Here is a 72,089-nt window from a genome sequence, read left to right as displayed (position 1 = left end):
TTTGCAGCGTGCCTATTTAAACAGTTTATCTAATTGTAAACTATATAATTATATACACATTAAAATGTTCAGTTGTATTGACGCATTTGTAGGAGGCAGCTCTTGTATTAAAGCGAATTTTGCATGGCGATAAGACCATACTCGTAGTCATCAACCTTACAGGTTGTATCTTTCTTTACGACTTTTACTAAATATTCTTCTGCCATTTTAATATTTGCTTCGATAGTAGTTTCTGAATAATCTATAATAGGAAACATCGCATTTTTAAGTATTTAAACTACCGGTTATATGATTAATTTTATTAACGCCTTGACAATGAAATTTACAATGAACTACATTTTACCTTTTCCAAAATTGATCAAATAGTTTGTAGGATCTCTTTGCAAAATCGAATGGTGTTTGTAATTCTTGTTTAATAAATAGATTAATATCAAAAACATATAAGTATACAGGGCACTTGCACTTTGAGCTTTCGATCGAGCGCGCGTATATACATCGCTCTCGACTTGACTAAATGATTATTAGGATGCGAGGAACAATATCCGTCAACTTTTTTAGCTTTTAATCGAAGTTGAATAATAAAAAAGCCTTATAAACAAATATAACCAGCATTTTCGTTGAAATTTCGCAACTTTCTAAGACTGCCATTAATTGTTAAATAAATAAATTAATAAATGGAACTTACCTATCTTGTAAAACAAAGTTCAAGCTTTAAAATGAGATGTGGTGCGTCTCAACCCGTCCACTAAAACCAGAGATATGGTAAAATTGGTGCGCGTGGAGACGGAAAATGTAAGATATTTGCACTAAATCTGCAATAACTTTGGCTAATGTAAATCTTTTTTTAATTTTCAAAAAAGTATATGTTTTTTATGAGAAAACGTAACTATTAACGCATAAAAAATTGAACTAGCTATTTACAGCCATTTAAACATTTAATTTGTTAATAACAATTAAACTGACCACTTTCAGGCTTTGCGATCAAGTTTTTTGGATTCAGGAGATCACTTAAGATTAAGTTGTTTGCAGCCGTGGCACTCTAATTGGCCACGGAACCCTATCTGGCTCCTAGACTAATAAAAATAAAGAGTTTAGTTAATTTGACGATTTATCCACAAATCCACAACACTGTAGACATTAGTTATACATGATGTCCCGCGGTGATGAGACATTAGACATATTTCAGAGACTACTTCGATTTTAATTTTGAAAATTTTAGCAATTTTTTTTAGGGCATGCCCTTCACACCTACAATAATGGCGTCCACCTAACGCTTCCGGTTATACCCGAAGTTGACGTTAATGAAACAGACTGTATATTATTGCATTTTTGGAGTCGGGTGCTTTTTAAATGTTTTTTGAAAAAAATTAAATATTTCAAAAACGGTTAACTTTAAAAATAGGAAACCTTTATGAAAGTTCACCTAAAAATTGACGTAAAATTCAAAAATGCAATAATATAGAGCGTGTTCCATTTAAAATAACGGAGAGATGATGTCAACTTCCGGTATAACAGGAAGCGTTAGGTGGATGCCATTATTTTAATTGAGAAGAGCATGCCCAAAAACACTATTGCCCAAATTTTCGTCTCGTCACCGTGGGAGACCCTGTATGAGCTACGCTATCAGATGGGTCAATGTCTAGGTCACATTTGGTGACATGTATCTGTAGTAGACAAAGTAATAGAGATGGCGTATGAATTCACTTTGTCAGAAAAAATAATTTTTCTAGCCAAAACATTAATTTTTCTGTTCTATTACTAACTTTTAGTTCATCAACGAAGCGCCTCAAGTGAGTTCGGTCGTGTTACATAAATTTTCGTCTTTAAGTGTCCCCATAGAAGAAAATCTAAGGGCGTTAGATCTGGAGATCTGGGATGCCACTCAATTCAACCTCTGCGTCCGCTCCAATCATTTGGAAAGTTCTGATTAAGAAAGTCACGCATAGCTACGGCATAATTGTGGCGCAGCACCCTCCTGACAGAACAATACATCGTCTTCTGGCAAAGCATTGTCATTCCACAATCATCGGGCACATATTCATTTCCAGTAGATTCAGATACATTTTCCATTCAGATTATCCAGTAGGAAAAAAGGCCCTATGAGGTGGTCTCACAGTATGCACGCTCAAACATTCAATTTCCTCGGAAGCTGCGTATGAGTCTCATGAAAATTTCGTGGATTTTCATCCCTCCAGTAGCGGCAATTCGACCATGCAATTGGAACATACATTCATCGGAAAAGCAGATTGAGTACAAAAAATTTGGATTTCATCGAGCACGATCAATCATTTCTTCACAGAACTGCAAGCGGCGATCAGGAACGTCTTAATTAATTCCTTGTACCAAATTCATTTTGTATGAGTGAACTTACTTATTAGTTTTTAAGATTCGGCACCAATTAGATACAGAAATTCCTGAAGTACTTGCATGTTACCTGAGACTCAAATTTGGTTCCATTGCCATGTCACCCAAAACAGCTACCTGGATTACATACGACATACTCATTACATACGACATGTTCACGTTATAATATAGATATTTGTTCAAATAAAACAATATTATTGTACTCGAATATAAACTTTTATAAATATTATAAAAAAAAAATACGTACAGATATTCAAACAAAATTTAAACTAACCGCGCTTTGGCGAACCTTCACGTACGATGTTCACTTGTTGCGACTTGTTTAAACAAGCGCAGCGGTTTAGACTGCAACGATTCGTAACTCGCGACTGTGACTTGTTTAAACAAGTCACAACAAGTGAACATCGTACGCGAAGGCTCGGTTAGTTTAAATTTTGTTTGAATATTGAGTTATAGTCGAGTATAATAGTATTTTTTTATATGAATAAATACCTATGCATTTCTTGTAAAAAAAAAAACATAAATTGAAAATGGCGACTTTTGGTTATTTTTCGACCTTAAATCGCTCGTTGCTCGAAAAAATCACAAGAGTTAAAAAGTGCTTACATAGCCAATGTGTTTTCATATCGATATTTTAAATTTTCGCAATTTTTTAAGTTTTTTGTTAATAACAAATTACTGACCATCGATACAGAAAAATGTCATTCAGATTTTTTGTTCGCAACAACGTAATATAGCGACTAGAATCCTGGTCCTCCTCCGTGGTCGGTCCACTCGTCTTTTGTGCGTCTCTTTAGGGGTGCACCGCTCGCCTATTACGCCATCATGTGTTTCCCTGGAACACCCTGTATTTATATTTTAGCTAACGTAATATTAATAAAGTTAATATAATAATTTTATTAAACGTGTGCAAAACCATACTTATCGTATCAACTTCGACGTCACCTGTTACGTGGATGTTATACAATAATGAAGAAGTAATATTGACAGTTGGTAGAAGGAAGCGCAAAAACAAACGATTAGGTGGGGAATTCTGGAAGGAAGCCTAGATAGTTGAAGTGAGAACAGTGTGGAGATGGGGAGTAAGACGATCGGCGGGCAGTGAGGCAAAATAATGAAAAATCAAAGTGTTTAACCCGTATTAATTAGCAGGTAATTATTATTTAAGAACTTTGTTGTTAATTGTTCTATGTAATCTTATGATTGTGAGGCGATGGTTATAAATGTTTAATGATAATAATTCTTTGTATGTTTAGCCGCCATTGCTTTATGCTCAAGGGCATATATTTTTCTAAGGTAAAATTGTTACAATTATTATTAGCGATTGCTCATCATTTATTACATGTTAAAATATATATATTGTCGTGACTGCCCAGATATTGCAATAACAACTCCTTTGTTGCACATTTAACTTGTTTTGTCATGATTACATTGTTCGAAAAACAAATAATAAAGCATTTCTTGTGCTCACATTATGTCATACGCATATAAGAGCTTTGTTGAATTTACTAACATTTTCGCCCGTGAGGAACGAATCTGTAAAAAGAATAATTAAATACAATAAAAGAATTTGCTAAAACAGATCTTCCGAAATCTCAACTCATAGCTGGATTACCTCCCGTATAGGACTCCAGTACCTTCCGGCCCTGCCGGCTAACTAACACCAAACCGCTTCAGTTACATTTAGTGAGAAATTAAATAAGTCAGGTGTTATTTATCATTAGCAAAGGATCTTAATTTATCCCTTTTGTTAGCGGTTGTTTTGTATTTATATTTGGGTAGTTAGAGCAACGATCGTGAGTTTCTCTGCCATGCTCTTTCCCCACAGGAGCTCTAGGTGAGCCTGGCACTCTCATTTTATGTTAAATGGTTGTTAATGTTTTTGTTGTTCTTTCTATTTGTCACATGTTTAATTTGAAGACTGTTGTACAAAAATAATAAAGTTAGGAGTATTTACTCTGCTTTTGTTTTATAAAATTAAACCATACCTCCCCTCTTTAAAGTTAGTAGCCAGCGCCTTCCGGTCCATAAAAAATAGATACATACAACGTAGGTATTTCTTATGACGATCACATAATTCTGGCCACAACTACGTTTATTTTTTCGATCGAACCCGGGGTTGTTATAAGTACTATAAACGAAAGGTCACGAGACCATACAAGTGTTTTCTCTATATTTTTCTTTTGTTTATGGTTTTATCAAACTCGTCTTTACATCAAACGTAACGTCTTCAAAATTAAAAAAAAAATGACGAAAATTTGTTAGTCTGACACGAATTTAGCGATTTCAAATTCAACAGTCAATCGATGGCATGTTTGTGCAGTAATATTACTGAAAAAAATATAAATTTTCGACTGAGCTTATTGAAATTTGTCACGAACAAGCATGTTTATGGGATGTAAAACCTAATGACTATTCAACTCAACATAAACGCAATGCTACTATATTCTGCTGCAAAACTCGTAGATGTAAAGTTTAAAGTATGTGCATTATCAAAAAAAATGATTTCAAATCGAAAAGGAATAATGAAATCCAACGTGTCATAAAAACTTTGGTGTTTTTAGTACAACTAGCGTTTCTCGCTAGGCGTCCTAATTAGAACTAGATTTTATCAATCATGAAACATGAAACTCAAATAAATTTTTTCGATTTTCCGCGATGCGCTCAACTGATTTACGACCATTTACCGCCATCCAACCGTCCTAACAGTTCAAATATGATAATGCGGCGGCAAAAACTAGTAGTCGGGTATGTGCAAATGACTTTTTAAATCGTCACTTTTTGCAAAAAGCTTAAAAGGCAGATATAAATTTAGAATGTAAACAAGGAAAAACTTGCAGGATAGTAGTTGTTGAAACAAATTAAGAGCTCTACAAGTCGATAATTCCTCGAAGTCATAACACATTCACGACCGCAGGTAGCTCCGAGAATCGTTCAAAATTCCCAGTTTGAAAGACTATTAGCCATTAAGCCTATTGTAAAAAGGTGTGTGATTTTTATGTGACATATTTTCTCATAGGCGGATGATGCATCGAGCTTCGCTTCTCCAAGTGCACTAATCACGGACTATGACTTATATGAATATAGTAAATCTGTGTCTTAAAGTATCTGTATCTGTACCTTCACTAAATACGAAACTTAACTGGAAAGCGCTCCCAGAAAATGCAATAAAAAACGTGAACGTTATTGTGTAACAGGAAATACCTAGAGACGAAACCGATGCTGTGAGAGTTATAAACAATTCAAACCAGAATGTTTACTATTTCTTTTTTTAATCTGATACAATAATTTTGAGTACCCTGTTAATGGAAATTGTACTGTGCCGTTGATTTCGTATAGTGTCCCGATAGTAAAATCAAGAAAAACTACTCAGGCCGCATAGTTTGTCTCAGTTTCCTGCTGAGACTGTCAGTGCGTTTCATAAGGAAATATGGAAAAGCCGCGTTACATTCACATAACTCAAAAAATAAGAGGTTAGTGGCCAATCAGAGTTCTTTTAATAATCCAATTTATAGACATAATTTTTTTTGTAATTTCTTCGAAAATGCTCGTTCCTTGTGCCAGCGTCAATTTTTTTTGTTTTTTCTAGTGATACTTTAAGGATTTAAACTTTGAAACTTGAAAAATTTGTCGCGTTACATTTTTTCTTCAATAACCACCCTGTTAATTACTTTTAATTACTCATAAACAAAGTATATAAAAAAAGTACTTTATGCTTCTGAAATGAAGATTCTGTAATACGGATTCGATAAATTCTTTGTTTCTGTCCCTGTTATGTAGGAAAAATCAATTTTCTTTTCTACATCGTGTAACTCAGAAACTAGCCCGCTTAAGATACAGTGCGTTGCAAAAGTCAGGAACATCTAATCGAGTATTTTCCTATACTGTGGGGTGACCGGTTCTTGATAAATTTCTACATGACCCAATAACCTAAATTTTTGCAGGATTTTTCTTACAGCACCTGTGTATCTGGTGACCAGGATTATTACTATTAAAAATATCACGAACCTCAATTTCAGTTCGTTTTCGATCACCATACCCTATCATCATGAAGATTTCCTTTGTGTCTCTGTTAATGACTCCATTCGAAGAATTGCTCTATAAAAAGATTGATTTTCCTATAGGAAAAGGGAAGTGCTTACCGAAGTTGTTATAACCCTTCACTTTTGACTATACTTCTCTAGTCTAGGCTTTTGACTTTGACTTTTGACACTGAATAAAAATTAACTATATTCAGGCATCTAGATTCAGCTCAGTTTATATTATTTTCGATTTTCCCAAATTTTCCCAACCAACCCCCTACATGTATACACCAAATTAATCAGAAAAACCTAAGCTTTCATACGGTCCAATAAAAAAAGGTGGTTGCCATATAAAAAAAACAAGCCGAAGTTCATGCCCCAAAAAAAACAAAACTGACCTGTCCGAACGATTTTTCCAAAAACTGCCAATTTACGAAATGCGCATGACTTTTGAGACACACGTATGTTTGTCATTAAAATATTTGAAAAACTTGTTCCCATATTTATTTAGCCATACCCATATATTGGTCTGGTCGAACTACACGTGGAGATGGTAGAAATGTATGCGCCCACTTCAATACACGCGCGAGCAAACGGCGTATAACACAGCTGCACTGGGCGACTGGGCAATAAATCTCAGTTGTTGACAAGAGGTTGACAAATGGCCTAACAGTGCGGTGCAGTAATGCGGAATTTGGTGTGATTCAAGTAATTTTAATTTATTATAGGCATCTTCTATTAGTCATTCATATTACAATTGCGAAAGGGAGAAATAAGAGGGATATTTTGTTTACTAATATTATTACAACATAACATTTTGGAGACCTTTCGAAACCATCAATATAATAAAATTGTTTGAGGACATAAATAATTAAAATACGTTGTTGGCCAAATGAACATAATAGAAATTTTCTTTAAATTATACAAATTATTATAATTTTTTACCTTTAGCAGAAATAAGAATATGGGTTTAATATACCTACAGACTTAACTTGATACGATGCAATTAGCATGAAGGTTTGGTTACTTATCATATATCGAAGTGATCCACCCATCTGCTGCCAACATCTGCCCCCCCAGATTTGGGTGATCTCTAGTGTTGCTTGGATCCTCGGTGTAATATGATTGGCTGTTGGTCTTTGCCGGAAAATTCGTAAAAGGGGTGGTTTTCTCACGCGTCCCTCGCATCTTTATGGGCTGCTCTTTATCAGGCTCTATTGGCATTATCTTCTGCGGTTTTGAGTGTTGGAAGCTTCATAGTAAGTTCTAGCGGTTAGAATCGTCTGCTACACGACAATATATTGTCAAACGATATTGCTAAAGTGTCACAGTATCGTCTCTATATTTATTTATTGTTGAATTAGTGATTATTCATTACAATTTAATGAAATTGATTATTTAATTTATGACAATATAAAGGAATATGTTACAAGCGTCGTGAGTTCAATTCTACTAGAAACATTACTAATTTAAAGTTTTTGTGTTTCATCGTACAGTAATAAAAGCGCGAAAAAACAGTTGGAATTCACATACCTTCACTAAAAAGCTAAAAACAATAGTATTTTTCTTAAATCTAGTACACCCAAAAGAATATACCGGGCATTGCTGTTTTGTTCACAGTGAAAACAATTTAGAAAGTTTCATCGATGTCCTTATATGATACTACAATGCAAAATAATGATAGCAAATAAAAAATATTATAGAATAAATCCTCACTGCTTTGAGTAGGTAATTCATATTTGGACATCTCTTGTGCAAAAAATAATCATAACAATGTACATAAACTGTTTCTTGGAGAAAGTGAGAGATTCAGTAATCGATTGCTAATCGTGCCGAAAGTGTCAGCGGCAGTGGAAGGTCAGATTGGCGGAAAGCTCGCTAGGTGAGCCTTTACTATGAACTTATTATGGGCAATTTGTGTGTATGGTAGCGCAGATCGTTACTTTAGTAGAGCCGTATATGCCGACCGCTGGCATACCTCCGGCCGACATTGTTGACATTGCGTCGCTCTCTGCAACGACTACGATAGTTCATTACATGTGGTCTCTCTTGTTTCAACCGGGGAAAAAATTGTTTTCGTCTTTAAGAAGGCACTACCGATCGCCGGAGATATGTCGGGGTTTTTTAACAGATTTTTTTAATTGCTCGAAGAAAAGCTGTAAAATAAGTCGAATTCCTGTGTGCCTTCACCAGTAAACCGCAGGAAATGTTTTGTAGCAGTAATTAAATTTACGGGTTATAAGCCATGAGAACGCGACTTATGGTTTTTGGATTCCTTTTTAACAGAGATTTCACATTTTTAACCGTAAATTTCAGTGTATTGAGTTAATTTCAATAATAAAAGTACGAAAGAAATACAGATTATTTAAAAGAGCCACCCGGTATACTTTTATATATTTTACTGAAAAATTTGTATCCATTGTTGTATGTATATAATATACTTAAATATGTCAAAAGACGCATTTAATATAAAGACAAACATGTTATAGATTCTATTTACTAGAGTGATGTAGAATTTATTATTGTATATTAGAACATAGTATCGAAAGAATTACATTCAAAATAATTGTTGTAACGAATTTTATAGCGCCCTCTATCTTTTACGACCGAAGGTACAAGGTGTACGCCATCTATTGTCTACCATCTTTATTGCAGTTTTTCTTATACCAATTTTTAACGACCATATACGTTCTAATAGAATAAAACTGAGAATAAACTAGTCATAAGTGAAATACTTTTTCCCTTCCATTCTCCTCTAAAATTGTTGATGTATTGTCCAAAAGTTATGCCAACAAATAAATTCTAGTCTCAAGTTTTTTCCAAATAAAAATAACATAAACTCCGCCATTTTAAGGCACAGGCAACATATTTTCTCATGAGTTAACGATTTGAAATAACGGAAATATGATTTAAGTGTTATCATTGTATAAGTAAATTTACTTATACAATGGTGTTACTTACTTGCGAAATTTCTTCTCTCTAAAATTTCATGCATACACTTAGTTTGCGTATTCCGCCCAATAAATGCGTTTAATTTAATTAACTTTAGAAAAAAAGATGTATTGCATATCCCTGTGAATCTATGTTTATCGCATTTAAATATTGTCGTATTCCCCAAGCCCATTTTCGAATTATTCAACTTGCGAAGCCACTTATTGCAGACACTACGCAAGGAAAACCCCGTCAAAAGTAGTTGCAGAACCTATTAGGTTATCTAGAGCCGACCATGCGCTGATTCGATTTTGAATTCAACTCATGAAGCTATCCATGGAGATCCCAAACCGCTTCCAACGACTTGAGCCAAAGCTGAGAACACCGACGTAGACCGTTAACTGGTGGCAGACGCCTCTGTCTTCCATGGCGCAGAATAATCGGGTCAATTTCGAATTTTTGGAAATAAAAAGTTTACCAACGACCAAATTCGAACTGAGGCAAGGCAACAAGAACAACTACCATACCGATTAACAAACCTAGATACCAGTGCGAATCGACTCGATCTTAGGGAATAGGGAACCGAAACGATAAAAGTGAAATGATATGAATTTTTGCAAGACCACCGCAGACAATTGATTAACCAGGCCGGATTCTTGGCCAGTACACTCACTAGCTTTCATTATACAGGGTGTCTCATAATTAGCTGCCAACCCTGAACAGGCCGATTCTATGATTGAAACTAAGTAAAAAAGTTCATATGAACATGGGTCCGGAAATGCTTCCTAAGGGCATAGGGACCCATTGAAGAGGGAGGAATGGAAATCATTTTTTTGCAACATCTCTCAATCGCGTTGTGATAAATGAATGAAATTTGGTATACACAGCTAAATTTTGATGAGCAATTTGATGGATTAATCCATTTATTTCCACAAGGTCCATTGGGGTGGGTACGGGGGGGCCCTTGGTACTTTGCGTGTGTAACTTTTTCATCTTTGACTTTTTAACAAATTGGACAGCAAATTCCGTTTTCCCGAACTGTTTTACGTTAAAAAGGTACTCTTGTTTCAAATCGTTATCTTTAACGGTTTCTGAGAAAATCGCTCTTGAATTAATCCCACTTTGGTCAATTTCATAGTAATTTAAACAAAAAATAATAATAATAATTTTCCTTTCCTCTCTTTTCCATTTAAAGGATTAATTTTTATTTAATTTAATTTTTTATTATTATTTTTTTATTAAAATTAGATTAAATTTAAACAAAAAAATTTTTTTTGTTTAAATTACTATGAAATTGACCAAAGTGGGATTAATTCAAGAGCGATTTTCTCAGAAACCGTTAAAGATAACGATTTGAAACAAGAGTACCTTTTTAACGTAAAACAGTTCGGGAAAACGGAATTTGCTGTCCAATTTGTTAAAAAGTCAAAGATGAAAAAGTTACACACGCAAAGTACCAAGGGCCCCCCCGTACCCACCCCAATGGACCTTGTGGAAATAAATGGATTAGTCCATCAAATTGCTCATCAAAATTTAGCTGTGTATACCAAATTTCATTCATTTATCACAACGCGATTGAGAGATATTGCAAAAAAATGATTTCCATTCCTCCCTCTTCAATGGGTCCCTGTGCCCTTAGGAAGCATTTCTGGACCCATGTTCATATGAACTTTTTTACTTAGTTTTGATCATAGAATCGGCCTGTTCAGAGTTGGCAGCTAATTATGAGACACCCTGTATTGTATACATTATGTCCACGGTTAAAGTGGAAAAGAGGAAAATATCTTTACTTTTCATTTTACGAGAAAAAGGCAACATTTTTGCTTGTTTTTAAAATGCGGTTGGGTTTGAGAACTTTCATAATGCATATACGGGGTGATTAGAAAATCGGTAAATATAAAAATCGTTCAAGAATAAACTGCCTTTGTTTTAAACAATATAGAAATATGTAATTAAGAAAAGTTGTGAGGGTTCATTTTGATGTACAGCAAAATAAAATGCTCTCTCAACGGTAAAAATAAAGTATTTTTATTGAAAACGTTAGTGAAAAAGACGTGTTGTCGGGGCGAGCGTTCGCTGGACAGTCTCCGTCACAGATCACAGAATAGTCTCCGTGTGTGGAGTCGCTCGTAGCCCAGAATAGAAAACCACTTTTATTCTGTGGTCGTAGGTATATGAGTAAGCATCTGGTCGCCGGCGCCAGTCCGCCGTAGATCCCTCCTGGAATCCTGGTGTGTCCGGGCGGTGTCAGACTGGCGCTCTTGACGTTAATGCTTTAAAATGGGTCACTTGCGGCATGTGTACCCACAGAATTAAAATTTATATTATAATTTCAATTTGTGTATGAATTGGCCTACTTTGATAGAAACGGACACTAAAAAGATTTTATACATTTTAGAAAAAGGCATTCTTAATTTATGCTTATCTTTAAAGACATTTTAAAGATATTTTAAAGACGCGCGAAAATATTAATAGAGCTGTTGCACTAGGTGTTGCGAGTATAATTCAATGCCGGTCGGGGCATATAGGCCGCGGAATAGTTGTTTCTCGCAACACTGGCAATTAATAACAAAGGCAGTTTGTTCTTTAACGATTTTTACATTTACCGATTTTCTGATCACCCTGTACATGCAAGATGAAAGTTCTACATGCCAACCGCATTTTAAAGACAAGCAAAAATTTTAAGCAAGAATGCTTTTTCTTGTAAAATTAAAAATAAAAATATTTTCCTCCTTTTCCATTGTACCCGTGGTCATACTGTATATTCTTTTGCATATTGCGCACCTATATACTGTTGATTACATTTTGGTTGGATTTCCGCACATAAGGGTTTTGCAAACGGCTTTGAGGACCACATGAAATTCGAAATATACTTTTTTTTATTATTGATTAAACTGATAGGTTGGGTTATTAGGTCCAGTTAGGTTCGCCGCAACAAATGCGCAGGCTTCACAAAAATACCTAGCTGTTTGTAGATGCTAATGATGTGATTAGTGTACACACTTAACAACAAAATGATTAGTACGGGCCCACACAAAAAACTGTTGATTTTTAGTGCAAAATACAAATATTCTCACATGCTCAGCTTTATGGTGACAAGAGCAATGTGATCCATGCCGTCAAATCTTAAAACACATACATATGTACCATAAAAACAGGCAATTTGTTAATTAAGCTGTTATAATAATAAATATGATAAATAATGATGTCTAATTTGTTAGAGGCTGCCGATCGCGATACCCTTGGATTCTGACGGCCTACAAACAACTTATGATGTAAAAATCTACCCACAGAGAATTCAAAATTTCTACGCCACTGAATTTTCCAAATACTTTTACTAAAACTTGTACACCTGGCGTCAAAATAAATTAAACATTTTCGGACTTATCTTTATAGAAACTTTTTTCTTAGTTTAATGAGCAATTTTTTAAACGCCCTGTATAACAGTTTATTTACAATTTTACTTATAAAAACATCTTTTTAATTTATTTTTTAGTCTTGCTGCTGTGTTGTACAATATGATAACAATTTTAGAAGAAAAATTTATAACGAGGAAAATTTTGTGAAGGGTAAACTGAAATAGAGAGTGCATAAAATTATTTATTAAATATAATACATTATGGGTTCGAGAATGTACAATAAAGATAATACCATATTTTTATTAATGAACACCTCACCCTCACAGTCAAGTGAACTAATCATTACTAAAAATAACTAAGTTAGGCAAATATCACATAGTTTTAATCTCCTTGTTAGTAACATATACAGGGTTACCATACCTCCTACTACCCAATAAATTAAAATTTCAATGTGTTAGCTCTAATGTAGAAGTTAAAAAAAATGGTAAGAAAATCATCAAAACATGATTTCAGTTAGTTCGATTGACTATAACATAATAGACTCAATATGATACTCACTCACTGGATATTAAGGAGGGAAACCACATTAAGAGCTTAAAAAGAAATCGGATTATTTTTTATTGCATAAATAGTTAGTTCAAGAATATGCTGTTAAAATTTCAAAACGGAATTCCTATTGTTCCGATTTTATGAGTCTAAAACCGAATGCCCATAGGGTCAGCGCTTGGGTGCACAGCAGGTGGGGCAGAGAGCGCTTGTTAAGGTAATCTACTCACTTATTAAGCACAAAACAAATAGATAGATGATAACTTTTTCAAATTTCTCTGAAATTTTTAAACGTGTTTTTCTCGAAATAAAATTTTTTTATTCACGTTTAGATTCACTCTAGCTCAAGATGTTTTGAACCGATCGTTATGAAAACTGAAAGTGTGTTTCTTTATGAAATTACAAAGAACATCCAACAATTGGGATGGTATCATACTTTTACTCAAAATAAGTGAAAAAAATTGGTGAAAATCGATATATTTTTTTCAAACACAATTGACTTGAAAAAATTTGTAAATGTACTTCAAAATATTAGTAACATAATGACAAAGTTTGAGCAAATTCTAATCAATTTGTCCCATTCAAAAAAATTCATCATAAACACCTGAAAATCAGCCTCCTAATGTGCTTTCCCCCCCCTTAAGATTCCCAATTTATACTAAAACTAGAGACCACAAGTATATCTTCTTTTGTTTTGTTCTCTGCATAAGTTTTTAATTTAACTTAATTTGTTTGCTGTTTATTTTTGGGAACAGTTATTAGTTACTTTTTTATTGTAGAAAACGGTAAAGGTTTTCTAGACATTCAGATTTTAATTTTAAAAAATTCCCAGAGAATAAATAAATCTAACAGAACATGTTCATTTTAGTTATTTCCTCATAGGAACGAAAGAGGTAACGAAAATTAATTAAAAAAATTTCTGAACTACCTGTTAACTATTTAAAACAAGTAGGCACAGTATCTCTATTGACAAGAATTTATTTAACATCATTTGTTGTTGTTTTATTTTTGGAATAAGTGAATTTCGTTCCTATTTTCGTTCTTATACTCCTTCCTATTTTGATTCTTCGAAATGACATTACTAGTAACATTTATTTTTATTTTGAAGACTTTTATTCTTAGTTCTGTTACATTCCAGGGAAAAAAGCAGAGAGCACGTTCATTTCCGTTGTTTTTAATGATTTACACATAAGAACAGTAGTAAAAAACCACAACCTATCTACATGTTTCCACTGAATATCTACATACAGGGTGTCCCGAAATTAGTGCAACAAAATTTGGTTACAGATTCTGAAGACAAATTTAGGATATCCGTATTTTCTATTTTTGCCAAGTGACCCCCCTCTTTCGGAGTTACAGCCCCCTGAAATCCGCCCCTAAGAATAATCTTTTTTTTATATCTCAGAACCCTGTTGTACGAGAATCACTAAATTTGGTGCACATGGGTTTTATGACATGTGGAATCTAATGGTCCTACGCTCTTTGGCGGGGAATCCCCTTAAGACAATTTTTCGTGGGCCCCCTTGTCTTTGGAGCCAAAAAAAATTGGTCGCATATTTAAATTTGTTAAAAATTATTTGTCCGTTAGAAAGCCATTAAATTTAGAAATTTTTTTGTTCCTTAATACGTTTTCGTAAAACGCAATGTTTTCAAGAAAAATGTCAAAATGTGATCGAATGCATATCGTGATTAGCAATTTTCCTCAAAAAAATTGCATTTTATGAAAAAAATCAAGAGATAAAAAAGTTTATAAATCCAATGGCTTTCTAGCTAACAAATAATTATTAAGAAATTCAAATTTGCGACTACATTTTTTTGGTTCCAAAAACAAGGCCCATGAAAAAGTATCTTCAGGGGGTTCCCCACTAAAAAGCGTAGCACTATCAAATTGCACATGTCATAAATCTGCTGTGTACCAACTTTAGTGATTCTCGCACAACAGCGTTCTGAGATATAAAAAAGACTATTCTTAGGGGTAGACTTCAGGTCTACTGTCTGTAACTCTGAAAAAGAGGGCCACTTGACAAAAAGAAAAAATACGGGTCTCCTAAATTTGTCTAAGAATTTTGTTGCATTAATTTCGGGACACCCTATATAGGAATTCAGTAACTAGTGACTTTTGTTCCTATTTTCATTCTTCAAGAAAACATTAATGAAATCTACGTTTATTTTTTATTGTAAAAGAAATTTTATATCGCTTTCTAAAGGTGTGTTTCTGGACACTTACTGTTAATTGTTTTGTTCATTTCAAAAGATAGAATTACTAATTATTACTTTCACTTAATCCCTATTTTCGTTCCCTGAAATAACACTGCAAGTATTTTTATTTCTGTGCAGACGAAACTTTATACTGCTTTTACAAAACGCATTTCAAAGAATTTAATTGTGTTGTTCTTTCTAAAAAATACAGTCACTTTACTTGTGATAGAAGCATATGTTCCTATTTTCATTTTTAAAACAATGCACAGTAATTCCAAACCTCGAAAATATGGCCAAAAGTCCAAAAGTATAAACAAAATTATTTCTAGAGATTTTTATGTTCACAGTTGTTTACCCTTATTATCGTAGAGTTACGCAAGTATAAAGAACACATCTTCTGTATTCATCTTCATGGCCCACTTTGAAAGTGAGCTACATGCGACAGAGTTGTAAGCCAAATAACACATTTTTAATTTTGTTATAAAAAGTTTTGTATGTTATAGGCTATATCCTTTCGAAGTCGATTCTTCTTGTGATGGTATGTATATACGTAAAACGTAAGATTTATAATATTAAATACTGAATATTTGTTAATAATTAAATTGAAAAAATGAAATGAGAATTAATTAAAATTCTGGAAAACCATATGCAAAAAGTATTCACGGTGATTCAAAATTCAGTACAAAGAATTTAGGGGCATATTTTTGAGATCAAAATAAGACTTTTTCCCTATAAATGTGGCTCCACAAATGCTTAGTTTTCGATATACAGGGTGTTAAAGTTTTTTATTTTGTTTGATTTTTTAGGAATAATTTCCAAACAGATTTGAATGTTGGCATAAAACTAGGTGTACGGGGGTTTTTTAGGATGCTAAATTTAAATGTCATTGCTAATGATGTTGTTTGTACAGGGCGCCACCTATAAGGGTACGCTTGAATTAAATTGGACCTAATTTTATTCCCTTATCAATTTTAAGCGAAAAAGATATACTTGGTCGAAATCTCTCAGACCAAAGGTTTCCGAGATGTTGGCTGATGAAGAGTTTAAATACACACCATATTTTAAAATTTTATTGACTATTTGCAGCGAAAAATTTTAAAATGTATTTTCACCATCTAATCAGTAATGCAATGATCTTGAATTTTAGCTCTACATTTTTACAACTAACCGTTTTCCGAAAAATCACTGTTGACTAGTGACAATACTACCGTTTAGTCAGAAGTGATTTTCTCGAAAACGGTTAGTTGTAAAAATGTAGAGCTAAAATTCAAGATCATTGCATTACTGATTAGATGGTGAAAATACATTTTAAAATTTTTCACCAAAACTAGTTAATAAAATTTGAAAATATGGTGTGCATTTAACTCTTCATCAGCCAATACCTCGGAAACGGTTGGTCCGAGGGATTTCGACCAATCATACCTTTTTTGCTTAAAATTGATAGGGGAATGAACGCAATAATACGAAACGTCAATGTACAGGGTAGTAAAAAAGTTAGTTCATAATACAGAAAAAAAGTTTAAAAGACAAAATTAATTTGAATCATACAGGGCGATTAGTAAAAACAGGACACGCCAAATATTACATTTTTTAAATGTAACACCCTGTATATTAGTTTTATACATATTATGCATGAAGAAAAGTATATACATACATATATTTAGGGTATGTTTTTGTTTATTGAGATTATTCATTATCCTATGAAAAATGTAATTTAAATAATTAATTTAATAAATAAACAGAATAAACAAAATGAAAAAAATTTGAATGACCGATGTAACTTGTGACGTGTACTTTTTTCATACAATTATTGTTAAAAACCTCTTAAATTGAAAGTTGGAAAGAAATTCGCATTTTGTTTCATATTTGTTGAAAAGTTTTCCCGCCATATTGGATCCGCCATTTTCTTTTTCCAAAAAATAATGTTAGGTTCGAATTCAGTGACCTTAACTACAAATGTGTATGAAAAATAAATTGTGTTTTGTACTTTTGGCCATGTTTTCGGCATTTGGAACCATTTTTTAACATAAAAAGAAACTTTGGCTTTAAGTAGGCTTGCTTTATGCCATTTAGTTCTTAATTTATTTACATTCCAAGGGATAGGAACGAAAAAACAGTTCATCTCCATTCTTTCTAACTGTTTAAACAAAATCGACCCCAAAGAAAAATTAATTACATAAATAATTAGATTACTGCATGACAACGAGTGCTTCAAGTAACAACCGTGAGAGTGAGACATCAGCGATTAATAAATAAATGAATTTATAAAATATACAACTGTTGATCCTTGGAATATATTAGTACATTATATTCCTTAATAATTTCAGTGTCGTCATATAGTGATTATGCCATAGCCGATACCGGTAAAGAGCTGTGTTTCGGTTTCATTTTATTAATAAAGACCTTGATGCAACCGTTGAAATCAGCAGATATCAAAACATAACCACCGCAACCTTTGGTATGCTGTTCTACTACGGGGTCCTCAACCTGAAAGAGATATTTACCATATTCATCGACGTTCATTCGCCAGTTGCTTTCGTACAAGGTATATTCACAAAGTAAGTGTACTGAGGCTCTGATGCCTGGTGGTTTTTGTTTTCGACAAAATTGGCAACACTGCATTCAAGGCCAAGGTGTTGGGAACAAAACGCCCGTTCATTTGTCTCAATCAGTTGAGAACTGTTGTTGTAGTGGTGTGTTGAAATGAGTGCCGCTATTCCGAATCCCGCCAGCTGCATGGTGAGGAGCATAATCAGGTTTCTGCTTGCAACGGGAACGGTGCCATTCCAAATTTTTAACAAAATCAAAACTGTTTAAGAGAATAGTGTGATGAATCTGACAAATGTGTATAAGTGGTGTCGTGAGAGTAAAGCTAGCAGAAAGATTGTTCATGATGAACAAAGAAGTGGGCTTGCCTTAATGGTGACTGATGAGATGGTGAACAAGATTCAAGGAATGGTTCTTGGCGACCATCGATTGATTTTGAAGGAGACGAACGCAGTGGTTCCACAAATTTCCAGATCTCTTCTACATGAAATCATGACTGAAACACTTGGTTATCGAAAACTGTATGTAAGGTGGGTACCAAGACAGCTCACGGATCAATACAAAGCCAATAGAATGACATCTTCACGAGAATTTCTCGAGTGGTTCGAACTGGCAGCTGAACAATTCCTTGACTGTATTATGACTGGTGACGAAACATGAGTGGCCCACTACACTCTTGAGACAAAAATAAAATCAATGCAGCGGCGACATCCGTGTTTACTATCAGCGAAAAAATTCAAAACCCTTGTTTCTGCCCGGAAAATCATGGCAACTGTGAATTGAGACCACAAAGGGATTCCCCTCATTGACTTTCTGCCTTAGGGGGAAACAATAAATGCTGTGTTGTGCTATGAAACCCTGAAAATATTATGGAGGGTGATACAGAACAAAAAAAAAGGAATGTTAAGGGAGCCACCACATGACCAACACCACAAAGTAACTCTGGATTCATTCGGTTGGAACATCAACCATCCCGCTCACAAACCTGACCTGGCACCTTCTGATTTTCATCTTTTCTCTTCAATAAGGGTGTTTATGGGTGGAAAAAGATTTTCTACCAATGATGAGGTCCACAGTGCCGTGAAACAATGGTCCCGAGAGACAGCGGGAGATGTTTTGACGAAGTTATCCGGAAACTCAGACCTCCGTTCACAAAATACATTGAGGTTGAAGGCGACTACGTTGAAAATAAGGTTTGATGTACCTTTCTCAATATGTAAATTTTTCATAAATATACTGCCGTTTCGATTTAAAAAAATGGAGTACCCTCAAGGGCGTCGCCAGCCAATGGGCTGGGGGGGTGGGGGCAAGATAAGAGAGAGGATGGGAGAAATATAAATTATAAGTAGAAGTACAGTGAATTAATTTTTTTTAGAAATATTTTTAATAAAACCATAATATAAAAAAAACAAAAAAAAACTATAACTAAAAAAATTAAGAAATTCAACAAAAATTAGGTAAAACATAATCTACTTGGATTTTTTGAAGATGTGTCGACCACTTTATTAATAAAATCATTATGGTTGTCAAAAATTAGCTTTCTGTGTATACTCATCATTGCTAGGCCATTGAGATGATTTTGTACCATATAGTATTTCTGAACCAGGTTTTCATTCTTATTTTTTTTTAATTTAAAATTCCAGAGCCAAATTTTTAAAATATGGAAATGTATTACTTTTTAACATAAAATTTTTATATTTTTAAATTCTTTTATCAACAAATATACCAATTTACTATTAAATTGTTTGTTATAAAAATAAAGTAGTGTATTAATTTTCAAAATTAAAATTTAAGTAAATAAAATATTTTATTAAAAATTTCCAATATAAATTTTTTTTAGCTTAAGAAAATTTTGGTATTTTTTCGAATCTCTAGGGGGAGGACAGCTGCCCCCCTGCCCCCCCTTGGCGACGCCCTTGAGTACCCTTACTTTGTGGATATGCATTGTATCATATTTTTAAAATTTTTTAAAGAATCAAATACTTAAAGGCAAAAATGTAGGAGTAACTTAAAAAACGCAAAATAATGACTCACCTTATTCGTATTTTCCTCGGTTTGTTTGACACTTTCCTCTAACATTTTGATTATGGCCACTGGATTTGGGGAAAAAATGGCGCAAGTCACGACTGCATTGTGAGCTTTGATCGCCTCCCAAAAGTCATTCCTGTCTCTCCTAACCGAAGAAAACTTCGAATAGTCGTGGTTCGTCTTCCAAATGTATATATCCCTATTCTCTGACCCGCTGACAATATACTTGCCGTCGTGGCTGAAGCTGGCCTTGATCTGACTGCTCATATTGACGTAGCCTTTGTATTTGCAGGAGACGTTCAGGTCCCGCAAGTCATATAGCCTGATACGGCTGTCATTCGAAGTGACCAGGATTTTATCTTCGCCAGGCATCGGTTCGATCCCGCTTATTTTGCGACCGGTGGAGTTTCTTCCCCTAGACGAACGTACGTTGATCTGGGTGTGATATTTGAGCTGATCGGTGTTGTAGAATATGCACCGACCATCGTACGTGCCAACCACGGCAAATTTTCCATTTTGGCAGAAGTTGGCAGCCGTTATTAACTTCGGGTTGCCCCCGACTTCGTTCCACACAGCAACCTGATTGGAAAAACGTTTAATTAACGTACATACAAGGGTCCATGGTAATAAGTAACAAAATACCACAAAAGACACACAAAAGCTTTATAGTCACAAGTCACAGAAAAAAAGTAGTGTTTTAAGTGAGTTTGGTTTCTTTAACATAAACTCATCAAACTGATCACTATTTTAAGAAAAATTTAGAACAATATGCTTGTTTATCTGACTGTTGATATGTGAACACATTATAGTTGCCTCAAAAACGAAAAACCAAATATGAATGAAGAGTCAAATTCGCTTTGAATGAGATCACGACTCAAGTTTATCCATATCAGTTACTCAAAAAATAAGCCTAAAGTTTTTCTGTTTGACGTGGCAACAGTGTGTATGTGGTTATTATTAGTTGCATTAGTTGTAAATATTGAAAAACAAATGAAACATTCATAAAAACATTAAATAAAAGTAAAAAACATTATGTAACTTTTTAAGTAATATTGTGGGAAACAACGGTTCTGCATTCCAAAGCTCCATCTAATATTGCGTTACACCTGCAATATCTAGTAAATAACTTAAGATTATTAGCCCTTCCATGCTCAATGTGTATTGTAAGTTTTATGTCGATTGTTATTGCAGATTTTGAGAAATATGTTTTTAAAATTGTACACTACTATCGCTATCGAAAATGAGTGACACGACAAGGGAACAACGAATTAATATTAAAGGGGGAGGGTCAATTAGGCCGGTTTTCGGCCCCGTTCATTTTTGGCCAAATAAGAAAACTACATTTTTTCATTATTTAATCCAATAACTAATAGATTCCACCCCAAATGGGACCTCCCCCCTCCTTCTTAATCAGGATCAAGGTCAATTAGAGATCAGATTGAGAAAAAGTGTATTAAATCTAAGGATTTCGGACTTTAGGTTTTTTGAGTCCAAATCAGAGGTTAGTTTGTCTGTATCAGACCATTTTAAGGTTGTTTCAAGGTCTTTTCAAGGTCAAATTGAGAAAAAGCCGAGCAATTAATTCCAACCACCTGTTATTCAGGATTTTAGAGTCGCTGTTATCAGGTCATTTAAAGATCGTCTCAACATCACTCCAAGATCAAATTGAAAAAACTGAGCAATTAAGTCTAATCGCCTGTTAGATAGGTTTTTGGGATAGCTGAGTTTGAATTCGAGATCAGTTTGTCTGCATCAGGTCATTTGAAGGTTATTTCAAGGTCGTTTAAAGGTCAAACCAAGAACAAACGAAAAATCGATTACCGTTTTTGAAGTCTGTGAGTTTGAATCCAAGGCCCGTTTACGTGTATCAAATCAGGTTTAAGGTCATTCCAAGATTGATTTGAGAAAAGCGTTTGTTGACGTTTTCAGGAAGGATTCGTGAGAGGCGATTTTGGACAGCCCTGTATTTCACCGAATCTTGTTGGAAATTTCAATATACATGCATACCCGTCTTATTCCACTCCAATCTTACCCAATAAACATCTATATTCCTACATATAAATCCTTATTACCTCATACTAGCGCATATTGCCCCATTCAATCCAGCTTCGGTCGAAAACAGAGGGGTCTGAAATCGTCTCTCACTGACCCTACCAGAAGTCCTTTTTCTCAAATCAACCTTGGAACAACCTTGAACCTTTATTAATACATCATGTAAATGGATCTCAGATTTGGACTCAGCAACTATAAGAATGGTAATTGATTCCAGGGTTTATTCCATCAAATAACTTTCAAATGACCTTAAAATGGCCTTCAAATGACTTGACACAAACAAACTGACCTCAGATTTGAACTTAGCAATTCCGTGTATAACAGGCGATTAAACTTAATTGCTTGGCTTTTCTCAACTTGACCATTAAATGACCTTGTGACGACCCTTCAAATAACCTGATACAGACAAACTGACTTCGGATTCGAACTCAGCGACCTTAAAATCCTGTATAACATGTGGTCGGACTTGATTGCTCAGCTTTTTCTCAATTTGACCCTGAAATGATCTTTAAACAACCTTAAAATGGCCAGATACAGACAAACTATTCGGACTCGGCGATCCAAAAAACCCAAACTCCGAGTCCTTAGATTTAATGCACTTTTTCTCAATCTGACCTCTAATTGACCTTGACACTGACTAGGAAGAAGGGGGCAGGTCCCGTTTGAAATGGATTCTTTTTTCGGTCGAAAACCGGTGCAGTGCAGCAATGCGGAATTTGGTGTAATTTAGGTAATTTTAATTTATTATAGGCACCTTCTATTAATCATTGATATTACAATTGCGAAAGAGAGAAATAAGAGGGATATTTTGTTTACTAATATTATTACAACATGGCATTTTGGAGACCGTTTGAAAAGGAAATATGTCTCGATATTCACATGTTTCGGTAAACATAATATGAACAAAATGTTAATTATTCACATTTTTCTTTTTTTTTTAACTTACGTTATCACATTTTAAACATACAGCACACATATTTCGGACATCACATATTAATAGACTCACCTTCTTGTCTGGAATATTCCACAGCCTCAATTTTCCATCCAGCGACCCGCTCAAGAAATATCTGTCATCTCGGGGATGGAAAACGATCGCCGTCACGAAATCGATGTGCTGGAAACAGCACAGGCACTCTTTCCTGGAAATATGCCACAGTCGCACCGTTTTATCCATGCTCGACGACAGGATGAAGTAGTTTTTCGACCAGGAGACATCGAGTAGATCTGAGGTGTGGCCGGTATATGTACAGAACGGCTTTGGCATAAAAGTGAGCTTACTGGCTTCTTCGGAGGTCATTCCTTCGTAAGCAGCGAGATTCGAGGTTTCCGCACAGGCAGAGTGATGCGACACTAGTGATTCTTGGGAGGGGGTAGGCGATACCTTCTCCGCATTGTATTTCGTCCTCATATCCTAAAATATTGTAGTTGGTAGAAAATTCGCTGTAACGATTTTTTTTGTAATTACTCACCTGGAAAAAAGGGAAAGCATCCCTTACGATCCATATCCTCAAGATTTTGTCTTGTCCAGCGGTGGCCAGCAATCTCCCGCAGCAAGAGAACTTCATGCACCAGATGGGTCCCTCGTGTTGGTCGTCTTTTAGTTCTTGCACGTGTTCGACTTTCTCAAATTCAAATGGACCCTTGTGCGAATTGGAGGCCTATAAAACAATAATACGCAATCCTACAAGAACTTAATAAAATTGAATACTTTCAACTGAGGACTGAGAACAGCTATTCTGTTCCCGTTCATTAGTATGAACGAATAAATCATAAAAAAACATTCTAATTAAAAATAAGAAACATCTATGGGGAACGAGGTTTAGAATGAAACGTTCTCAGTAGAAAATGCAAATATTCTTGTCGAGAGAGATGTTGAGAAAAATAGAGCATGTTCTTTAACTAAGCACAAAACTAATGTGAACTACCAGTGTGAAGAAAATACAGAGTTAGCTGCTGTAGATAAATCAGATTTATATAAAAAAATAAGTGACTGTATACAGGAAAATCCCTTGCCTGTTACAGAAAAAACATGGCTGTTTACAACAAATATCAGTTCATTTATTGTATCAGAGGAAAAAGTATCACAATATTTAAAACTTATGAATAATGAAAACGAATTTAAGAACAAAAACGATCTTGAGAACGAAAGCTAGCTCAAAAACGGAAACGAGTTAGATAACGAAAATGAGCTCAAGAACAAAAAAGAGCTTAAGAATGAAAATTAGTTCAATAACGAAAAGATGCTAAGAATCAAAATGAGTTCAATAACAAAAAGGACCTTGAGAATCAAAACGAGCTCAATAACGAAAAAGAAGAGCTTGAGAACGAAAATTATTGAGAATGAAAAACAGCCCAAGAATGATAACAAGCTGGAAAATGGTAACTAGAATTCAATTTCGCATTCCTGGAAGTGTATTTAAGATATATCTTGAGAAAAAAATACATATAATTAATTATGTTCATTTAAACTATTTTTGTCTACATTATCAGCAATATAGGTGGATTTATCCATACATTGATGCTCTGATAAAACTTTTTTACTGTTTTTTTTTTAATTCAAATCTGATTTATCGACAATAACAAAACCTGTATTTGTTTTTCTTGGAGGACTCTATAAAAATGAATTCATTTCTGATTAAAAAACATTACTATGTTCTTCTTTTGGTTCTCAAAAAGAACACTAGGAAAACACCATGTTCTCCCGATGAGAACAATTCGCTCTTAGCCTCGTTCCTGACAATGTAGGTTCTTAATACATTTGTTCGTTTGCCAGTATTCTTAGGAATTAATGTAAAAAGAAGTAAAGTTGTCCGTGCTTGATGCCAACATTCGTAAGAAAAAAATAAAAAAATGTAAGAGGTACCTTCAATTTACAGTTCTGCTCTCCCGGATGCACGTTATCAACAATATCTATAGTATCCTCCTTATGCCTGGCATGAGATACTTCCTGAGCAATAGACTTCGCCTTGTGCATTGTCTTCTTTACGGTGGACCCCAAGAAACGTTTCAGCTTCGCAGTTTTCTGCCTGATCCGACCGACTTCCACATCATTTTCATCAACAATCGGAATATCCGACTTCTTAGTGTCCACGCTCTCCTCGTCAGATTCCTTCTCTTTCTCCATACTGGAGCTGCTGACGTATTCGGACGTAAGTCTCATAATGTGCAAGGAGAGCGGATTGATACATTGCGGGAGTTTGTCTTCTGCGACGCTCAAAGGAACCCTTTCGCCAGTGTCCAGGTTAAGTACGGTGACTTGCTCGAGGATTTCCAGGTCGGAAAGTTGCTTTCCAGAGTCGGTGTGCGTGCGGACGTAAAGGTTGATGTCTTTGAAGAAGTTCTCATCGCCTGCGGACCTCCTCCGTTCTTTGGAAGAGTGTTTGCTGTCATTCTGATGGGTTCCCCTATTTGAAAAAAATTGCTGTACCGAATACAAGTTATGGCAAAATATTAAATAAATATTATTTTAAGGACATATAAATGCAAATATGTATAGAAACTGTCACAAAAAAAATGTGACACATTAAAAACTTTAGTCAATGGCAAAATATTCAGTTTAAGGTTACTAATACATGTAACAAAATGAAAGCGTGATGACGTATTCGGTCATTCCTGTTTTGCCGAATTAACATGGCAGTATGTTTGTGGCAAAGCTCTGTTGCCCTTCGGAACCGTTAGGAACATGATGGAATTCTGCTTAAATTTAAGTTGTTCACAGTTGAATTTTGTTGCTGTTCCATTTATTTTGGATTAATTTAACATATCTAGCACTGGTTCGCTGCTGAAGTGGCTGAATAAGAAAAAAGGGTGGAAATATCATATTTCTGTACATACTTGTTTTAAATTTATATTATCACCTAACAGTACCATCTCATATTTTTTTTCAAATTGTTACCTGTGCGGCCCAAGACTGTAATGTCCAACGCTGCTTCGACTCGTCGATCCCCTCGGACTATTATTCGTGCTGATATCATTTGCCGGAATCACCAAATTACGGTCTTCGTCTGCGCTCTCGGCGCTCTTAGAGGAGCCCTGAGCCTTCAAACTATCGTTATCCTGCGGCTTGACGACAAACTGTCCCTTTGTAACCTGCATTATATCGAGGGAATGGCCCGAACGTAACGTCGAGCTTTTTGAATCGTTGCGAAAATTCCTGTCGGATTTTGTGGATTTGATTGATGGTAACCGATCTAAAGAATGTTCAAATTCCCTAGTAAGTGACTCTATGGTACTTGCGGGGCTAGCTAGCTCAGATGATTCAAAGGTAGCACTAGAAGCAGACTTCTAAAATACAAAAACTGGTGAGTGTGGAGACACATCACAAAGTGAAATGATTGTATAGTGTATCAAATTACATTAAAAAAAAAGATGATTCAGAATAAGTAAACTTCACAATGATGTTAATACAGAAGGTGTCCTAATATTCTATATACGAGGAACCTAAAAATAATAGGACAAAATTCACTGCGCGACGCTCATATAGTTCAAGCTACTTCCACTAGATGGGTGTTACGTAACCCCTCCTAAGCCAATTTACCAAGTGGTGTCGCTTGAGATGGTTGTAACGAGCCCTGAGGCAGTTTTGGTGCAATGACTATTTCAAACTCTTCGATTTTTTAAAATTGTTGATATTGAAATTTTGTTTTCTGCTCGGTAAAAGTGTGTTGGATGTGGTTGTCTACAGGTTATAAAGGACATGCCTTGAAAAAGACTCAAGTGTATGAGTGGTATTCACGATCCAAATGTGCGGCATGTCGATTGAGGACATTCAATGTCCGAGTCAGCTTTCCATGTCCAGAACTGATGAAAATGTGGAAAAAATTTGCATACGTGTATATAAAGATGGATACAAGGTGAACTATTGATGTACTTGCTGAATTATCTGGTCTTACGTAGAGTCCAGTGAAACTCATTTTAGCCAAAGATTTGCATATGACATGAATCACGGTGAAATTCGGGGCTTGTTGATTTCTTCAAAAAGTAGCTTGTATCGTTGCTTGTCTTGACTTGTTGCACTACTTGGAAATGGACGCGAAATTTTTCGACAAAATTATTACCAGGGCTATGGGTATGGCCCTGAGACAAAGCAACAGTAGAGGAGGACCACAAACTCCCCTCGTCCAAAAAAAGACTCGGCAAGTTGTGAAGACACTGTTGACATATTTTTTCGACATTCGTGGCATTGTTCACTCTCCTACCTGAGTGTTTAGAAATGACCTGATTTGTGGCAAAGTGGAGACAGTTTCTTCCATCGTGACAATGCTCCAGCTCACACAGCCGTCTCTGTGCGTGATTTTTTATCGAAAAACTGCATGACACCACTTCCTCACCCAGTTTATTCACCTGATCTGACACCCTGTGATTTTTTTTGTTCCACTGGATGAAAAGGGAGCTGAAAGGGAAACCTTTCGGAAGGCATCGGAAAAGACGAGTATGAAAGACGTTTTGTACAGTCGAAAAAACGTTTGAACCAGTGTATTAGTATTAATTGAGAGTACTTCGAAGGTGTCTAACATTTGTAACCCGAAAAAATATATTCTGTACTTTTTTAAAATGGTGTCCGGTTATTTTTGGGTCTCCCCAAGGCACGACAGATTTTGAGGTAAAAATAATACTAAACATGAAACGTCATTGCATTTCATCTTATGTATCACAGGAAATATATGATAAATCAACACACTTTTTAACGAAATATGAAATTTTGTAACTAAACTTAAAATGGCATTATCCTGTTTTTTTTAAGTCTTGTTTATGTCATTTAACTCTTAAGAATTTTAAATGGACTTTTAGCAGCTAAACGAAGCAACTTTGAAGGAGGCAACTTTAGATAAATAGTCTGATTTTGAGCTCTAGAATCGGTGGTAGTTTGATCTATACAGAATATTAGGACACACCTTAAGCAAAATAAAAAATTTATAATCACTAAGTATGAAACTTTTAAATTTTATTTCTTTAATATAACCTGCAATAATTATGTTCTAGATTTTCCATCGCCTCATAAATCAAAGCTATTTTTTTACACAGGGTGTTACTTAAGTACATCGAAAAATTTTTAATTGATTTTTTGAGTGATTTTAAGCCAAAAAGATTAAACAAAGATGAGGCCACAAATTAATAATTTTCGAAATACAAAGTGTTCAAATTATAATAAAATTCCTTTTCTAAAACATCTGAAGGCCAGTGGAGGTACTGGAATGCACTCTCTCTGAAAACCCCAGAATTCCAGGACATTCGATATTTTGAAAATTTGGTCACTACCCGTAACACTTTGTGGTGTTTCCAAGAGAGATATTTTTCACTTTATTTGAAAATCAAACACTTCACAAAATAATTCTAGGACTATTCGTTTCTTGAAGATTAGGAGATTTTTTTGTTAAAAATATAATTTTAAATAAACCTAATCATGAACAGTGTGAAAAAAAATCATTGAAGTGACATTTTGCATTTTTGTTAAAGGTAGCAAAGGGGATTAACCGAAAAAAATGCACAAATTTATTTCTCAAACTTTTCATCATTACATTAAAAAGGGCAGTTCAAAAATGATTTAAAAATTCACTTCTGCACGGCACTGGAAACTAGTCCACTGTAAAACCTGACCTCGCACAATGCGACCGACATGGCGGTGTGATAAAAACGGACAAACTTTCGCAAGAAATAAATAAAATTTTATAGCGCCTATTTTATATCGGCAAATTCAGTTTCTACGAACTAACACAAATGCTGTGTTGTTTCACCATAACACAAATGCTTCACCATAATACAAATGTTGTCCTGCTTCACCATAAATTAAACCGATATCCATCAACTCCGAGTTGCTATTTACGCAAACCATTTTTGACACCAACTACTAAAAAACTATTGCAAACACCACAGATAACAGGTAAACACTATGGCAACGACGATTGCAAAATCTGATTTCAGTATTCGTATTCGCTGAGGCCACGTGGCTGAATGTACTACATCTTCAATAATTTTTTTCTCGGAAACTATAAGGATTTTACAAAAATTTTTTTACAATATTGACTCCATTTCTCATGCCGCATCTATTCCCAAATTTTTTGTGATAAGTTGTGAATCATCCTGTATATCTCTTTCATTACAAATATGAGTTACAAAATTTTTAAAATATTCAGTAATAATTAAATCGGGTTTTTAGTGGAAATAACCGAGTATTTCCACCACTAGTACATATTTATATGCGAATTCAGTGGACTTTTACCTTTAATTATCACGTAAATCAATAGTTTTGCATTTTATATTAAATTTCTTCAGAGGTATATTAGACTAGGTGTTTTTTTTTAATGTTAGCTCAAAAACTATCCATTTGCAAAACCATGTTCACGTATCACTCAAAAAATCACTCTTTGTATTTTGTGTAGACAAAACAACTGCATAACTACTAACTAATGCATTATGAATGATTGCTAATATTTTTCAGACTGAACTTGATAACTCAATTTGCACCCATTTATTTAAAAATATCACAAAATTTAACTTGTAATTGAAGCAGTATTTTATGGCCTAAAAACTAAAAATAATTCACTCAACGTTTTCGTTTAACTTATCTCGAGTAAAAAGCAAGCAAATAAACGATCCTTACTGTCAACACTAGAGAAGATGAGGGAGCTTTGTTTTTCTTTTTGCGCCTGGGTGGGGCAATGGGTGCGCCTACATTGCTGGGAACGTGCATGTTTGAAGCATCACAACTTTTTTGCGAGGTACTGGATGACTTAGTGCTAGCGATGACGTCAGGCTCCTGCAGTGGGAGGCATGCTTTGTTGGGTGGACAATCAGTTTGTGCGGTACCTGTTGAAAGGGTCATCGTACTCGGGTATTGGGAGTACTGCTTTGAGCTCTGCGTCGATTCCGAGTCCAGGGAGCTGCTGGAGAGAGCGGATACGGACATCGTCTTCCGCCCATGTTCAGGTAAGTTTCCTACAATCGCTGGAGTTTTCACGCTGCTTAAAACAGTGCAGTTCCATTTTTTTTATCAAACTTTAATCACACACAGATTACCAAAACGTAATTATAGTTTGTTATAAATGCGACATGTGCCTTTTCAGGATAAATATAGTCGTTCCGTAAGTTTGATAAAGAAAATATTGAACCACCTGGTATATTTTTATTAGATAAATATAGACCGTAAAAATTGTAAAATAGGTCCCTAATGTACAGAAATTGTGAAAAACATAAAATTTTATGGTATTCTATTAACTGTTCTTTAGGAAATCTCTTTAGGCATAATTTAATTAGTTTAGTTTTTAGAAATTTATCAATTTCTCAAGTAAAAACATAAACTAATGCATATACAGAGAATACATGTGTTACTATATAGAAACAAATAATTAATAATTTGCTGTACTATATTTCATTTTGAATTAAATTAAACATAAGATTATACATGAGAACAAAATAATATCATGTTATAAGGATCACAACAATAATCATTATATGGTATTAGCAGTGAATATTATCATACGAGGTGTGCACCATAATCGTTTATGATTCAAATTACCTACATAACTTTTTTAAGGACATCAATTAAGCATGGATTTTATAAGCTACTCCATCAGACAAGTCAAAATAAGGGCTTACGCTTACATATCTATTAGAATACGCCAGTAAATAAATAGCTTTTTCATCTTTTATTGCAAAATGTACCCTTTTCTTATGTGCTAATATGAAAAATAGAAAACTAACCTCAATTAAAATAAATATAAACAAAATTTTACAACTATAATTTTAAATCATCCTTACCACTATCTACTACACCTCCCAATATTCTGCCGACTCTCCCTAAAGAATTGAGACTCTGTAAGCTAATAGTGTCTTGTTCAATAACTCGAAATGGATGCGATGCTCTACTCGACGCTGCAAACACTCCTTCCACAGAAGACGTTTGACTATTTGGGGGTGTGACGTTGTTTGCCTGACAGTCTTCGTCATCATTTTGAAGCCTTTGACGTAATTCTTTAAATTTCTTTCTACCACCTACAGGCACAGCTTTGATTTGCGGTTCAACAAATGTTTTCGAATCATTTTGATTGGAACGATATATATATCGTTCTCTATTTTGTGGATTTTCCTCAACCAAGCCTGATATGTTGGGTTCGGAATTAGCCCGCTTGGTTAGACTGTCTTTGGACGTTTTTCGAAGTTTCCTGAAACATTTAAATTTAAATTTACAGATCTAGCAATTATGAAAAATGTAAAATCTGTCATATGTTTTGTTGCTTTGTTTTAGCATTTGCTGTCAAGTAAATAAAGCAAAAAGTCTTTCAAACGTAAAAATTAGAAACAGTTTACAGATTTTTTTGCCTATGCAGACTCGTTTTAAGGTAATTAACTCTCATTAATTAATTTTCATTTTTATACCTTGACCCATGATTAGGTGTATTACTAATGTCTTCTGCATCGTAGAATTCCTCAGAGTCACTATCACTAGACATATTTTTTATTTAATGGTATATTACATCGGGCCGTGATCTACGGTGCAGAAACATGGATTTTAAAAATTAAAAACCTAAAATTTGTAAAAGTTATTTTGGAACAGATTGACTGCGAACAGGCAGCGCCATATCTGTCAAATCTATGTTTAACTTCTTCTTTTACCGACCATCCCGACCAATCATTTTAAAGCGATCTGTGATTTTCGTTTTCTGTCTCACAGAGCGGCAGTATAACTCGAACTAGTACTCCGCTCAAGGCTGTTTCCTCACCCAAGAACCAAATCAACATGGAGGACCTAGCTGTTGAAGTATGCGGCGAAAACGGAGCCCTTTATAAGGTCTGTACAACGTAAAGTATATTGCTATAGTTTAAGAAACCCAGTGATACCTTAGAACGAACCTTGTGCTTGTGTTTTTTCGATATTTTGTGCCTGGACGACGTTATACTTCGCCGAGATTTTTAGAAAATGTGATTCACCAAACGCGGTTCTTTTGACGCCATGACCATTTGACAGGGCGTGAATTTTCCATGTGTCTCGAAAAGGCCGAGTTAAAACTTCATCGCTTGATTTATTCGGTCTACACGTCGGTTTTTTACTTGGAGTTTTTCGAAATTCCTTTGCGTGAGGTTCTCGCGGAAGGTTATGTTCTCGGAGTATCATATTACCTATGTAGCTTAGCGAATTTTTTCCTCATTTCGTTCTTCCGTTCCAGGGCTACGTTATAGACGTTTTCGACGATGAAGTACTCATACATTTTGAGGATGAGTAAGTCTCTACCATTGATATCTGCTGATCTCATTGTTAACTTTGCAAACTTTTCTTAGATGGCAGCCAGACTCAAAGTTCCATTTTTCACAAGTTAGATTGCCTCCTAAGCCTGACCCTAAAGTTGAATTCACAGAGAACATGGAAGTGGAGGTGTATTCGAGATCGAATAATCAGGAAGCGCACGGTTGGTGGAAATCAAGGATTAAGGTATTTAATTTGAATATGTTAACATTATTACGGCTTTGTTGTCGCACTAACTGTTATAGATCACAAAACGCTGTTGGCAGGTACTAACTTTTAATAAATTTAATGAAACTATCAATCAATTTCTGCAAACGGTACGAGGTAACTATTTGTTTTGTATTTACTGATGGGTTGTATCCTATTTCTGTCTTGTTTTCTATTTTTTTGTGCATTTTAGAGCGTTCTAAAAGTTAGTGATTTTGCAGAAAATAAATTAAACTACATAAAGTCCCTAGAAGAAATTTTACACCTACTGATTATGTTTTGTACTTCCCCTACATATTTTCAATAATACAAATTGTCATTAAGAAAAATTTTCCAGAACTGTGATTGGGATTTTGATGATTATTAAACAGTCTGATGTAATGAAGAGTAGTTTATTTTTGGCATCACGAAATGTTATTAAACTAGGTGTATGATTTTTTACAAAGCTTAAATAATTTTTGAGTGAATCCTGTTTGTGGTTAAAAAAAGCAAATTTCAACCTTATTCTATGATATTTTTATAAAATGAATTATTCATTTAATTATCTGCAAAATATTCATTATTAACTTATAATTTGAGAAATTTCGCCGTAACTATTTTTTATGTAATCCATATTGCAAAGAAGTATTTTTTTTTAACTTTCCAGATATATTAGTTCTCATCTTATCACCTGATTTAGTAGAGAACAATTAAGACTATATTCCTAAGAAAAGAACTTCAGTTGTCTTTAATTTGTTAAAATCTGTATGTTTCAAACAATAGTGTTGATATTTTCTGATAAAAAAATTGTTTACTAATACCAAAATATGTATGTACATAGACAGAGCTGGCACTTGTAAATTTTAATCTTTAATTCTCAGTAATATGTCTTTCTGTTAACATACCATTTCACTCGAAAGATATGTAATAGTATTGATTTTATTTGATATATTGAAAACAATTTTAGGTTATGAGAGATATTAATTTTGTTTAATTTAATCTTTATCAATTTTACTCTTTCAACAGAAAGTTGTAATAATTGCTAAACTATGAGCTACTAAAAAATTTGTTGGAAACCGTGTTGTATTTTAAAATGCACCATAAAATATCACATACTTTTGAAATGTTATGAAATCTAAAAATAATTATTTTGGTTTTTGCCAACCAATTTACTGTTTTCTATAGTTTGCTGTATATTTCTATACATCTATTTTTGAAAATTTAATTTCTTATCTCAAAAATAATTTAGAGAAAAAAAATATTTTGCCGTCGAGTTGGCACATATTTTAAAATTTTAGATATTATTTTATTATATAAATTTTTCTTTGTATCTTAAAAAAGATTGCCATTTAATTCATTTGGAGAGATTTCCAAGAGATTTAAATTACATTTGTCCAGAATTTACTATTTTCCGGTATACCATTTCAACGCATTTGGCATACACCAGACCATAGCGGTTTTTTAATCTTTCAATTTCTAATATTGCCAAATATTGTAGTGTAGTTTTTTTGAGAAATTTTGTAAACAGCTACAGAATTCTACATGAAAATATCATTGATTGGATGAGAATGTTAAAATTACGTTTTCAAATTTATAAAAAAAATTAATGCATTATTTAACCAACATTTCTGTCAAAGATGGGTTTTATAGTCATAAATTCTCTTTTTTTTAATGATTTTAATGAAAGGGTACTTTACCTCAAGAGATATCGATTTATTTTAGCTTCCATCGCCTCTACAATTTTGAAAATAACCAGTAGTACCAATTCACACAAAACTGAACATCCAGTGATGAAATTAAAGCTACAAAAATCGATCGTTTTGTAATTATTATTACACCGTATTTTATCCTATCTTTTAAACCTGAAATTATAGCGAATTAGTTTTATCTCTTGTGAAAACATAAATAATTTGAGATTATAACACTGTCATCATTGTGTTATTTTCTCTAGCTGCATGATGTTTTAATTGTTTAATTTGGTACAGGTTTAAGATAAGAGGTTAACTATTTAAACATTGTTAGTTACAAGGTTCTTGGTAAAAATTAATTAGGAAGGTTAATGTTTAATTTTATTTGTTTAAAATAAAATTATTTACAAATTTGGTATTTACTTATGGTACATTTTTTTGATAAAGAAAACCTTGATATTATTTATAACAGCTGATGAAATATTTTGAAAACGCCTTAACATATTATTTTTACTAACAAATTGAAAAAAAAAATCGCCAAGTTATAATGGTACAAATAATACTAGTGTGGTAAATTTCTTAGGTTCAAGAAATTGGAGACAATATAAATGGTTCATTCTAATTTATTGACGAATTTCGGTAATTTTTAATATTTAATCAATATTACCAATTTAGGTAGGGTTACATTTATTATATTTAAGTTAGTCTGGCATAAGTTTTTAGTTTATTAAAAGTTAATGGCTTTAAATTTGGCCAATTTTTTGTAATATGCAAAAAAACAATGTCACAATTTCTTAAAAATTTTGGTAAAAAAAACAGGTTTTAAAGTTATATGATGAAATATTTTGAGTGTCATTTTTACATCCGTGAGTTTGCTTAGTTTGATATTAAAACAGATTTAATTCAACATTAAATTTTCTTAAATAGAAAAATCGTGACTTTCAGATCTCGTGTAGTCAAACCCTTTAATTGTTTAATTCCAATCTTTTTATTGATTGGTATATCTGTAATGTTTAAAATTTCAATACACTTATATACTCCGCGGTCGAAATTATAGAGAGAGTGATTCAGACATAATATAAAAACACTATTACCATAATGCGTATAAAATATAAAATGATTTTTATACGGTTCAATATTATTTATCTTTGTGCTGCTCGCTACACATATCGATAGAATCTATAATCGTCTATAGACTGAGTTACACTGAACGTCGATCTATATTCTATCTCTGTCTTTTGCACTTGGTAGGGAATAGGGAAATGCTTTTTTAGTGGGTGTAAACGGACTTGATTTACCAGTCCTGAGAAACGTCATAGCATAAGTGTAGACGAAGGGTCTAATTCCATGGCTATAATAAATTTATAAATTAAAAAAACACAACTGGGACGTTTTAAAATGCTGTAATAATTAAAATGGATCAAAATGCCGATTATAGCAAACCGTAGAAAATATTAGATGTTATCTTTTTCAATATTTTCTATATCTTGTTGCCTTTTACGCAGACACACCAATGGATTTTCGTTCCCGGCACGCTTCATCCCCCTTAATAGTCCAAAAGGTAGCGATGAGTCACTCTCTATAATTTCGACCGCGGAGTATAGTTGAAAGAAAATGAAATAATAGGTGCGTTTTGTTGGATTGATTCCGAATTTATTGGATTCTTTAGAATGACATTTATCAATAAAAGGATTTGAATCACATCTGACATTTGATAGATGCCGAATGTCAACAGACCAATATGGGGTCAATGCTACACCAGCTACCTGCTACCTGTACCTTTATAATATGAACAGGTGTATCTTGTTGAACAAAACCCTTAAGGAGGTTCAATACATCTCTTGCGGGGCAGGCGGTGCGGGAGGGAAGCCTATGCTTATACACGGTAGTTTCGTTGTAGTACCAACCTTACATAAACTAATTTGAGCGAACTAAATATAATATATACAAATGAAATTTATACAACACATATTAGCTTGCATATATTTTTCGTGTTTAATGCACAGCAATTAACTTTTTACTTGAATAAAAGTGTCTATTCATTAAGAGCTTGTAAAATTATGGATGAAATCTGGCAACATTGCCATGACATGGTGGTAAAAGTTGGGTCAACTGTCATTACTGTCAACTTTGCGTGTATTCCATAAACATGAATGAACATCCAAGGTTCAAAGGAAAAGTAATGACTGAAAAGTAATATAAAATGCGTGTAAAACAGAATGTGGATTGACGAGAAAAAAGTAAAATGTGCAAACCGAGAATCCATATGATAACTACCAAGAAGTTCAGTGTATGATAGTGAGACGTCGCCTTGTCAAATTGAAGATTATGACAGAACATCTATACTGTTCGTTTTGCAAAGAGATCCTTTCAATATTTGTTTCAAATTGCTAGTATATTGCATTTGATCACAAAAAAATTATTTAATATTAATTATTACTACATATGTTTTCGACTGGAATAATTTTATAATATAGCGCGTCAGTCGAAGCGTTAAATACAGCGTACAGTGTTGCCATATTTCCTTTCATTGAATCAGATGTTTGTTCAAATTTGTCAAAACGTTATATATTCATTCCATTATCTCAATAATTACATTGTAAGTGCATATTTTTATTGTTTTAATATGTTTAGTAATATTTAATTCTTTAAGTACAATATTATTTTCCCGATCCTAACCATTTTTAAGAGCAATATTCAGGTTTGATTAAAGTTTTTTCCCCAACTCCCATAAGAGCCTGTGTATAAGAGCATAATTTTTAATATCATTTTTCAAAAAAACTACATTGGCATTCGATCTGATTTTTTTACACGAGGCAATTTGCATATTAACAGATTTCAATTGCTTTGAAAACTTTCTTACCATTTTTTTTCGGTATTGAACCTCCTTAAGTGCCCTGAAAAGTGAGTCACAAAACAATCAAAACACAATGGTGACAGTTACATTACAAGTAACCTCAAAAATTTGATCTCCCCACCACTTAATTCTAATAATTCCCTCTCAAACTACAGAAGCAAAAGTTGCAACCGGATTCAGAATTTCCTTGCAATAAAACGTCCATTCTGCATAATTCAATTCCGAAATCAATGCAACAAAACGTACCTATAGTGTCACCAACTTTTGCATTCATTTAGATGATATCAGCTTAAAAAAGATCACTTGATTGTTTACATCTGTCATTGTCAGGAGCCAAGTTTTTAATTTATCAATGGAAAATGCGTTTTTTTAATATGCATTTCCATCCAATTGCTTGTCAAATTCATCATTGGAAATGGATATAGAAGTTATGAAAAGTAAATGGTACCTGCGGTTGATATTATGATACTCTTGTTCAACTATTTATCAATGGTTCGCTTGTTAAAATGTGCAATTATAATTTTAAATATCCTTTTAAAGGATAGTACTAGTTGTGGCAGTTCAAAAAGTGAGGAGAGGTACATTATATTAATTAGAACTTGGACAAAAAACATATTAAATATAAAAAAATTTCAGAAACTGTTAAGTACACAAAAATCAAAAATATGATTTTTTTAATCAACAAAGGAAAGTGTTGAGGTACCATGTAAATGAAATTGTTGGATGAAGATTTGCGGCATAGTTTTTTATGATTTGTCAATATGGTGAGGTTAGAAAATCAAAAAACAAATGAGTGTTCCATTAACCTCATTATTGAGGTCATAGTGTATCAGACTTTTCCCAATAAATTTAAAAATGAGCCTTACAGCTAAGAAAAATAAGATTAATATATTTTAATTAAACCGAGAAAAGTGAAAACAAATTATTTTATCAATACTCATATCTAATTGTAGAAAATCATGTTATCAATTTAGTAAAATCATTAAACACATTTGCATAGTATTATTATAAACTGAGGTGTTACTTGCAAAAACCCCATATGTCAATTATAGATAAAACTAAGTGGTGTGTGTATATACATTAACTCTATTGTCTATTATATGAAAATTCCAGTAGTCCCTAAAATATGGATTTAAATACGTATTTCTTAGAAATACCTTACTTGAAAGTTAATTTCCTACAAAAATTTTAGATGATTAGTTATTTATGTACCAAGTCAGTAAAGTGATTCTCTATTGAACAAGACTGAGATTATGAGCCGAGCGAGCAAGGCGAGTAACAGAATTATTACTTGTCACTTACTTTTAAATTGAAAAGTTCTTCATTACGTAAAGCCCCAGCAATGCCCAACACAACACAAATCTAAAATAATTATGTACTACGTTTATATCAAATTATTAGAAATACCTTACTTGAAAGATAATTTCCTACAAAAATATTAGATGTCTTGGAAAATAATACTTTTTAAATTATCTGAATTGATGAAATACTGCAACTAATTGTTTCCATTTACCCAAAATGGCAGTTTGACAGACGTCAATTTGTGTTTATATAAATAAAAAAAACTCAAAGTTCAATTATAGTAATACTGATAATAGTTATTTATGTACCAAGTTAGTAAAGTGATTCTCTATTGAACAAGACTGAGATTATGAACCGAGCGAGCAAGGCGAGTAACAGAATTGTCTCTTTGTGCTCTATGTCACTTACTTTTAAATTGAAAAGTTCTTCATTACGTAAAGCCCCAGCAATGCCAAACACAACACAAATCTAAAATAATTAGGTACTACGTTTATATCAAATTATTTTTGAAAAGTTAGTATAAATTACCTTCATCAAGTAGATTTTATCTGGTGCATTTCACTGGTACTATGCACTAAATGCATATGTCATACTGGCGATTGTATTTTTTGACTGATTTTTGTGAAAGAATTTCCAAACGGGTTTCTAATGATTTTTCCCGAATTTCAGGCACTCAATGTCTTCCATCATTTTCTACAAATAATTCCCAACAAAATTTTTGCTATTGGAGGCTGTAACAGCGACAAACGATTTCTGATTAAAATGCTTGATTTTTACAGTAAAATAAAGTGTTTGTTTACTTTCAGAAATTCAATCCAATTGACCGTTGGCGATAAAAAATATTAAGTTATTGCATAAAAATATATTGAAAAACATATTTCATGGTTGACAGTAGAATTTTGCCCCAAAATAGTTCATTAGCTGTACTTTATTGATCTCAAGGTGATGTGGTCAATTTGAAAAATTCTTGACCTAGCTGAAATAATGTAATTGGTACACTTAATCTATTATAAAAATGTTCTAATATCAAGTGCACTATAAATTTCCATAAATAAATAGGTATTTTATATAAATGAACACAATAAAATCATTCGTTAAATATGTTTATCCTTACCTGACTGCTTTTATACCTCTGATTTCGTCAATATTAAAACGCTCGTCTCTTTTTAAAAATTCAATTCATGTTCATAAAAATATCAATTTTTGGTAAAATTTACGAAGTAGCTTTCACAAATCCCGATTCACACATTCTGCTTTAATTATAAGGGAAGCTATTAAATGATTATTACTAAATAATAATTTTACTTAATAAAGGAATTTGAAGATTAAGGAAAATAACTCGTAGACTTCAAAATATTTTATACGACAGTGTCACTGGCAGACTGCCACTACTGACAGTGTTGACAGAGCGTCTTCTTCCAATTTTTTTCCTTTATGCAATCATTTACACATAATTTCACTACAAGGTGCCCCTTATGACGTCACAGCCGTTTTGAAATGTTATAAAAAAATCAGTTTTAAATAATTTTTTTAAAACTGTTCTGACGTATTTCTCAATCTCTAATTGTGTATACACACTAATTAGTACGTGTAGAATTATATTATCTACTTTTTGAAATTTGGTCAACAACCCTATTCTACTTATTTTTTTTTAATGAAATGCAGTTAAAGATGTTTTTAAAGAATACCTGATGATGGTTAAAATGTATCTGAAACGTAATTAGACCGCCACAAATGACACATCAGTGAACAGAGAATTAAAAATTCTTCAGTATTTTAGCTTTTAAATATGAAAAATAAGATTCTTGCCAATGTTCGTAACCGTACGATAATTATCATACATATACAATAATTTTATACCTACGTACGATGTACGATGCACACGCAGATTGTATGATAATTTCCATTATAATGCAAATTTTGAGAATTCATTTTATTCCTACCCTGATTCGCCAATAACGTGATGAATCTTTCTTTTTTGCTAACAGCACTATCTATTGGCTCATTCCTTCCTTATTTAACGTGTGCTGTCATGTGTCAATCATATCATCCAGAGACCTGATTTTATCCATTCGTCGCATTCTTCCTACTAAAATTTACTTGTCATCATTGGTAAAGTAAATTGTATCATACAGTGTAGGAAAGTACCGATGGTCTATCAGAAGTTACGTGAGAGCGATAAATTAGGCCATAGAAATCCATGTGATAGACAAGGATGGCTATAATGAAGGCGTCTAATAGTCAACGCCCATTTCGCCCTTCCACAAATAAGAAGTGGATCTTATTTGTGGAAGGGCGAAACGGGCGGTGTCTATGAGACGCCTTCATTATAGCCATTCTTCTCTATCGCATGGATTTCTATGGCTTACTTTATCGCTCTCACGTAACTTCAGATAGACCATCGGTACTTTCCTACCCTGTATATCAATATTACGTTTAATATGATTTATTTATTCATCATAGACATTATTTTGATAAGTACGATAATTGCCTCACTTCAGGTTGTGAATACTGATTCTTGCATACAAATTCGAAAAACTCATTTAAAACAAAAGTGCAGATAACTATTTATTTATGACATACATTGCCGTATATGCAGAAAGTGCATATAAATTTATATATAATTTACATTTCAAATAAAAAAAATACAATACAGTATTGCAAAAAATACCAACAATGTACACCAAGAAATTAATTGGGTTAGGTTTTAAAGTGTTTTATTTTTTGACGTACCGAGGGGAACTTGATAAAAAGAGATGTATTCGAAGGATTAATGGTTAACTTAAAAAGTAAATACGTAGGTATACGTATTAATAGCTCATTCGCCACCAGTCGGTTTAAAATATGACACGTACTTTTTAGGTTATACCCATGCTCAAAGTATGTTTCTGAAAATTTTGTGGTCAATAACAAATAGAGTTTTTGTAAAGAATGCCTCAATTGTGATTTTATATTTTGATGATTGTTAAATTTTGCAATGTAAAAATCTCGTGTTGCGTTGTAGATGATGAAAGGCGATTTCTACGTTTTGGAGTATGTAGGTTGGGATACTACTTACACCGAAATAGTTAGTAATGACCGTCTTAGATTGAAAAATAATAATCCACCAATCGAGAGGAGTACGTTTCATAAATTCGAAATTGAAGTTCCTGAAGATGTTCGTGAATAGTAAGTCATCGGATCGGTTTGATCTTGCCGCACGTAAAAGTAACTTATGCTATTTTCAGCGCTAAAATAGAAAATGCTCATAAGGAATTCCAGAAAGCTATAGGTGCCGGCTACATCAGCTACAATGCCGACAAGGGCGTCCTCGTAGTTATTTCAAAATGCGAATCGAGTCGTAGGAGGGCCTCCCTGCTGCAAGACATGCATTTTAGAAGCCTCTCACAAAAAGTGCTCTTATTGAAACGTACCGAAGAGGCAGCGCGGCAATTGGAAAGCACTAAACTGGCAACTATAGGAGGGTAAGCAATTTTGAACATTCAAGAGGCTTGAATTATCTCATTGCCCCAATATATTTATTTGGGGCATGCCGCAAAATAAAAATAGAGGGAAAGATGCATGAGTTTATTTGCAATTTTTTTTATGTTCCAGTTTTTAGTGTGGCAAACTACAAAAAGGAGAATCCATCGAGTTATCTAATTTTTTAATGATTTTATATATTTATTTTTAGTTATTCGGACGAATTCATCGTTAGGGAGGACCTGATGGGTCTGGCGATCGGGGCCCACGGTGCCAACATCCAGCAGGCCAGGAAGGTGGACGGCATCACGAACATTGAGCTGGAGGAGAACTCTTGCACGTTTAAAATTTATGGTGAGACTGACGAGGCTGTGAAGAAGGCGAGATCGATGCTGGAGTACAGCGAAGAGTCCCTCCAGGTGCCCCGAGCCTTGGTGGGCAAAGTCATCGGGAAGAACGGCAGGATCATACAGGAGATCGTCGACAAGAGTGGGGTGGTGAGTCCGACCCATCCGTCGACTTGACAATTTAATCTTATGTTTCTGCCCGATAGGTGCGGGTAAAAATTGAGGGCGATAACGAGCCACAACCTACAATACCGCGGGAGGAAGGTCAGGTACCTTTTGTCTTCGTCGGCACCGTAGAAAGTATATCGAATGCTAAGGTTCTCTTACAGTATCATTTAGCTCATCTCAAGGTAGGTGGTTTCGCTATAAAGTGCTCTCTATTTTTTTTTTTTTTTTTGTATTTAGGTTTTGTGCGTAGGAAGGTAGCAGTATTATAATTTTTTTTCCCAAATCTCCTTGTTTTCCAGTCCTAGGTTTAAATAAAGTTGACGGTAAAATTGGAATGTGAATTTAAACGCTGCTGTTAGTTTATTAAATTTTCATCTCTGTTATCAAATGTAAAAAGAAGGGCTTTTTGTTGGAGAAGGCCACGAACATTGCAAATTTGTATAAATTTTCAAACAATTTTTTTTTAATATACAGTGTAACTAAAATACTTGACCAAATTGTACTGGAGTATTCTTCTTTTTAAAAAATGTTGGGGTATTAAAAATTAATAAAAAAAAAGCAGTTTATTATATTGACGAAAGATATATAGGGTGTAACTTTTAATGGATCATATTTATACTGTGGCTACCACCGACTTATAAATACATACATTTGTTTCTTCAAATGACATAATTTTCATAGCTCTAATTTAACTGTGAAGACGCAAATGGACCTTACCATCACTAAACACTAAAATAAATAAGTAATTAATAATAAAATACAACATTAAATTTTATAATAAAATTAAACTTAGTAAACCATAACACTGCATTATACAAATTATATTTCAGTTTGCCACTTGTTTTCTGCCCATCTAGCACTCTGTTGTCATATCGCATCCGGTGAATTGATATTATCTTGTTTTTGTTCAGGATCATCGGCATTGAGATTTACAAATAGTGCTTTTAAAAAAATAGTATTTCTAATTTTTTTACAGTATTACAAGTTTATTACTAACTTGAAATAATCTTTAAAAGATTTGTCAAATTACAGATTAGTTTTTTTATTTTTTATGTCTTTTAAAACGGCAAAAATAATTATTTAATTTTATTTTAGTTAGAATTAGTAACTTATGCCTAACCACATACCAATTTTAATTAATATTTAAGATATGCAAAAAATATAAATTATTTAAAAACACTCGGAAATTTTTTTAAAGTTCAACGCTTCATTGACTTGAGAAAAAAATATATTAACTTTAAAATAAGACGCCGCAAATCATTTTTTAGAAAATATTTTCCATTGCAGTTCATACAATTGGTCTAAAAAGGTAAAAGTTTTAAGTTTGGGAGCTGCCCAAAGACGATGTAAACAAAAGTTTAAGTACAATATAAAAAATGAATTATAATAAGTTTATTATATATTTCATTAAAAAAATAATAATTTCAGATTATTATTCTGGGAAACATGTACTATTACTTCTAAAAAAGTGACAATTGTTGTGACGGACGATGCAGTTACCCGCAGCACTAGGGTCTTATTACCCATTGTGTGTGCCGCTAATAAGAGTTAATTTTAAAACAGGCCTGTGCTTTATGCACAGGCAAGCACAAACTCTTACTTAAAATTACATCCTGTGCAGGCATTAGTAAATCTTCCAGGATTTTATTTTCATCAAGTCGTTAGTCGTACATCATACTGCCGTTGCAGACTACTATCTTACAGTTCTGTTGGGTGCATACACGACCATAAGATTCAAGACTTGTTATAAAGTTAGTTGACAACAAAAAATTATTTACGATCGAATATTAATTAGCTCAGTTCTAAGGCAAACGTATTACATACTTAACCAAAAATTCAAGCTCCGATAGGAATTTTACTACAGTTGCAGTTACTTTCAAATGCAATTCCAAATCCAAATTCTTCTAAATCTTCTACAGCGTACCAGGATCCTCTTCCATGGCATTTAAAATTTCTTGTTCTAAGTTTCCCATTCTCTGAGTTTATTCCCCTCCAACATTAGCTTATTGACGTTGAAAGCAACCATAATCTCTTAATGTTGAACCAGTCTTATAAACATTTTCTTATTCGGTACTTGTCGATCGGATTAATTCATCTAATATCTTCTTGCAACAGCATCGTTTTCTCCTTACAAAAAGTAAGCTTTAACCATATTAACTCTCTTGATTCATATACATGCTTTTTCAAAACATCACAGAGTCTTGGAAATGAAAACCAAAATACACTGTACCATCACAAAACTGAACTTAATTGAAATAAATAACATTATAAAGATATTCTTATACACTACATAACATTTTAGAAACACCTTTTCGGAAAGCGAACTGAGAACTAAAACAAAATGTATTGGGCATTCCCGTTTTGCAAAATTGACATAACGGTTTGTTTTTTATGTGTTCACCATTCCGTCATCATACCAGGTGTGAAGTCAACTAGCTGTTGTGGTTTTTCAGATGTGGTAGTACAACAATTTAACTTTTGAACAGTGCAACCTTCGTTGCTTTTCGTAAGTGTTCGGAACTGGATTGGGTTCTGCTTAAATTTAAACCGTTCATGGTTTAATTTTGCTATTTTATTTATTTTGGATTAATTTAATACGTCTAGCACCAATTTTCTGCCAAAAATAAGAAAAAAATAGAAACGTTATTTTGTTTACAATTTTATAACTTTAATTTTACCTGTTTTAACTTTCCTAAATGCGTTTCGTTGACATTGAGCTTCACAAATTAAATAAGTATATTTCTTAAAAAAAAAATGCATTTGCCTGCCTTTTTTTTTCTATTCGCGGCAAAAATGTTCGAACGGCAATATCAAATTTGGTGTTAAATTGGACAAAAGTGCAATTAAAACTATTGAAATACCAAAAGTGGCATATGGTGAAGCTGCTATGAAGTAATCTGCAGTGCTGGAATGGCATAAATGGTTCAAAGGGAAGTCCAAGGTGTCCAAAAATTCATGGAAATTACAATTATGTGGAAAAGGTACAGCTGGCAAGATCTGATAAATGGGTTGAGTAAAAAGATATGGTACAAAAGCTGAATTTAGGAAGGGAAATAATTAGACTTGACTAAAGATTTAAAAATGAGAAAAATTTCTTTAAAGATGTTTGTGAGAATTTTAACTAATGGATGAGCCAAGACAGCGCTTGCGTAACATTTTATCCAATCTTCATGTTTGGACATTTTGGACAAAAACAAAAGATTCACCAAGACAAAAAAAACGTGATTGTCACGATCTGAGATCAAGACCATGCTTGTTTGTTTTTTCGATCGCTTTCAATTTACTAAACAAGAGCAAACAGTGAGTCAACATTATTATTTAGATGTGCTTATCAGGCTACGTGATTCTGTTCATAAAAAGTGTCCCACACTTTAATCCTTCAACCTGACAATGCTCCATTCACTCTTTTTTGGCTATAAAGGAAACGGTATTATAATTTTCCAAATTTGGCACTTTGCGACTAGGCTTTTTCCAAAAATAAAAACCAATAAAAACGCCCGTGTTTCTGGTATTCAAAAATAAATGTCAATGGAATACTGTCTAATGAGGTGCATCTCAGTCCAGGTGCAGTAGTATGAAGGAAATAGTAGTTATAAGTAGTAATTACATAAAGTTTTCAGAATACAATATTGACAAGGCATTGTCGTCAATCTTCGTCTTTTATTCTATATTCATCTTTTGTTTTATCTGGAAGAGTGTAAACAGTTGACCTTCCAACCTCATTTTGGAGCACATTTTAACAATCTGTGTTTAGTATAACTATTTTCTCATTTTGATATAGTGCACTTTTAAATACAGGCTTCCCATTTTTAACACGCTCTTTATCGCGTCTTACACTACTCAGGCCACTAGCATGATAATACCTCAACTAATTTCACGTCTTATACCCTATTTTAATACAAATTTTGTATAAACCTTTCTACCTCCATTTATGGAGATTGAAGTTAGAAAGGATTACAAAGAACCCCGCGCAAAATGAATGGAAATTGGGTCTCGCTAGATTTGGCTGAAATTGTAATATGTTATAGTTTTCGACTTTTCGACATTCTGATGAAAAATTGTCACGGGCCCAAAGTGATGCTATGGATAGTTTCAGAGATATTTCAGGTCACCTGCGGGGTTTGAATTGAGATTAAGTCAAGTGAAATGACCTTGACTTGATTTTCAGGTGACCTTATAGGCCTAAGCTATCCGCGAATTCAGGTTCAGCGACCTCAAAAGCATACATACTTACAGGTTAACATTTGTGAAAGGCCTTTTCTTTACTTTGACCTTGAAATGATCTTGACTTAACCTAAATGTGACCTTGTAGGCCTAAGCTATCCACAAATTCAGTCCCCCCCCCCAAAACAAAAACATATGTGCTGGTTGAAATTCAATACAAGCCTTTTCTTTAGTTTCATCTTGAAATGACCTTGAATTAACTTGAAGGTGACCTTTAGGGTTACGCTATCTCCAGATTCAGATTCTGCGAGCTCAAAAACCTATACACTCACTGGTCAAAATTCAATACAAGTATTTTCTTCAGTTTGACCTTGAAACGATCTTTACCTGACCTCCAAGTGATCTTAGACAGCTAAGCTGTCCAAGAATTCAGGTTCAGCGATCCCAAAACCATTGTACGTACTGGTCAAAATTCATTACATGCCTCAGTTTTTGAATACATCAACTTTGTGAAGCTTACTCAGTCCTACAGCCAAAATCACACACTTTCCCCCTCTATATCTGAAACTAACATAGCATCACTTTGGGCCCATGACAACTTTTCATCAGAATGTCGAGAACTAGGTATAACATATCACAATTTCAGCCAAATCTAGCGGAACCCAATTTCCATTCATTTTGTGCAGGGTACTTTCCAAGAATAGTAAGAAAGCCTCAGGACGATTTAAAATTAACAGGCACACAAAAAAAAATGTCAGGACCCAGAGGGTAGACGCCCCCCTACCCCTTTGTTTTTGGGGTCGCTCATACCGAATATGACCATAAAAACAAATTAACTAGCCATTTCCTCGTTACCACCCCGATACACCCCCTTCTGGGAGTTGAAATGTCAATTCTCATACAAAGTCGAGTAGAGTATGTATTCCTATTTTCTGGGCCACTAAGAACAAAGAAGACTACCAAAAATGAATTAGACCCCTTCGTTACCCCCTAGCGTCACTTTACCACCCCCATACACCCCTTTATGGGGGTTGAAGTTTAAATTTTCATACAAAGTCGAGTGGGTTGTGTATGTCTACATTTTCTAGGCTGCTGGAAATAAAGAAGACTACAGAAAATGAATCACTTGAAAAAAATAATAATTTTTCCGCAATAACTCAAAAACCCTTTCAGGGATTTAAGTAATTTTTGGGTGAACTGTACATTTATTAAAGGCCATTAAAAATATTTGGTGCTTATTTTGATCTAACGCCAGGGGCGGCCTAGGCCAACTTGTCCTCAATGTTATGTCTTCATAACTTTCGCATATCCTAGTTTTACGTAATTTGATTAAGTTTTCCTGAATCTGCAATCAATTCTGAACAAGAAATATGCTCTTGATTCATAGCTCAAAAATGAACCGTTTTCAAGTAAATTGAGTCTAAAGTATCGACTGCATTCGTAGAAAAATACATTTAAATATTTTATTTGTTGTTATTTAGTAGGTACCTGTCATTATAAAAAACAAAGTTGTTTACAAGTATACATGTTAAAATTAATTACAGTACTTGAAATTACAAAAAAAATTAATTTACAATACAAGATATTAAGTATTATGGAATTTTCTAACAAGGAATATGCCGATATGATATTTGTGTACGGTTTCTGTGATGAAAATTCATTGGTGGCCTCAGGAGAATATCTACACAGGTTTTCAAACAGAAGGCAACCTTCAGGGCACTTATTTTTCCAAGGAATTCTTGAGACTGGTAGTTTCAAAATTGGAAATGCTAAAGTAAGAGGCAATTTGGAAGACACAAACATTTTAGAAGAAATTGCTGTTGTTGATGATCCTTCTACCAGTGTCCGAAGAATATCAACGCTAGTAGGTATTCCACGCAACAGCATCTGAAGAATTTTAAACCGAGAAAATCTTCACCCATACCATATCTACATAAAGTACAAACTTTGCATCCCTGTAATTCCAAAGAAAGGATACAATTTTAGCAGTGGCTGTTAGAAAATAGCGTTGAATGACGAAAATTTCTGTCAAAAGATATTGTGGAGCAATAAAGCTACAAATGGTACCTATAAATAATTTAAAAAATTTTCATATCTGGTCCATTGAAAATTTGCATATGATACCTCCACGTTTCAAATAAGATTCTCCAGAAATATCTGGGGAGGAATCTTCAATGGAGTCATTCTGCCTCGTCAAATTATTATAGACCGTTTGAATTCAGAGAGATACACGGATTTTTTAGAAAATATTGTTGATGGCATACTAGATGTGCTTGATTTTTTTTACTGGGGTCATATGAAGCAACTGGTGTATGTCAAACTCAGTAACACGAGAAACGATTTACTTCAAAAAATTAATACAGCCTCCGAGCACATTCAAGCAACCGTTGATTTGCGAAGGGTTTACAATTCCTTGTTCAAACGATGTCGGGAATGCATTGAACTAAATGTTCAGCATTTCGAGTTTTTATTGAAATAATTGTGTTCTATTTTTATTTTTTAATATTGTAATTTCGGTTCTTATATAATTTTAAATTTTATTTTTAGCTGCCCTATACGTAATCAAATATTAAATAATTCATAGAAAACTTGTTTGGTTTCTTCATATTCATTGAGCCGCAACTATATGGGAAACTGTATCTCAACGGCAAACAACTTTGTTTTTTATAATGACTGGTACCTACTAGATAACAATAAATAAAATTTTTACATGCATTTTTCTACGAATTAATGCAGCCGATACTTTAGACTCAATTTACTCGAAAACGGTTCAAACAAGAGCACATTTTTTGTTTAGAATTGTTTGCAGATTCAGGAAAACTTATCAAATTACGTTAAACTAGGATATGCAAAAGTTATGAAGAAATAACCTTGGGAACAAGTTGGCCTAGGCCGATTCTGGCGTTAGATCGAAATAAGCACCATATAGTTTTAATGACCTTTAATAGATGTATACTTCACCCAAAAATTACTTAAATCTGAATATTTAATATATATTTATGTACATACATAATTAAAGCAATGTTTATTAGTAATTGGATTTTTGAGAAATCTGGATTGCCACAGTTCTAATTGATACATATTTTCCAGACATTATTGTATCACAACCATCATTTATTTTTCATTGTGAGATTTCTAAAAAGGAAAAAATAAGATTATAAATTTATGGGGTTTATATGCATTTTTTTAATTTGAAGTGAATTTTTATACTTTCAATGTTTTTAGTTACACTCTATATTTTTTCTTAAAAAACATCTTTACTTTTAGAAAACATTGAGTTCACCTTTACATCTGTCAAAGTTCATTATACCACTTTCCAATTATTCCATATAGATACGACAAAATAATATCTGTAACCCTCTTTCTAATCACAAATATTAGCCTAGATGTCGAAGACTTGTGTGGAAAGGGGGAAGGCATATTATTATTCAGGGGATCACATTTGGGAAAATAAAGACGTATAAAAATCGATGGCTAGATTGCTCTTAACCTAGAAACACTGCATTCCCTAACTCTATTGCAGGAGGTTGAACAGTTGAGGCAGGAGAAGCTTGAGATAGACCAACAGCTGCGTAGCATCCACGGCTCGAGCCTGGGCTCCATGCAAAGCCTGTCGATGGGCAGGAGAAATGACCGCGGCTACAGCTCGGACATGGACGGTGGCAACAGGACCGGCAGAGGCGGCTCTATGAGGGGCCGTGGCGGAAGAGGCAGGGGAGGCCCCCGAGGCGACAGATACAATTCTGGTAGTACGCTTTCAGATTATGTTAATAACGTGGACAAGCGCAAGCCGATGGGCAACGGCAGGGGTCGGGGTCACAGCACGGCAAACGGCCGACCACCACGAGGCGGTGGCCCCAATAGGGACAGCAGGCCCAACAGGGGGCGCCTGTCGGTGGACTCTGCGGGTGGGGGTGACAGGGAGCGGAAGTGATTTTTGATGATTTTGTTGGACCAACTCGGTCGACTTCCATTAAACTACACTTTTGTAATAAATGCTGACTCGGCTTTCTGCATCACGTTATTTCTTTAATAGTGCCGTACGCGCTGGTTCCTCGGGTTTTGTGCAGGGTAGACGGAACGGGTTGTTTTTTGCTGTGGCTTCAAGGGGGGGAAGTATTTTTAACTAAAATCTTTTAAGATATTCAAATCGGTCAAGAAAAATATTTTCTATTTAACAGTTAACATGTTACATGAAATGAGGCTTCGTTTTCATAAATTACAATTAAATACAGGGTGTTTCTTATAAGGTGGATTAATTTTTTAATGAAAAATTCATTAAATTAATTTTCTACGAAATGTTATGGAGACAACACATTTTGCACAATGTGACAAGAATAAAGTCGTAAAGGAAATTGTAAGCAACAAATATTGGGAATTCTGCTCATAAAAATAATTAATTGTACCAGTTTTTATAACACTAGAATTTGCAATATTAATGGACTTATGTATTTTTTTAATTAATGTTTTAGCATAACTTTTTTTTTCTCCAGCCACTTTTCTTTCGAATTTTATGTACTTATTACTGGTTACAAATTACCCTACATATAAAAATTACCAAAATTCTAAAGAGCTTAAACCCCTATCGACCTGGAAATTGATTTTTTTAATTATAAATTTTCAAAAAATTAAACCATTAAAATTATTTAAAAAATTGCAAAAATGTTCGCCAATACATTAATCGTTTCCAAGTAAAGGCGCATAACTTCAGATATTTTGCACTAAATTATTTTCAAAACAAAATTTTTATTAAATAAATTATTTTTTTATGTTTGTTAACGTTAAATACATTTTTCCTTAGTTATCAATTTGGAGCAAGATAGCCTTTTCATGGCATTTTTTCATGGGAACGGTTAATGATATCAACTTGGTGTAGGTGTTTTAACAGTTCTTGTTAACCTGCTTAATTTTGTGAAAAAAAAGCAAATAACAGAGTTAATACCAATTTTCTGGTTACTGAGGTCCATTTAGACATTTATCACTTCAGATTTTTTTAATTTTTTTTCATCGGTGTTGTTTAGTGTCAATAATAAGTATCAAATTTGAGTAAAGATTCTTAATTGATTAGCAATCATTTTAAAATATTAATTTTTAAAAATTAAATATTGAGTTTTTGAAAAATTTCCTCATTATTTTTAATTTGTACCATTTACTTTTAGGATTAGAATCACCCCTTAGAATTTTTGCTCATAGTTTTTCCACACCTTCACTCTACCATTGATTTATATTAATAATTTTCATCCTACATCTAGATAGATAAGAAATAAATAGAATTACAGCAATAATTTAAATGCATAAACGGCGTTTACATATCAAATGTTTTTACTTTTTAATTCATTATTTAAAACAACTTTTTAGTTATTTTCAAAAATAAAAATTTCTCATTTATGAAATTTAATTGATTTACAGTTTTTGTTTGTTCTATAATCAATCGTCAATTAAATGTTAATTACAAATTGTCCGTGTTGGCAACTCCTAAATATACAAAGTATAAAAAATATCACAAAAACATATGTAATCACTTAATAACATATACATATACATTTTTAAGAAGCATCTGTATTTTTCAAAGAAGTGGTTAAAGGTCTCCCACCACAGCGAGCGACCTACCCATTTACCAGTTTTGCGCAACGAGACGCGGAGCTATTTTATCGTTTTCCGTTAATCGTTTATAATAAAGAGGAAAATTCCATGTGATGTCGATAGGTGATGCATAAAGCCAGAACAATCCAATTTTTAAATGACCTTATAGACTGACCCGGCCGACGACAATTTTTACGAGTTCTAACTTACGATATGACTTGGCGCGGTTCCCGTCACCGACTTGGGCCGTCGCCTCAAATACAATGGAGGAATTTTAACACTAAAGAGGAAATTATAATGTGTATAAGTTTATTTTTTTTGGGCTTATATTAATGTGATTCGTATCTGTCTATTCATGGGCTGTTCCAAATAAGAATCGGGATGAATGAGAAAAGGCTTCGCTTTTTACATTTGGCTAGCGAAATTCTTATTCGGACTTAAAGAATTACATTCGATTTCTTTGATTTTAACGTTCATTATTTTAAATGGTTTCAGTTTATTTTTCATTTTAAATATACCTATGTTTCTAAATTAATGGGTAGTGTGAATGTTTGGTTCTCTTCTTGCAAGATTTAATTTTCAAACCCAAGTAAATTTTGGTAAAAAAAAAAGTCTGACAAATTGACAACTTTTATAATTGACACAAATATTTTGAAGTAGGAATATATTTTTCCTGATTTTTGGAACGCCCTGCATATAAAATGTGCTTTTCCTACAGCATCAAAATCTTTTTTTTTTAACATTTCATTCTGGTGACTGAACAACATATTGTACATATGTTTTCTTTTTGGCCTATATCTATTTTTCCTTTACGGTTTCCCCTTCGGGGAACCGCTAACTCTTCACACTCGACATACTTGCTGTTCGAGCCAGTATGCTGTATAGTTTTAATGCATTTAAGGTTTTTATTTTTCATTTCAAATATCCAGTTCCCGAGTTTATAATTATTAGGTTTTTTTTTGTTTTATTCTTATATTAGACTGTAATATAATGCAGGACTATATATAAATATGGATTTTGTTAATAGCGAAAAGTGTTTCGTTGATTTGAGCCGTGGCGAGTCCACGGCTCCATGGCTTTCTGTAACGGTAGGTGCAGTTGTTCGCACACGTGTTCGTACTTTCATTTGGAAACATCTCAGTTTCGATTTACATCTGCACCTCCCTCCTAATCTATATATTGTCAAGAAATTAGACAGTTCGTTTTTAACAGTAAACAAAACTTTTTGCTTATTTTCCGCTTGGCATCTCTTCAAAAACCAGCTTCCGAAGATCTACGGTAATCGATTTCCATCACGGGTGTTCGCTCTCAATCCAGTTAGCGTTCTATTTCAAATAATTGTAGACATTTTTAAACAATTATTACCATTCTCTTACTTAGAGCTACTGTCAATTAGACTATTGCTAATGTAAGGTTTAAATTGTTTCCAGTAGATTTTCAACCGTTAACAAGTCTACACAAAATTGACGGTTAACAATTGAAAACTTGCAGTTCCATTTGTTACTTAGAATCAAATTGGGAATGATTAGATTTTCTTTAAAATTCTCAAGTGTTATCGCTAACATTAACATACATATCTTTACTTTGAAAAAAATTTAAGTAAGTGCCTCTTGTAGTTGTATATGTTATTAAAATGTCTGCATCGTTTAAAAAAATGTGGTGGCGAAGCCGCAACTCTTTCGATTTAGCGAAAGTAAGTACTAAACAATTGTGCCTGAATTGCAGAAATTTTAATTCGATAACAATGTGTGGTATTTTTGCTTTTTTGACTTGAAATAACTTTTGTGCTTGTTTCAACCCCGTAACGTTGAATATTTGTTATTCTTCTTGATCTAGGACCAATCTTAAACCGTACATACTAACGTCTCTTTGGCAGAGCGGAGGGTAAATAAATTTAAGGAACCGTCGATGTTCGACGATCTTCCGATGGTGTTTTGTTTGCTGTTAAGCCGAACTCAGAGTTAGTAAACCCCCAAGAGGCTTCTAAATATCTCTCAACATAATTAAACTTTGCTGGAAGGGTACGCAAGCTAAAGTAACATAGCCGTGTCATATATAGTGAGTACACTTCACGTTTGTGGATTCTGTTCATTTACTCGACGAGTAAATGTCGAGAATATGCTTACTGTGAGTTTGCTAACACTTAAGAAAAAAAAATGGGCAATAGTGACTGCCGCAGGCAAAGACTGGCTCACTAATTATGTCTCGTATCTTAATTGTGAAAGACTTTTTTAGAAATATAACTTGATTAAAAAAGAACTGTGTTCGTGTTTTATTTCGTCTGAGTTTGGACTTGTACCCTTTCAGCAAGATACGTTGAGGGCATATTTTGTATGCTTCTGATTTGTGCTACTAATCTCACTTAACACTGCATGCGCATGACTGCTCTAAGGGTGGCCAGAGTCCTAAGCTCACTATCTTTAGTTACCTTTAGTTAGAGTGAGACGTGTGTTGTGAGGTTCACGGAATGACGAGTGGATTTATCATTCTATTTCGTTGGATATACGATAGAAACATTTGCAACTCAACTTATTACAGGATTAGCAGTATTTTTTTTCTACTACCGTACATAAAATATAACTTTTTTGCACTAGTGCACAAATATTTTACAATTTGTACACTAGTGCAGAAATTTTACACTAGTGTATAAATTTTTTATTAATATGAAAAATAAATTGTTCATGTTTTGTCAACGATGATAATCTTTTTATTTTATGCACTAGTGTGTAAAATGGTACACTTTACACACTAGTGTAAAATGAGACAATGCACTAGTTTAAAAATGCTCTGCACTAGTGCTAAAAATGCAGGAAAATTATAACTGTCTCTTTTCACTTTGTACACTAATACAAAATGAAATACTTTACGCACTAGTGTAAATTGAAATGATTTGCATACCAGTGCTTAAATTTGTTTATAATTCATAGGTAGAGCTCGACATTTACGTGCAAAGTCAATAATTTTATTCATGTCTCTAGTTTTCATCTATAGTTATCCGTAATTTTCTTCTGAATTAAGTTCGATTATATTTATTGTTTCCTCTTTTTACACCAAGATTGCGATAATACAATCAAAGCTTTTGGGGTAATAGTCACCTAGGTACATATTTTTGACAATATAATTGACATTGTTCATTGTAGACCCCATACATCTGAATATTACACATCTGAACATGAAAGTTAGGTCTTGTAATAAAAATACCCAGGATGGTAGCTGTAATAGTGACCTTTTTTGATTACCAAAAGAGCAAAGGCTGAAAAATTTTCCTACGCTTCATTTGATATCACTAGTAAGTGAATCGACCTCCAGTTCGTGCACTTTGGGGGGTGTAGTTGCGGCAGCATGCCACACATAAAATAACAGCCACACAAAAAAAATTGTACTTTTCATGCGATATAATGTTATCCGTAGTATTTTTGCCTCCTGATCACGATTCCGGTGTCAGAATTGAGCTATCACATCACAGGAGTTTCCTAACCACAAAAAAACAGGTCAAGAATAGCAAAAATTCACGAAAAAGTTCTAGGAAAAATACATTCTCTTTCTATATTCAAATAAATGTTCATTTATATGGTTAAGACCCCGCCGAATGAAAATCCGCAATCAAAATTGATGATTCTGTTTCTAACCTCAAAAAAATAAAACTGGTCAGATATCACGAATTTAAAAAATTTACATTCGCGTCAAATTTGGGGGATTTTCGGGGTCGCTGATCACAGATCCGAGGTCAATTATGCAAAATTCAAGATAGCGGATCCAAGATGGCCGATCAAATTTTCAAAAAATAACACGTTCGCGCTAAATTTGGTATACGGGGGTTTTTGGGGTTGCTGATCACGGACCCGAGATCAATTTTGTGAAATTCAAGATGGCGGATCCAAGATGGCCAACCAAATTTTCAAAAAATAACATTCGTGTCAAATTTGGTTTACGGGGGTTTTCAGGGTCGCTAATTACGAATTCATTTTGTAATGTGTATTTGTGTTTAAGTACTTCATGGCCTAAGTACCCAATCATGTTTTCACCTTTTTTTCTGATATATTTTGTAAAAGCTATTCACGGGTTTTCTGCCTAATTTCAGGTAATAAAGTACATGGGTAATTGATTAAATTTTTAAAAATGAGTTGTCAATTTGATATCGGATTCGTGCTCAGTGACCCCGAAAACCCCCATATACCAAATTTAGCGCAAATCTGTTATTTTTTGAAAATTCGTAATATCTGACCTTAATTGACACATTTTTTTTTTTTTTTGGTTAGAAAACGAACCATCAATTCTGATCGCAGATTCACGTTCGGCGGGATCTTAACCATATAAATGAACATTTGATTATAGAAAAAATTTGTTGTATTTTTCCTAGCACTTTTTCGTGAATATTTGCTAATTTTGACCTGTTTTTTTGAGATTAGGAGATTCCTGTGATGTGGTAGCTCAATTCTGACACCGGATTTGTGATCAGGAGGCAAAAATACTATGGATAACATATATCGATTGAAACATACAGATAACTTTTTTTTGTGTGTGGCTATGTAATCATTAAAAAAACTAATACCGCAAAAACTGAAACTTTGCCCACTTATCAATATCTCGACAGTCTCAGCTTTTGCGGTATTTTTTTTTATTAATATTATTTTACGTGTGTGGGAAGCTGCCACAGCCTCACCCCCGGAACTGCGCGAACTGGAGGTTGATTCACTTACTAGTAATACTAAATGAAGCGTAGAAAAAATTGTCAGCTTTTGCCAAATGACTAACTCAAAACGGTCGCTGGCTCCCGGGCTATTAGTATGTACATTGATAGGAACACCCGCACACTTTTCACAAGAAAATTTCAAATTTCTTTAGATATAGCGATTCGTATCGGTGTGTGAAAAATATACTAACAAAAGAAGCGGAACATAGCGATGATACAAATCTCCCATCTCTTCGTTATAATTGTGCACTAAACTGTCGAGCTCTATTCATAATATATACAAGGTGTTCTGTAATGATAATCGAATATTTAAGGGTGTGATTCTACATGAAAAATTGTTGATAGTTTGTTTTATAAACTATTCTCCAAAAATGTTCCATTATGAAAATACAGGGTGTTAAAATTTTAGGAAAATAAGGAAATTAAATATTTTCAAAACCACAGATACTTCAAAATGTCAAAAATACAAGTAACGTATTCCAGGCCAACCAGGTTTATTGCAGAATTGTATTCTCCAATAATTACATTAATTAATTATGGACAATACAACGGGTTTTATTTTTTTACTCAAAAACGGCGCATCGCAGAACAAAAACCCAAGCGAGCTTTTATCTTTCGAATTGAACGGGAATTTCAAAAATAATTTATTTGGGAAAAAAACCATTGCCGTACCATTTTTTTCTTTAAAAATATCAATCAGTTTTCGTACGAACCCCACTGTTAGAGCTAAAAATTGTGTTTGTATCGGAAAACATGTCTATAATAACTACTACTACTATTTAACAAATATCACTGAAATCGAGTGGTTTCGAAAAAATTAATTTCCTTCATTTTTCTAAAATTTTACTACTTCGTTTTTTCACAGCGGAACATTTTTGGTCGATCGCTTATAAAGCAAACTATCATTAATTTTCCATGTAGAATCACACCCTTAAATATTCCACATCATTAAAGAACACCCTGTATTTTTGGTAGTAGAAAAAATATTGTAATAATTTCAACTCGTAGGAAATGTATACTTAATTGCATATGTAAGATAAAATAACTACTATGTATGATCCAGTAAAAGTACTGCGATAGTTAATAATGTATTTGCTTTTTTAATTTTTAGAAAATCTCGTGAATTTTTTTTTTTTTTTTTTGTAAAAAAATGGAATAACAAATCATAAAAATATGATACTCGTACAGAATCTCAAGATTTCCTTAAAATTATATGTAGAATATGAGAATAGTGTTCTTAGGAGAAGTTATTCCTTATTATTAAATTTCATATTTAGTGACTACTGAATTGGAGATTAAAATTATAATAATATCGACAATGTTTTTTTATTTCTGTCTTCAGGTAAGTATAATTTCCAACTTGTGAATATAAAATTGTGTTTGTCATCATCTTTCTCAAAAGTATAAAAAAAATTATGAATAATTTGCATCTCAATTCAAATAGTATCTGTTAATTACGTCCAAACATTTGTCTTAATTTTTTCTGTAGATTTATACGATCACATTAATATACCCAATGCATATAAACCGTTTTCATTAATGCTCAGCAGTGACGTTTTGAACCGGCACTTAACAGTTAATTTCATAGGGTCCCGTCACCAAACTCCAGACACAGCAGATGAGCGTGTTAGCGACTTACCACCACGGTACTACCCTAGAGGAGGCAGGGGGCGCCGGGACAACCGTAGGGATGACAGACGCAGAACCACCGATGATGAAGAAACAGTGCTAGACAGTCAGGACGTCTCCAGTGCCGACAGAGGTGAGTCTTAGATAATCGTCGATTAGTGGATGTAAAGTTGCACAAATTAGGTAGCTTGTATAGTGGGAAGTCCGAAAAGAACAGGTTTGTATTAAATATTATTATGTACGTGAATATAAGTAGTTTTACTGGCATGTTCGTTAGTGGTTTATTATTGAGGCATAGTTTAATTTTTTCACACTCAAATTTTAAGTTTATACATTAGTCTTAAAATATTTATATCACCGTTAAATATATAGGGAATTTTTTTTAGGTTGGAATTTTTCTTTTAACACGGCATTTGATCTAACATTTTTTCATTTTTTTAAATCGAAAATAAAAAACTACTTTTTTATTTAGTCAAGTCCAGACCTGCCTAAAGATGTTCATAGTTAAGTTATTCTTATGCTTTCATTCACACAAGCTATCACTTTGAGTATCCACGACTATGTGCGTGCTATCAGAAGCAAGTTTTTTCTCCGAATTATTTCTGTGACATTTTCTAAGCATTCACGTAATTCCTGCACACTGTTTACTTTATAGTCCATGGGCCCACGTACAAAGAAAAAAATGATTACCAGCAAGCTGTAACTTTGCTTGTAGCTTAAGTTTGACGAGTCTCCCAAGATTTGACTATGAGGAAAATTCAACAGTGGTAAGTTTTCCCGTGTTTTTCAGGAAAACATGTCAATCTGGCATAAACATGGAATGTTATGACCAGCACTTTTTTTTTAAGTTTAAATGAAAGATATATTTTTTTAAACCCCCCAAAAAATTTGTCTGACAAAAATGTTGGTATTTTGAGTTTGTCCCCCACCCCAAATATGTCAATTTGACATTATGGTTGGTAACAACCAGCAAGGTGATTTTTCTGGGAGGATTTGGTAATAAGATTGAAATGAAAGTATCTTATTGTCCGACAAAATTCTTGAGAAGTTTTTGCAGTCTGAAGCCCCGTAGATGTCGACTTAACGACAACATTGTTGGTGATAACCAGCTGTCGGACAAAAGCGTCATTATTTAAAAAAATGCAATATTAATCTGAGAATTTAATTGTTCGACAAAATTATCGGATTTTTTTTGCTTGTCCGACAAAATTAAACAATATTTCAATACTTACGCATGATGTAGAAGAAAAATTTATATTTAATAAAAAAAAATATATGAATAAAAAAAATTTTGTTTAAGTTTCTCAAATTTCAAAATAAATGTGACTAATTTAAATTTATTTTTTATACAATTACAAAAAAATTGTATACAGGGTGGTCCCGAGGTAATAGGTCAAAATTCATGGGTAGATTCTCGAAGAAAAAATATTGCGATTTAGCCGAACTTACCTTAGTCCAAAAGTTAATGGTTAAAGAAATACAGGGTGTTAAATGTAAAATATTATTTTAGTTTTTTTCATTTATTCCTTAACAAATGCAAATATGAAATCATTTTGATGGAGATTAATTAAATTAGTTAGACATAATTATTTATGAATTTCAATTTCTGTTGCTCCTGTTAACAAGATAATTTTCTTATTTATTCTTTTTTATTTTTTAAATAAAAAATTTATTATTTTATACCGGAATGAACATTAGGTATCACAAAAATAGTTATTTTTCCCATTTTTAAGGCAAATTTTCCAATCTTTTTGGCGGACAACTATATTATTGTGTTTCAATTATTAGAGAAAAAAATCAAAACCAGATTGCTGGTTATCACCAACCATGTTGTTGTTAAGTCGACATCTTCGGGGCGTCGGACTGCAAAAACCTCAAGAATTTTGTCGGACAATAAGATACTTTCATTTCAAATCTTATTACCAAACCCTCCCAGAAAAATCAGCTTGCTAGTTGTCACCAACCATAATGTCACCAAATTGACATATTTGGGGTGGGGGACAAACTCAAAATACCAACATTTTTGTCAGACAAATTTTTTGGGGGGTTTAAAAAATATATATCTTTCATTTAAACTTAAAAAAAAGTGCTGGTCATAACATTCCATGTTTATTCCAGATTGACATGTTTTCTTGAAAATCACGGGAAAACTTCCTACTGTTGAATTTTCCTCATAGTCAAATCTTGGGAGACTCGTCAAACTTAAGCTGCACGCAAGGTTACAGCTTGCTGGTAATCATTTTTTTCTTTGTACGTGGGCTCGTGGACTATTAGCCTTATACCACCAAACTTTTGATGCAACTCAATAGGTAAAAATCGCATAGATTATAATCTGGCGACTTAGAAGCCACAATTTTGTACCAGGGCACTTCCTTTGATAGTGCAGGAAGGTTATTTAAAAAAAAAAAACAAAATTTTGTTAGGCATCTGGTAGTCCAAATTAATGATTCCATGAGTATTTTAAAAGAAAATCTCCAGCTTCAGGAACGATCTTTATACAGGGTGTTCCACCTAAGAGGGATTCTTCTGTAACTCTGCAACTGTAAAATTTATAAAAAAAATGATTTTAATAAGAGTTGCCTATGTAAAGAAAATATTTTCAGCTTTAGAGGGTGTTCCGTTTATTTTAAATGGAACACCTTCTATATTATTGCATTTTTGAATTCCTTAGTTAGTATTAGGTAGAGTTTATTAAGCATACATGGTGTTTAAAACTTACCATTTCTGAGATAATCAGTTGTTTTTGGAAAAACTCTCAATTTCAGCTCTCTAAATGAGGCTGGATAATGTTTAAACCGTAAGAGTTAGAAACCTACAGTTTTCACAGTTCGTTTTGGCATAAATTACTCTATCTTGTCATCTGTGAGCAAAATATGTACGTTATTCAGACTCGGAAATACTGAGACCTACTTTTTTTTTTCAAATGGAATGACCCATATTAATTGTCATGGGTGAATACAAAATTGAATGCCCTTTCAACTGATATAAGGTTGTCCATACTTATCTTTAAGTTTTCCAGAATAATCAGGTTATTTTCTAAAGTCCGAAAAAGTAGCTATATAACAGCATCAAGAAGGCCTTGCAAAACCACTTTTCTCCCACATTTTATCATGCCTGGGACTGACAGTGTCAATATTTACTGGCATGTTTAAAAAGTGGTTTGGTTAACAACAACTAAAACAAAAAGCAAAACGAAACAAACTAAAACTTGGAACACAACAAGGAGAAGAATACTTAGACTGCTGATTTACATCAGTTGCTCGAAGTGTCCTCCAATACACAAACGAATTCGATTTTTAAAAGACTGTTCAACATTGGTCAGCATGTCTGGCGTAATTTCTTGAAATGCTACTGTAATGATCTGCCACATATCTTCCGCGGTAGTTGGCGATGTAACGTAAACTTTGCTTTTTATAAATCCATAAAAGGAAGTCGCAACTTGTCTTATCTGGACACCTTGAAGGCCAACTCACTGGTCCCCCGCGCCCAATCCATCTATTGGGAAAAGTTTTGTGTAAAAACTGATGAACCGCAGCGGTATTGTGAGGTGGAGCACCATCATGTTGCATCCACATTCATCGAAGTGTAACTAAAGGATTGTCGGCTAACAAATCTTCTAGAGTGTTTATTAAAAAGTTTAAATAAACTGCTCCAGTTAGATGCTGGTCAAAAAAAAAATGGTCCATTGATACGGAGTCCCAAAATTGCTCCCCACACTTTCAAAGACCATCGTTGGCTATGAGTTGTCCGGAATTGGTTAGGATTGACTGTGTCATAATAATGGCAATTATGGCTATTAACGAAACCATTTTTATGGAAAAAAAAAATTAAAAAAATCATCTTGATTTAACATCTGAAGTGCCCACTGACAAAACTCCAGTCTCCTCTGAAAGTCTACTTTTAGTAACTCTTAGTGTAATTGGATGCCATAAGGATGTGCTGTGCTGTGCTTTTGTAAAATCCTATGTATCGACCTTGTACTAATACAATTGCAAGGCCTTCTTGACGCTGTTACATACCTACTTTTTCGGACTTAACAAAAGAACCTGATTTTTCTGGAAAACTGTAGAGATAAGTATGGACAACCTTATATCAGTCGAAAGGGCATTCAATTTTGCATTCACCCATGACAATTAATATGGGTCATTCCATTAGAAAAAAAAAGTTTTCCAACTCGTAAGATTATTAAATGTAGGTCACAGTATTTTCCAGCCTGAATAACGTACACGTTTTGCTCACAGATGACAAGATAGATTAATTTATGCCAAAACGAACTGTGAAAACTGCAAGTTTCTAACTCTTACCGTTTAGACGTTATCTAGCCTCATTCAGAGAGTTGAAATCGTGATTTTTTTCAAAAACAACTGATTATCTCGAAAACGGTAAGTTTTAAACATCTTGTACATTTAACCAAGAAATTCAAAAACGCAATAATATACAGGGTGTTATGTAGCGCCCACGCGAAATGAAACACCCTGTAAAGCTAAAAATATTGTCTACATGGCCCACATGATACCAGACAACTTTTATTAAACCCATTTTTTTTATAAATTTTACAGTTACAGAGTTACAGAAGAATCTTAGGTTGAACACCCTGTATATACATTGGGAATACAGCTACGTAAATGAGGACTACACATTTGAAAAAAAATGTAAAATAAAATCCAAGTGTAAGTTTCGCTTTGTAAATTGGCCGCTGATAAACCACCGGTGTAAATATATAATGAGCGCTGAACATAGGCTAGTAGCATGTAAACTAGGATTTACACGGTGACTCTCGGATTGCGTAGAGTCGGTATCGAGTGTAGAGGCGGCGTCGTGGTCTGGAGGCGGATCCCAGCGCAGGCGTAGGCGTCGCGGGAGGCAGCGCAGTCGCACCCCCTCTCAACCGGTCAGTGATCAAGGTAAAGCAGGATTGAGAGCTTAAATTTTTACTAATCTCTAGCCAAGTGACTCACAGCTTAATTGTCTTAACCCTGTTCCACAGTGTATTGAGGTATTTCTGTGAAATATTTTTTTTCTGTGAAGCTTTTTAATCGATGTTCTAGATTATGTATGATATTTACATCTCTTTCGAGTTTTATTATGTCTTGGTAGTAGTGAGCAAGCAATGTGTGCTTTTTCATTGAACTTGTGAGATTTTAATGCTGCATCTTTTTTATACAGAGGTTCATAAATCATTACAAGCCACATGAGCAGCAATTTTGTTGGGAACAGAAATATTGTTTCCTTTATGTTGCCTATTTCACCGGCTAGTAATTGGTGTAATTTTTCACTAGATTCTATTCAACCAATCTGCATTACATTATCTCGAGCGTAGATGTAACGGTTTGTCATTGTAAACAAATCATCAATATTGGTAATTCTAGCAAGGAAGGTAATTGGATTTTTTTAATTTTTGATATTTGTGGTACGTGTACTTTGGACCTTGAATAAAAACATTTTTCAACTGGGAACGTGGCCTAGTCAGTAGCATTCGAGTCCGACACTTACGAGATCACCTGTTCGAGTCTTATCGTGCGACCTTTTTTCCCTCCTTTTTTTAAATCTTTTTCTTATCTCGAAAATTATGAAAAAACAAAATATTATTATGACTATATGTAGGAATAGTCTTCAAGTATTTCATTAAAATGCACAATTGGGTGATAAACAATATTTATTATGAATTAAAAATAAGGTTTCTTTAAAAAAAAACAAACGAGGTCTGGTAGGAAATGAAATGTTCTTTTATTTTATATCTAGTATTTGACATTTTACGCAGTGTAGCACGAGCCAGCATGGTAGTCATCATAGAAACATGGGAAGCAGACATTTTTATAATATAAAACTGACCTCGTTTATTTGTTTTTTTTTAAAGAAACCTTATTGTATTCATAATAAATATTGTTTATCAACCAATTGTGCATTTTAATAAAATACTTGAAGAATATTCCTACATACAGTTATGAGAAAATGAATAAAATCGGATCAGTGTGTTTTGAAGGGAAAAAAAAAGATGTCGCGCGACGGGACTCGAACTGACGATCTCGCGAATGTCAGACTCGAACGCTACTGACTAGACCACGCACCCAGTTGAAAAATGTGTTGCATCTAGTAGATTTAGCTGTCAAGTAAAACTTGAATTCAATTCGATTATGTCGGTAATTTATGAACGTTGCGTCGAACTACTTCGGAAAATTCTTATTCAAGGTCCAAACTACATGTACCACAAATATCCAAAACTACAAAAATCTGATTACCTTCCCTTCCCCTTGTAAGATTTAGGGATTTTTAGTTAACAGTACCGGCCGTGCAATGTTGGGTTGCCCAACGTGGCTTGTAATCATTTATGCAGACTGTATAGTGTAATTTTGTGCTTTTTTTGAGGCAATCATTTACAAAAATAGTTATCATAAAACTTCATAAGAAAAAGTTATTCATTCTTTTTTTAATTTGAATTTCAATAAAAAATAGCTGTTACTGAGAAATAGACCTATATTTTGCGGTCGAAATTATGGAGAGTAACTCATCGCTAGCTCTTGGACTAGTAAGGATGAAACGTGCAGGGAACCAAAATCCATAGGCGTATCTGTTTAGAAGGCAACAAGATATGGGAAATATGAAAAAAAGATAATAATACATAATATCTATTATTTTTAGAGGTTTTATCAAGAGGACTTCAAAAATATTTTTGCAACATTTTGTTTTTAAATTTTAAGTGTTTTCTATAAAACAATGCTGTCTTGGACGTCAATGACCCACCACCACCCAGCTTATGCTGCCAAAAGATACTGTAACGTTGACTATTAATATATTCTTAGTTTGTTCATTGTAACCAGTCATTATTTGCTCTTCTTTTGCTGATGTCTGTAACATTTCGAGCCTTCTACTATGATAAGAGGCGTCACAACAACTGCTCCTGGTTCTAGGTATCATAAAACACTTTCAAACCATCTTTCAAATATCATGACTGAAATACATGCAAACCGATTTCTGAAAATCCCGAATTGCTTCCAATATGTGTTATTATCAATCTTCGTCCTTTTCCAGAGGGCGCCTTTAATCCAGTAGAAAATCCATCTAAAAATGCTTCTCTCTTTTAACATTACCATTCTGCCAAGTTTTTGATATAGTTTCACCTTCGTTTACCCATGTTTCATCCATGTAATATATCTTCTTGCCAGATGTATGAAGTTCTCTTATATTTTCTAAGTATTCTCTTCGCCTTACCACAATTTCATCTTTTTCAATGAGCATACTATTCTAATTCCGTTTCAAATTCATGTCACTCGTTATCGTTCTAAGAACCTTATCAGAAAATTTAGGAATATCCTTATCTTCAGCTATTGGAGCTTGAATACTTATTGTTGGTGTTTCATTTCTAAAGAAAAATCCATTAATTTTCCTAAGTATGGAGTATTTCAAATCATTATCGGCATCTATTTTCTTCCTTTCTCGTGTTTCCATTTTTTGCAAAGTAACAACAGATACTTTTGTCAACGAACTACACATATCAACAGCTTCACTTACTTTTGTATTAGAGTTTAGCATCCGAATTCCTTCTTAAACGTTTTTTTACCATTATTAATTCCGCATCGCGTAGGTTAGGGCGTTTATGAGCAACAGGCCGTTTACTACTACCGACACTGATCCATTTTAATTATTACGTTTTAAAAACTCCCGGTTATATTTTTTTAATTTATAAATTTATTATCGCCACGGAATTAGCATCCCTCTCGTGCACACTTATCCATTTACACCCACTAAAAAAGAATTTCCTTATAAATATTAAGTACAATAGACAGAGGTAGAAGATAGATCGACGTTCAGTGTAACTAAGTCTAGATCCTATCGATGATGGAGAGCGGCAAATCATTTTATATTTTATACGCTTTATGGTAATAGTGTTTTTATGTCTTGAGTCACTCTCTATAATTTCGTTGCAAAGTGTATAATAAAAAATAATAGTAAGACTGTCAATATCAACTTTGAAAATGGGATCCAGTTTTAGTCGTGTGTTAATTTTGATGTGAAATATATTAGATGTATTTTTCCACAATTTCTTGTTCGATTTAAGAAGTGTTACATGCATGCACCTTGTTATATAATACTAACAAATCTGCCACGTACACTAATAGCTGTTTTTTAATCACCAAGATAATTTTATTTGTGTTTTATAACAATGTAACTTTATGTAGAACTACATATAACACTTTAAGAGTACTACTTACTAATGTCATCAATTTGTATAATTATGTACCGCACATGTAATATTTTCATTGCAAATGTATTATATGTAACAAAATGTAAGCAATTTTTCTTGTACGTAAGGGGTTCTAAAAATATGTGACGTTTACATCTGTTTCCATATTCAAAAAATGTTTTAATACATTTTTTTTATTTCAAGATATTCAGTCAACATTTTTTTACAGTACTGTCACATATAAGATAAATCTTATACTGGGTAACTGTTTTACCTGCACCAAGGGGATCTCGGTTATTTTATCCAAATTTTTAAAGTTCGGTTAAAGCAGGATGGTATAAAAAATTTTTGCAGAAAGAAGAGATAGGCTTCAAACTTATTGATTAATTAATTTGAGGATTTTGAGTGGAGGTTATACTTATATATAAATTAACAAATACTTTTATTAAAAATTTAAAAATGATTTTAAAATATATTTCAAATGAATCAGATTAGTATTTTTTTTTGTTTTTTTATGAAGTACATTTTATAAAACGGCAAAAATAATTTTTAAAATATAAATTAGTTTACTTTAACTGCTGCTATGTGGATGTGGATATCCAATGTTGGGCATTAATCAATTAAATTTTCATTTAATTAATCTTGCAACTAAATCAATTGCAATTAACTTTTCCAATTGTTTTAAAAAATGATTTAAAACTAACAATTATACTGCTTCAATACAGGCAGACACTTTAATTTTATGTAAACAGATATTTGTGTAAAAACATTTGTATAGAAATGATTACTAAAACGTGATTGTCAGTATTAAACTTAAATTGATAAGTGCTTGTCAAAAATAACTTAAATTAACGTATTATTCACAAAATTAAACTTAAATTAAAAAAATATAATTAAACTTAATTAAGTTTAATTAAAATTGATAATAATAGCAGCCTTTTATTTGTTACATATCTACATATTTTGTTCATAACTTACATTAAACTTTTGTTTTGGCACCACTATGCTTTTCATACAATAATAAGTTTGAATTGTTAGTTTTTAATCAAATACATTAAAAAGATTGACGATTGATTAATCGTTGATTGTAGACTAACAATTAATTAATTAGTAATTGTCCAACAATTTAATTTTGCCCAACACTGCCACATAATGAATGTTTAAATGAAATAAAAAGTATTTGTTTTTTTAAAACATTTGAAAAAATTTTTAGTGCTTGACAATTTGTCCTCATCGGCACAAAAATATGCTAACTTTAAATTAATAAGTCACAAAGTCATACAATAGCCATTTGTTTTTTCAAAATTATTTTCCATTACCATTTGACTGCCATATTCCATCAGTTGGTTTTAAAACATGACAACAAGCATGAGTGTATATACAACCCAGTTCGTTCAGTGGCAGTGTAGACAGCAGTTTAAAAAATGAGATAACTCCACTATTTCTTCTGATTATGATATTTCATCTGTTGAGTGTAGTCAATTAAAAAGCAATTTTCACACAAACAGCAAATATGCTTTAAATGTATGCATTAGTTAACTTGAAGAATATCTAATGTTATTGCATTTGAAAATTGCATATTTAGTTTTTTTTTCTCTCTGTAAAATTGGATAATTTCGTATTTTAAAGAAAAAAAAAACAGAAGAAATACTCAGTTCAAATGTATAAAAATATTCTCTATAAAAAAATGTTATAATAATTATTTCAGTGTGAAAACTCAACCTTTTCTGTTTTTCTGATAAAAATAAAAACAAAAATCAAAACTTTTATTCATTGGTTGATAACTCCAAAATGAAAAAGATGGATCACATTTTCCACTGTTCATCATTAATTCTTCAACTTTGTCCTAATTGGTCTGTCTTTGTACAGGGTGATTCACTATATTTTGATCCCCCCGGTAACTTTTTGTTTTTAGAATTGTAAAAAAAAAAAATGTGAAATTCAAAAGTTGCACGATTTTTTATGAAAATTATAGCTAAAAAACAAATGAAATCCAAACAATATGGTCGCGGATGTTAACTTTGTTAATTTAAACGGAACACCCTGAATATTTTTACATATTTGGATAGAACGTTCCCTGTCTAACATAATCATATAGAGTTTGTTGAGTACATCTCTAACAATAAGCAAGTTACTATTAAAGTACGAAAAAGTTTTTTTTATTAAGAAATTAAGATATCTTGTAATTGTTAGACCTCTTTCCAGCATATTTGGCTTTCTTCCAATTACGTAAGGATTTATAGATTTAATAACATATTTTGACATATCGGACATTGATACGGTTCAAAGTGCGTATAGGTATTTTAACTAAATCGCACTAATTAAGCCATGAGAGACTTAATTACTCATGGACAATGTTATATGGTAGGCCGTGACAATGATAGGTAGTAATGTCATGACAACATTGTTGTTGTTTGACAGTTTATATTAATATTTAATTAAAATGGGTTACATAGAAGATCGTTTTTAATAGTATCTGGCTTATTGTTAGAGATGGACCCCTATATGACTATGTTCGACAGGGAACACTATCCAAATATGTAAAAATATACAGGGTCTCCCATTTAAATTAACAAAGTTAACATCCGCGGCTATTTTGTTTGGACTTTATTTGTTTTTCTATTATCATTTTCAAAAACTTCATAAAAAATCGTGCAACTTTTATAATTCACATTTTTTTATAACTAAAAACAAAAAAATTAATAGAGGGGGTCAAAATATAGTGAATCGCCCTGTATATTTTATTAACTAATATCCCCATGGTGCGGTTGGAAAAATGGTCACCGATTATAAACAAGTCGAAATGTACGTCGCTATAAAATTGATTCCAGTGTTTGTTGCAGTGAACAACCACATGGGCACCGGTAATCCGGAGTCGACTTCGCAAATCGACAACAACGGCCACTCCGATAACTCTACAAAGCCGCAGAGGGACGGCAAGAGCCGCCCCAACAGACCGCCTCCGTCCCGCAGGAACGACGCAAAGCCAAAAGAAGCATTGGTGAACGGCACAACCACATAAAGCCAACGCGCCTGGTGCCAAACAACTACCCAGTAATCCTTGTGCGCTCGTACATACATAGGCAAGAACAATTTTTAGTTTCCTTATCGTTAAAAGTTGTGTTGCATATCTTTTCCCGGTGTAGTAATGAAAAAAAAAAGTGGGCGGTCTGCTGCCCCATCACGGATGAGACCACAGAGACTGCTTGGTTCTGTGAACCGTTGCATCTTTTGTTGTAAGACTGCTCAGTGTTTAAAAGTGGTGGCTGCCACAACGGGTGAAGCTTACTGCGATAGACAATTCATTTATATAACCTCAAAGAATTTGTGACTACTTTTCTAATTTTCATACATTACATGTTACTTAGCGCACAAATCGCCAAAATTTAGGATGTCATCTATCATTTATAGCCCATCGGTGGAAGGTTGTCTTTCATCCTGTATTTATGTATTTTATTTATTATTTTTTATTTTGTTTGTTTCTAGTTGGTAGACACCCAATGTAACTAGTTTGTATATTAGTTACAGATAGTTTTTTTTTCTATATATTTTTTCATTTTAGTTTTTAAGTGTAACAGTGTAAATACAGCCTCCCCCTAATAATTCAATTTTCATTATTCTTACAGTGTTTGATTAGGTGCTCCCCTTAGTTTTGTTACACTGTTTGTTTATCTGCTGTGTATTGGTATAACACCTTTTGCATTGAATAAAACATTCAATAATTTTCCTCTTGGTCATTTTCATTTCCATCCCAGTATACCGAGTGACTTTTTTAACCAGAAAATTTCAAATGTCTGGGGAAATAAGCACTCTACGGAAAAGTGTACATAACCAAATTTTCTTCGTTCCGCTGAGGAAATACATTACTCCCACTTCTCCCCCCATTGTAGATGGGGTGGGGATCTTAAATAGGAGAAATTTGCTACAAGGATAGGCTTTTGTGAAAGCTTGCAAAATTTTTTTTACATTACAAAATTAGCGGTGAAAAAAATGTGCAAAATTTTCAGCATTAAATAAAAAGAACGAATTTGACTGAAATTAGATGAAACCACAGGAAAAGATAACTGTTGGGGTACTCAACAAATACCTGCAATCCGGACCCCCAATTTCAAAATGGCGGCCAACTGCAAAATTATAAAGTCGAAAACGCGAGCGCGTATCTTCTGCTCAAGTCAAGATATCGAAATTTGGTAAAAAATGATCAAAAGGTAATTACATTGTCTCGCGTGTGCGTAAATTTCAGATTTTTAAGTTGCAAAATAAAAAAGTTATTAACAAAAAACCAAAAAAGAATAAACGGTAACTGGGGTCGTTATCTCAGCGGTTTTTTAATATACAGATTTCAAGCCAATCAAATAGTGCTTAAAAAACATGAATTTAAAGAAAACATCTCGATCCGACCAATAGGAGCCGAGATAATTGTTTTTCTTAAAAATGGTATTCTGGCTGTTCTATTTAATATTTTGTAATAAACTTGGGCTCGTAAAGTAGAAGACTGCCTTTATACGCTGAATTTTTTTTTAATGGATTCGCCCAAGAAATGACCAAGTAAACGTGCATTAAAGACAGAATAACCCACGTGGTGGACTATGCGGCTGAGTTGTAGCCAGGAGAGTGGAGCGCTGTGACGTCATAGTGCCCATGCTGTTCTCGCTTCTCAAAATTCTTACTTAACAAATAGTTTGTGGTTCTTAGAAGGCAGCTACCAGGATGTTCTTTTTGAATCAACATTTTTTTCTGCTCTTTAGAATAGTGCAAGCAAAAGTCTGAAAGTCGTCTCCAGATCCCAAAAAATACATTTTTATTCACTTTTCACGTTTTCTTTTGTAATTTCATTGTGCTTTCGATATTTTGAAAAGTAAGAAGGTCTTTTTACGTATTTAAAAACAAAAGTAAATTATTTCTTTGAAAAAAAATGATCAGTATTCTATTTACTGTGCTCATAGACCAGGCAATAAAGAGAAAAATATCTAGATTTTCGCGGCCCGGTCCGATTTTAATGCGGTTTTTTGCATTTTGTTCAGGAAAAAAGTCCCGCCTTTTTTATTATCCGGAAATGGCGGAAATGCATCGCGGGTGCATAAAGTGCATCTAGAAGTGCGTCGCCTCCGAGAAACTTGCCAAAGTGCACGAAATACCGCAAAAATTGGTACTCGGGGGTTTTGGGGGGCGCAGAATTCGAATATGCATATATCAAGTCCACCCGACCCCCCGGGGGGCGACTTCCGGCCGCCTGGGGGTGCGTGGGGCACGTGGATTGCAAGGTTCTCCGAATGACTGGAAAAATGGATCTCGGAGGTTTTCGCGAGTGCTGATTCCGAATTCGAGGGTGAAAAATATCCCCTGTGCTCGTGGAGGTGGAGGGGGGGCGAGTATGAAATCTAAAGTTCTCGAAGTGACTGGGAAAATGTATCTCGGGGGGTTTTCGCGGGTGCTGATTCCGAATCTGAGGGTGAAAAATATCCCCTGTGCTCGTGGAGGGGGCGGTGGGGGGTAGGAGGAGGGTTATAATATTCATGGAATAAAGAGTATTTTGGGGA

General features: G+C 33.6%; 2 protein-coding genes across 6 annotated transcripts; one reads left to right on the top strand and one right to left on the bottom strand.

Moving 5' to 3' along the window:
- Window positions 1–17,128: 17,128 nt before the first annotated feature.
- Window positions 17,129–31,635, bottom strand: LOC108910602 (WD repeat-containing protein 44). The gene is made up of 9 exons (XM_018715269.1): window positions 31,424–31,635; window positions 30,806–31,209; window positions 29,649–29,983; window positions 25,944–26,332; window positions 24,912–25,452; window positions 23,518–23,706; window positions 23,055–23,459; window positions 20,003–20,575; window positions 17,129–17,908 (listed from the first exon to the last, which is right to left on the bottom strand). Exons 1-9 carry the CDS (start codon window positions 31,495–31,497, stop codon window positions 17,765–17,767), a joined length of 3,054 nt encoding a protein of 1,017 aa, XP_018570785.1. The 5' UTR covers window positions 31,498–31,635; the 3' UTR covers window positions 17,129–17,764.
- An 89-nt stretch (window positions 31,636–31,724) lies between these two features.
- LOC108910601 (synaptic functional regulator FMR1) lies at window positions 31,725–70,276 on the top strand. 5 transcript variants are annotated; one of them, XM_023454609.1, is made up of 11 exons: window positions 31,725–31,835; window positions 32,212–32,264; window positions 32,324–32,474; window positions 41,326–41,489; window positions 41,549–41,785; window positions 41,995–42,280; window positions 42,337–42,480; window positions 49,986–50,208; window positions 58,327–58,500; window positions 63,158–63,271; window positions 69,393–70,276. In XM_023454609.1, exons 1-11 carry the CDS (start codon window positions 31,785–31,787, stop codon window positions 69,569–69,571), a joined length of 1,776 nt encoding a protein of 591 aa, XP_023310377.1. In that variant the 5' UTR covers window positions 31,725–31,784; the 3' UTR covers window positions 69,572–70,276. The 5 variants fall into 5 exon arrangements, with proteins under 5 accessions (XP_023310377.1, XP_018570778.1, XP_023310376.1 ...); XM_018715262.2 differs by having other exon boundaries at window positions 49,986–50,211; XM_023454608.1 differs by having other exon boundaries at window positions 31,744–31,835; window positions 41,995–42,277; window positions 49,986–50,211.
- Window positions 70,277–72,089: the final 1,813 nt, after the last annotated feature.

Source organism: Anoplophora glabripennis, unplaced genomic scaffold (genome assembly GCF_000390285.2).
Source record: "Anoplophora glabripennis isolate ALB-LARVAE unplaced genomic scaffold, Agla_2.0 scaffold232, whole genome shotgun sequence".
NCBI lineage: Eukaryota > Metazoa > Arthropoda > Insecta > Coleoptera > Cerambycidae > Anoplophora > Anoplophora glabripennis.
Note: the sequence above shows the minus strand (reverse complement) of the source record. Positions and strands in the feature narration are given on the sequence as shown.

Coding starts and splice junctions, on each gene's coding strand:
- LOC108910601 (XM_018715262.2), top strand. CDS start 31,785: ATGGAGGACCTAGCTGTTGAAGTATGCGGCGAAAACGGAGCCCTTTAT. Junction 41,786..41,994: donor AAACTGGCAACTATAGGAGG/GTAAGCAATTTT, acceptor ATTTATTTTTAG/TTATTCGGACGAATTCATCG. Junction 58,501..63,157: donor CGTCTCCAGTGCCGACAGAG/GTGAGTCTTAGA, acceptor CGGATTGCGTAG/AGTCGGTATCGAGTGTAGAG.
- LOC108910602 (XM_018715269.1), bottom strand. CDS start 31,497: ATGTCTAGTGATAGTGACTCTGAGGAATTCTACGATGCAGAAGACATT. Junction 31,210..31,423: donor ACACCTAATCATGGGTCAAG/GTATAAAAATGA, acceptor TAAATGTTTCAG/GAAACTTCGAAAAACGTCCA. Junction 25,453..25,943: donor TACAGTCTTGGGCCGCACAG/GTAACAATTTGA, acceptor TTTTTCAAATAG/GGGAACCCATCAGAATGACA.